The following is a 64,834-nucleotide window of genomic DNA, read 5'->3' as shown; positions in this document are numbered from 1 at the left end:
CATTGCAAATTCTTAACGGACATCGAATCAAACAACAGGCTCTACAGCTTCCATTGTAAATTCTTAATAAGATATTTATTTTCTGGTGGCAAATGAAACTGGAAATGGTAAGCTTTTGGATGTATGAAAGGGAAGCCTCAGTTGAAAAATGCAGAAATTGATTCTCAAAGTTATGGCGGGAAATGCTAGTAAACCCAACGGGGAGATGTTCACCAAGTTAAACTGCATATTTTTAAGTGGTTGAAAATTTCGCAACACAGAAAAAAAATACTGCTTTAATCATTTGGTACGGAAATATATTTAGTTGGTAGTTGATTTTGGTGAGGAGGTGAGAACAGCAGTAATGGCGCGCGGCTTGAATTTTAAGTGCCAGGGGTGGGAGACAAATGATTAGCTTATACCTATAAATTGATGAGGCGTATTATTCATTAAAATAATAAGCTCCTACATTTACAGGGAAGTATTCAGTTTTGGCAGCGAGGAGAGAGGCGGCGCCCGGGACATGGAGGGGAGCGGTTCGTGGGACGAGGAGGCCCGCGGGAAAGCCGGCGGTTCAACCGCCTTTCCCGCGCGCCACCTCAGCCCTCCCGCCGCTCCCTCCCTCTTCCCGCCAAAACTGAACATTTCCCCGCGATGTAGCTTGGATTTCCACTTACCTGATTTATGCTAGCTGAAGTTTTCTAACTTAAAACTTGAGTTACACATTTCAAGGCTTCCATTCCCATGGTGTTATCCACTTTGATTTTGCTACGACTAAACTAATTTCTCCACTTGTAGACCTCCGGTGGTGAATATTCATGTTATATGCTGATTATATGTAACACGCCTATTTCAAAACATCTATCCTTAACAGAACCTACATCTGGAATGGCAACGTAAAATGTCGCCGGACTCAAGGGGTTAGGCTTGTGCAAGAAATTATCATCACTACTTTGTTCTCGAAAGTTCACTTATCACCTATTTAATGCTTTCTTCTCTTAACTGGAATGTTTAATCGCGATAATTATCACTCGAAGGCAACATTCAATTAAATGGGTGGTCAGCCACGTTGCAACGCCGTCAATCATGTCTAGTTCCTCCGGCCTTTTCTTCACCTTTCCGTATCAAAGCTTGACACTGCCAACTTTCCTTTACTGGCATTTATAATCCTTAATTGTAAAAGCAATTTTAGTACAACTTACTCGGTTATTCTGGGGATGATGCAGGAGCAGATCCATAAACCCCCATCTTCCACCACGATCAAACTGAAACTGGTTACTGACTTCAAAATTTCCCGGGCTGGGCCCAGGGGGCGACGGGGCGCGCTCTCCCGCCTACCATAGTCACGGCGCGCTGTGATTGGCCGATTCGAATACTTGGCGCCAAAATTAATACAAACGACCAAGAAACTGACAAAGACCCGCTAAGACTACGTAAACTCGAAATGGCAAATGACAGGCCAAATATGGATCTGAAACGTGTTAAGGATATTAGAGTGGACGCTCTGTAATTCAGTTTCCCTTATAATGACCGTCGTAAATCAGTGACCGACTATTCTACAGGGTGGTCAAACATTAAGCAAACTCATTTCCATGTTACCCGGACATACCAGTTACATGTCTTTTTAATCACTTCTAACGGTAATTTAGCACTTCATGCGTTGTAAAATCTTTTATATCTCCACTGCCTACATGGCTGACTGGTACTTCCATGCAGCTGCCAAAACGCCTGCTCTGCATGATTGAGCCGTCCCAACACAAAGATTTCAGAATATTAGCACCACCCTGTATATTCAATTTTCTTTCATTTGGGGCTGCACTGACTTTCACTATACATCCGTGTATTACTCACTTTATTTGTTAACCGCTGTTATTTTTCCCACTTGATGTAGACCTCTAGTAGTGAAGGTAATGATGAAGGTTACATGTAACGCGTTTCAAAGTATCTCAAAAGTAAAGCAGATCTCCAGATTGCAAAACTGAACGTAAAAACCGTCACCGGATTGAAGGGGTTAGGCTGACGCAAATTACTAGCAACTTCGCATTTTTAGTTCTCATCATCAATTAAATACATTTTCCAATCACTTTGCCGTTTCGTACAACCATAAAACCTTAATATGAAAATGTTGTTAGTATGTGTGATTCGAATAAGGGTAACCCACAGGGAAGATGTTCGCCAAAGTTAAATTCCGTATTTTCAGGTGGCTGCAAATTTCGCAACACGTAGAAATAATTTTATCATTTGGTATGTAAATACATTTATAGTTCATTTTGAAGAAGTGGGGAGAACAGCGGTAGCCTAATGGTGAGCGGCTTTAATTCGAAGTGCCAGGGATGGAAGACAAATGATTAGCTTTCTGTATACCTATAAAATGATGAGGCGTATTATTCATTAAAATAGTAAGCTCCTACATCTACGGGGAAATATTCAGTTTTGGCAGGGAGGAAAGAGGCGGTGCCCGGGACATGAAGGGGAGCGGTTCGTGGGGTAAGGAGGAGGCGCGCGAGAAAGCCGGCGGTTCCACCGACTTTCCCGCGCGCCACCTCTGACCTTCCGCCGCTCCCTCCCTCTTCCCGCCAAAACTGAACATTTCCCCGCGATGTATTTCCATTTACACCTGACATACGCTAGCTGAAATTTTTCTAACTTAAAACCGGAGTTACACATTTCAAACCTTCCATTCCCATGGTGTTATCCATTTTCATTTTGCATCTACTTTCTGCACTTGCAGACCTCCGGTAGTGATGTATTCATGTGTATATATGTATGTATAAACACGTTTAAGAATCCTAAACAGGACCTACATCTGGAGATGGCAACGTAAAAATGTCGCCGGATTCATGGCGTTAGGCTAATGGAAAAAAAAAAAAAAAAAAAAAAAAAATCCAATTTTCGAAAGTTCACTCATCACCTATTAATTGCTTTTTTGGGGTGGAATGCTTGATCGCGATAAGGCGATTTACAATTAAAATGGGTGGTCTGCCACGTTCCTCCGGCCGTTCTCTTCTTGCCTTTTCGTATCAAACTTAACACTGCCACCTTTCCTAACACTTACTGTACAATCCTAATAGTAAAAATCTTAGAACTTACTCGGTTATTCTGGGGATAATGTAGGAACAGGTCCCCGCACCCCCTCCCCACACGTCTAACTGAATACTGAAACCGAGTTCAAATTTTCTGATAAGGGGACGCGCTCTCCCGCCCAGTCACGGTTAGGTGGCTCCGCCCACCTAATCCCCCCCCCCTTGATATTAACCGACTTAATCGCATAACCTAAAACACGTAAATCTTACCATTTTGCTTTAGTCGATGGTTGCGGTTCTTGGATGTTGGAATTTTCAAGACTGAATGGAATTCGGGGCAGACTGGAGGATGTTCTCACTCGGACAGGGGAGTATAAGCGTCCACATTACACGTTTGTATTTACGGTAAATACAGGGCAATCTGCTCTTTGGATACTCAACATCTGTTGGTAGAGCTTCATATTTTAAAAAATCGAGCGCTACACCGTCCTCCATGTACAAACTTTTCACGAGATCCCGGTAATTAAAGCAACAACCATCTCACACAGCAGCTATTTCTGAACTGAATTCAGATCCGACTTTCAAGGCACATGTTGACGTAGGTGTCACGTGACATCTTCAAATCTGATTGGTCGGCGCATCTGCACATAGGTGTCACATGACTAAAGAGGTTGAACCTGATTGGTCGGCGCTCCCGTACTTTACTCAAAAATCCTGTCCCCGGCCTCCGGCATGGCCACAATGTTTTATACAAGTTAATAATCATCTGCGACGACTGTTTAGTAAAAACGACAGTGTGAAATGTGTATACTGTTAAAAGGACATTTCAAAGTTCCCTGGTTGTACAAAACGGCAAATTGTCCCTTTTTCTGTCATTCGAACAACCACATATGCACCGCCGGCAAACATATCACGTTCCTCCGGCTTTTCTCCTACAGATTTTTCGTCTTTTTCTTACTTTATCACACACATAACACTGCCGCCTTTCTTTAACACAGCCTTTTAATGGGACTCACCCGCTTTTTCTGGAGATAATGCAGGAGCAGATCCCGATACCCCCTTTCTCCACTACAACCTCAACTGGGCCGAGGAAAGGGGCGCACTCCCCCGCCCCGAGTCACGGCGCGCTGTGATTGGCTGATGTGAATAATTGGCGCCAAAACTATACTCAGATACAAAGGACCAAGAAACTGACAGACTAGCGAGACTAGGTAATCTGAAATGGCAAATGACAGGCCATCAATGGATCTGAAACATGTTAAGGATATTATTCATTAGAGTGGACGCTCTGTAATTCAAAGTTACCCTTATAATGACCGTCGTAAATCAGTGGCCTATTCTACAGGGTGGTCAAATATTATCAAACTCATTTCTGCATTACCCGGACATACCAGTTACATGTCTTTAATCACTTCTAACGGTACTAACACTTCAGGCGTTGTAAAATCTGCTTTTTTTACCTCCACTGCCTACATGGCTGACTGGTACTACCATGCAGCTGTCAAAACGCCTGCTCTGAATGATTGCGCCGTCCCCCCAACACAAAGATTTCAGGTCAATATTAGCACCACCCTGCATATTCAATTTTCATTCTGGGCGGCACTGATTTTCACTACAGTATACATCCCAGTGTATTGTTCACTTTATTTGTTACCGCTGTTGTTTTTCCCACTTGCAGACCTCAAGCAGTGAAGGTAATGATGAAGGCTACATATAACGTTTCAAAATATCTATCTTAAAAGTAAATCAAATCTGCAGATAGCAAGAATGAACGTAAAAACCGTCACCGTACCGAAGGGGTTAGGCTGACGCAAATTATTAGCCACTTCTCAATTTTCAAAATTCCAATCACCCATTAATACATTTTCCAATCAATTTGCTTTCTCGTACAAACAGAATTTTATTGTGAAAATTATTTTCTTGTTTTTGTGATTCGATCATTTAAAAAGTTCCCCCCGCCCCTCGACGATAATGGGGGGCCGGTGGGGAATCGGAGGTTTTGGGTAGGGGAAGCGCGTCTGAAACGATTTAAATCCGATAAATCTGAAGGCAAAAATCTATAGAATCAACTAAAAACAGAAAAACATTCCTAATTGGGGTGGCTCCGCCCACCTAACTTTCCTCCCCCCCTCGATATTAACCGACTTAATCGCATAACCTAAAACACGTAAATCTCACCATTTTGCTTTAGTCGATGACTGCAGTTCTTGGATGTTGGAATTTTCAAGACTGAATGGAATTCGAGGCAGACTGGAGGATGTTCTCACTTCCTCGGACAGGGGAGTATAAGCGTCCACATTACACATTTGTATTTACGGTAAATACAGGGCAATCTGCGCTTTGGAGACTCAACATCTGTTGGTAGAGCTTCATATTTTAAAAAATCGAGCGCTACACCGTCCTCCATGTACAAACTTTTCACGAGATCCCGGTAATTAAAGCAACAACCATCTCACACAGCAGCTATTTCTGAACTGAATTCAGATCCGACTTTCAAGGCACATGTTGACGTAGGTGTCACGTGACATCTTCAAATCTGATTGGTCGGCGCATCTGCACATAGGTGTCACATGACTAAAGAGGTTGAACCTGATTGGTCGGCGCTCCCGTACTTTACCCGCCAAAAATCCTGCCCCCGGCCTCCGGCACGGCCACAATGTTTTATACAAGTTAATAATCATCTGCGACGACTGTTTAGTAAAAACGACAGTGTGAAATGTGTATACTGTCAAAAGGACATTTCAAAGTTCCCTGGTTGTACAAAACGGCAAATTGTCCCTTTTTCCGTCATTCGAACAACCACATATGCACCGCCGGCAAACATATCACGTTCCTCCGGCTTTTCTCCAACAGATTTTTCGTCTTTTTCTTACTTTATCACACACACAACACTGCCGCCTTTCTTTAACACAGTCTTTTAATGGGACTTACCCGCTTTTTCTGGAGATAATGCAGGAGCAGATCCCCATACCCGCTTCTTCCACTACAGTCAACCTCAACTGGGCCGGGAAAGGGGCGCACTCCCCCCCGCCCCGAGTCACGGCGCGCTGTGATTGGCCGATTCGAATGATTGGCGCCAAAACGAATTCCCGAACTACATAAGACTCGGACAGAGACCCGCTAAAAACTAAAGGCCGTATTCTTAAACCTGAAATTGCACATCAAACATGAATCGATCTGAAACGTGTTAATGCTTTTCAAATTAGTGTGGACGCTCTATAATTCAAAGTTTAAATTAAAACGTCTATTGTAAATCAAGTACCAAACTATTACACTGGGTGTGTCAGATAAGCTACTCAATACTCGTGTTCCGGGTACGTACAAGTTACATATATTATGTTCTATATCATTTGTAACGGTACTTAAAACTTTTCATGCTTTATAATGTTTGTTTTTGTACATCCACTGACTACACGGTTGACTGGTAATTTCATGAACCTCCCAAAATGTCTAGCAAATTGAGCCGTCCCCGCAAGACAAGATTGGAGCTCAATATTCGCGTTACCCTGTACAGTACATTCAGATTTTCTCAACGTTCACTTTGGAATACAAATAATCCCCCTTCGTCCCTGGATGTATTATTCTATATATCTGTTACCTGTTATTTTTTTCCACTTTGTGCAGACCTCGAGTAGTGAATGTATTGATGAAGGCTATAGCCTATGTAACGCGTATTTCGTATCTTTCCTAATGTGTACACGAGAAATAGGGTCATCCTCCATGAAAACAAGGGTAATGACTGGAAAGATGCAATATATTAGAAATATAATGATTGGAGAAAAATAATGAAAGGGATACTGGCCAACATGAAAGAAATAAACTCTAAGTGGTGGAAGAAAGCAGAGGAGTATCTGAGAGAAACAGGCTTGACAGAGACGGAATTAAGTGAAATGACGAGGGAGATGGTCAAAGCCAAGACAGAGAGACACATAAATGGATGGAAGAGGTGACACACAAAAGTAGTTTAGTTATATATATAAAAAATGGAAAAGTGAAATAAAAGAGGAAGACATATGTGACAATAGATTCTCCTCAGTTATTCTCTTCAGGGCCAGGACAGTTTACCGCTAAACACAAGAAGACGACACACGGTAGAAAGTATAGGGTGTGAGCTGTGCGAGGCACCAGAGAACCTGGAACACCTATTACTATTTTGCCTAATGTATGGTGAAGAAAGGAAAGCTATTATTGAATTGCAACAACCATATAAAGGAAATATAGAAGAGATTATTTTGAAATTTGTTTACTAGTGAAATAAGGAAGCAAGAAAGGAAGGATTGAACAAGATATGGAGAAAGAGAGCGAAAAAGATAAAGGAGCTGAGAGGGGAAACATAAGGGCATAAAACCAGATTTATAGTGAAAACCAGATGTTTAGTGTATTATTGAAAAAACTCAGACCACAAAGCACCGCAGAATAAAGTAGAAGTAAAAAATAAGAAGAAAGGGAATGCCGATGTAAAGGCTTTACTCCCGTCTCGCAACTGAACTGGGGCCGGATGCACTAACGCAGTTACGGTCCCGTAACTCGCTGCGGGCGGGGTAAAAGGGAGCGGCGTCGCTGATGGTGAACCATCTCTAGACAGCGAAAAACGTAAAAATGTCACTGGACTGAAGGGGATAGGTTGGCACACGAAGTTATTTGCTACTTCTGTTATTCAAAGTTCTCATCACCCATTAAATATTTCTCTTTTCCTTCATTCGAATAGGTAATCGCGATAGTAATTAACATTCTAAGGCGATATTCGTGAGGGAAAATGGGTGGTCAAGTACGACCAGGTTGCAGCGCCGGAAGCAATGTCACTACTTAATCTGTGTCCTGAGTACTCGATCCTGATTGGTTAATAATTGGGGTGTGGTCTGCCGTAAGCTTGGGAGGGCTTGGAGATCTTCTGCTTGTATACTGAGTTTGGGGTTTAGTTCCTTGATATACTGTGCACCTAGTAGGGGGAGGCGTCGTACATCCCCACATGTCAAATTTTCAGTATTTTCGTCCAATATTTTCCTTGTAAGGGCAATTCCGTGTTCGTGTTTGAGGTGGTTTTTAGGTCCTCTAGCTGTTAGGTGGTAACTCAGACGTCGAGACACTTCCATGGTCGCCATGCCCACATAGGCAGAAGTGAGGGCTTCGCAGTTCCCTCGTTGACAAGTAAACCTATAGATTACATGCGACCTCTGAAGTTTGTCTCTCTCCTAGCGGGGGCTGTTCCTTAGTAGAAGGGGACTGGTCTTTGTACTCTTGTAGTATATTACCAGGTTGTCTCTTTTCGGGGCTTAATGGTTTCACATTTCGTTTCACTGTTTGTATTACAATTCTTCTACCTTGTAGGCTGCTGAGAAAGTGGCTCTGTAGCAAAGGTTGATATAATCCTCCTTCTTATGGTTTCTGTCGTTATTCTTGTTGTACCAGTTATGGGTGATTTTCCTTGTTAGTCGGTTGATGTAATTAGAGACGCCATTGCTGATTAATGCTTGTGTAGATAACTGGTACAACACTCAAGTAATAGCAGAAACCACAAGAAGGAGGATGACATCAACCTCCCTCCCTCTCCCTATCTTCCTACCCACCAACCTATTTAATTTACTTAACTGCCTTGTGACCTGCATGCCTGCCTGCCTACCTACCTACCGACCTACGTCCCTCCTTCCTTCCTAAGTGACAATCCGACCTTTTCATCCTCCTTTCCTTCCTTCCTTCTTTTATTTTCTTCGTGACCTTTCAGACATAACTCATTAAGTTCCTTCCATCCTTCCACCCATCTTTCATTCCTTGCTTCTTTCTTTTCTGACCCCTCCTTTCCTTCCTTCCTTTCTTTTTTTTCATTACTTTCATCCTTAGCTTATTCTTTTCTTCCTGACCCTCTTCCTTCCTATCTTCCTTCCTGACATCATTCCTACCTTCCTTCCTTTCTCCCTTCCTTCCTTTCTCCCTTCCTTCCATCTTTCCTAGTTCCTTCCTCCTTTCCATTCTTCCTTTCCTCCTCACTCCCTTTCTTTCTTCTTGACTTCTTCCGTCATTTTCTTCCTCTTCGTTCATTCTCTTCCTTCTTTTCTTTCTTTCTTCTTTCTCTCTGCTACTTCTTACTTCCTGATGTACCCTTCTTGCTTCTTTCCTTCCCTTCCTTCCTTCCCTTCCTTCCTTCATTCCTTCCTTCCCTCTTGTCCTTCCATCATCCTTCCTTCTGTCTTGTTTCTTCTTTCCTCTTTCCCTCCCTCCCTTAACTCCTTCCTTCCTTTTTCCTGCCATCCTTCATTCTTTCCATCCCGACGTTCCTTTCTTTCCTCCCTCTAGGTTCGATTCGAATAATGTAAAACTATAATGAAATAACGATTGAAAAATATTTGTCTTTCACTCAAACGTGAATGTCCCATTATTTCGTGAGTCATCAAAACTGAACTGTGCAAATATGTAAAAATTATATATTTAAATATATTCTCAGAAAGTTGAAAACTATATGGAGAGAAGAATGTATAGCTCTTCGATAAGTGGGCGTTTCTGAAATAATGATAACCCCGCAGGCACCTCAGCAGATAGTCCTGTGACGTCACAGGTAAACACGGATGAGACGCGCAGTAGGACAAGGTGGTTTAAATTCCTGTCATTGCCTTTACACGTGTCATATATCATTGGTATGAATCAACCTATTTTTCTTTGTATATATAAATCATTCAGTGTTTGGCGATAAAGCATTACATATATAGTGTTTCGGGTGTGGCTGGTTATATAAACATTATTGTGAGCTGTATGCCGTGCAACACAGTTCGCCGAGAAAGATAACGCCTCAGCCGACGCAATTGAGCCGACCATTGCTGTCATTTGTCATACTCAGAATTTTGAAGATGGTGCAGTCAATTGTAGTGGAAGGCTTCGATGCGTTTGTGGAGAAAGTGGAGGCCTGCAAATCATCGGGGAAACCAATCTTCGTGTTGTTCTCCGGCTCCAAGGATGCCAGTGGCAAGAGTTGGTGCCCTGATTGTGTTGCCGCTGAGCCTGTTGTCAAAGGGGCGTTATCCAAGGCTCCAGAAGATGCTGTTTTCCTTTACGTAGGCGTAGGTAGTCGAGACTTGTGGAAGGACCCCAACTGTGTGTTTCGCACCGACCCACGCACCAAGCTGAAGTCTGTGCCAACTCTCATGAAGTATGGTGGACCACAAAGGCTGGAAGAAGAACAGTGTGCCAAGGCTGATGTAGTAGAAATGCTTTTTGAAGATGCTTAATTGCTTCTAAATAACTGTTTTCATATAACTGTATTATGTCAAGGGAGTAGAAGTATGTAATTCATGTTTGGAAAGTACAGAATTTCCAAAATAATGTTTAACAGTGAATTTGCACTTATTGAGCTAGGTACCATACCAGATATGATTTTCTGCTACATAGGTACCATTTCAAGTACTGCATTACTGGTATTTATAGTACAGATAATTTCAAAGTACTTAAAGTATTGAGAGGTTGTTATCAACATACAGTATGGTAAGGTACATTAAGAGACCATGTTTATGTATCATCATGATGTTTACACATCCAAGTTACACCTCAACCAGCATTGGTTCATTGTGCCATAAATATTGTGGTGATTGGGTAAGGATTTTTTATTTAAACAGTTTGGTATCATCATGATGTTAACACATCCAAGTTACACCTCAACAAGCTTTTGTTCATGTGCCATAACTATTGTGGTGATTGTATTTCGGTAAGGATTTTTTATTTAAACAGTCTGGTATCGTCATGACATTTACACATCCAAGTTACACATCAATTAGCTTTTGTTCATGTGCCATAAATATTGTGGTGATTGTATTTGAGTAAGGATTTTTTATTTAAACAGTTTGGTAAACTTTGAGGATTATTATGAAAGAGATTGATATGAATGAGGTTGTCCATTGACATACAGTATGGTAAGGTACATTAAGAGACCTTGGTTATTTATCATCATGACATTTACACATCCAAGTTACACCTCAACCATCTTTTATTCATTGTGCCATAAACATTGTAGTGATTGTATTTTATTCATTGTGCCATAAACATTGTGGTGATTGTATATGGGTAAGGATTTTTTATTTAAACCATTTGGTAAACTTTGGGGATTAATATGAATGAGATTTTATAAAATGAGTGCCCACTTTAAAGTGAGTTGTATAGCATTGTTTGAAATAAAGTTATGAATTAAGAGATCTTATGATTGTATCACTCAAGAACTGTTGGTTTGCTGATATGGTACCTTATATTAATAGTTTGGAGTATGGTACCGTACTTGAGTCAGAAGCAGGAATATAATCGGCAATAAACACCATTGCATGCATTATGTTGAATTTCAGAGTAATGGAAGTGGAGAATTGGGTTTAATAATTGTTGTTTAAAACCTACTGGATATAATGAACATTGCGGTATCAAGTGCATTTCTCTCCTTATGTATGGTACTATTTGTTTACCTTCTAATCATTAACTTATAACCCGATTATGACAGTGATAAAGTTATGAATGGCATGATATTGAAAATATTAATGACTGGTATACTGTATAGTCTCATCAGTTTTACGTGCAATCCACAGCAAATGGTTGCCAACCACTTTGGGCTTTTGGGTTGATTATGCCCCAAGATCAGTGTCACCAATGATTTTGACCCTGCTAACCTAAACTAATCTGACCTACCCCTAACCTGATTAACCAGAAAGATGTGGGAACAAATGGGTTTTGGGTCCAAATCAACCTATTGCCCTGTGCACAGAGAAAATGCCATGCTAAAGCTGAAGCACACTGAAACAACCCAGTTGATTAGCATGGAGCAGAATTACTGTACTAGAATTTGTACTGTATTTCATGTGATGTCACAGTACACTGAAGTAGCATGTTGACTGGCGTCGTTTAATCAGGAACAAGAGGATTTTTGTGATGGCTGCATTAGGTTGCTCGTTGGTCTCTAAATAAGGATGTTTTTTCAAATGCAAAACCATATCAGCTTATTTTCGTCAAAGTTTGGTGTTGGAATATATGTACCTGATGAAACTGTAGAACAAATGTTCATAATAGCTTGTGGCTACTTTATGATATGATGGGTCACAGTACCTACAGCTGGAATGGCATAACAAGAATAGCAACAGCAGCATAATACAGTAGCAGTTAAGAATACAGCTAGGCAGACTATACACTCTCACTCCTAATGGCTAGTTAAAACTTTCCACGTCTCAGTGGTTTTATTATTCTTGTCAATGTTATGATTATTCTTTCGTATTTTAGAATTGCAATATTTCAAAGGGTATTAGGCCTAGAGTCTTCAAACTTAGTCATCTTAGTCAGACAGCTTCCCTCTTCTTTTGGCGAAATACGTTAGCAGTCCATCAACCGGATCACCGGATATTATATGGAACACAGAAAAATGTGTGAGCCACACTACCTCAAGACTGCTTAAGCTGGGAAGCTGAAATTTTAATGCAGTATAGCCTTAAGGTGGATCTATTTATCCATCTATTGCCAGACGCCTTAATCCTGTAAAGGATGGGTGCAGTACAGAAAGTAGTATGGTTCTAATCAGTTGATTATTTTCTGTGATTGCCTGCTGTCAAAAATTGGGACTTTTCCAGATATTCCAGATGTCACCTAATTTTCCATGAAGGATAAAAGGTAGAACCACCAAACTTGGTGGACTTATAAACTGTGATGTCCTGAGATGACTTGCATGAAGTCAGCGACCTTGACCTCATGGTCCCTCTATGGCTTGGCTTCTGGTACAGTAGGCAATGGCTGTGGGAAGTTTTTATCAAAAATGTTCTTGCACAACTTAATCGTGTTCAAGTTATTATTGCTTCCCTTGAGTGATGTTGTGAAGGAAAGAACTTGAAGTGGCTGATGTGTTGCGCACCGTACTCCATGATGTAGCTGAAAAGTAAAGCATTCTTGTAGTTAAAAAATAAATAAATAAATGTTTATTTGGCACTGACAAGAAGCCTACATGTGGTGGTGCTGTGTACCCTCGGTGAAGTGAAACAGTTGCGGCATCCACCCGAGAGTCAGACCTCATATTTCCCTGCACCTTGCAGTGGGGAAGGACCCTGGTCTAACCTTGACAAAGAATTGTCTACCACAAAGAGGTGTGTGTTCCCTGCACAGTGAACGGTATGTACAGTACATTAACCTAATACTGTATCCATAGGATGGCCCCATAGAAGCAGTTGCTTACTTGTGGTCAGTGGTTTTGCTTGGCCAGACAGGCTGAGGTTAAGCAACAACAACAACTGATTTTACATTATTAATTTTGTCCTTTCTTGGATTAGTATGCAAGTGAAGCATTGAACTTGCTAAAGCATCGGTACCATGGTGCTGTATAAGATAGGACAGTTTACTGCTAACTACTCATACAGTCATTGGTACTCTTATGATTTATTTTTCCTTGAACCATAATTAATGAGCTTGCAAGTTCTGTTTAGCCAAAAAAAAGGAAACCACTGTATATTTAGAATTTAGTAAAGTTTATGATGGACACTTAAAAATTTGAATGGCCGGTGGTTTTGAAGTTATGCTTTTCTAACATTTTTATTTATACTGTACAAAAACAGTGATGTTATGGCCTCTTAATAATATGCATTGTTGCTTCCAGATGGTGAGATGATGTTAGACCAGTCATACCCTGTTTAATACAAGCATAAACAAGAAGTGCAAAATTGTCCACTAGATGAATGAAGGCAGAACATCTTTTAGATAAACATAACATATACAGTATACATGAACCAAGAAGAACACAAGAAAGTGAGAAACAATGAGAGTGACTGGACTCATCCCTGCACGATTCTTGACCCTCACCTCACACCTGGTTCTGCTTATCACCATCCTTATGGCCCGGGTAAGCATTGCATTCATATACAGTAATCTGTATTGTTATTTCCCATAGCCTATGCAAAGAAATATGAAGTATGAGCAGTTGTTTGTTTTAATTAGCAATTCAATTTGCTGCAGGATGTGTGAAATGCTCCAGAGTTTACATGTAGGCCAAGTGTTTTAAGTAGGTTTATATAACAACTTATGATGTTTGTTACATGCTAATGTCAGGTGATGTGTGTAAATACTGTTATGTTTGTGAATGATCTCAGGAAAAATTCAGCCTGAGAGATTCCAACAGTAGACCTGTTGCCTCCATGTCTTCATGTGGGGTTCAAGGAAAACTGACAGGTCATGAGCACCCATTTTTGAAAACTATTAGGACAAAGGAATTTTGAACTTAGGGAAATGGAAAGCACTGTTCCTTAATAGTAACATGGATTACATGGCTGTTATATAAAATTGCCCTCAGACAAATTGTAGAAGGCATAGTAACTGTAGTATCTTGTTATGCAAGATAAATACTATATGTGGCATGGTGGTAGTTGGTGGCAACCATCATTCACTCACTTCATGTAGTGCTGCCTACTTTTCTGACCTTTATTATATTGTCTCCGTGTCTGTCCCCCTCTCTTCCTATTTTTTCCTTTCCTTCTTGTCACTTTTTAATGCTCTTCTTTCCACTTCAGATGGCTGTACACTGAGTGACAAGCCTATAACCCAGGAAACCATTTACAACAATGGGTGGTAACCATATAACCAGGTACTGGGGCGATGTGGAGAACCTACTATGGTGCCTCTGTTAACTGGGTGGAGTGATGCAAATGCAGTATCCATCCTGGAACCAAACCTCCACACCTTCCCACACCTTACTCTTGTGAGGCATTGTCAACTGCAAGGGAATGTTGGTTCACTGCACGAGATGGCCCTTCAGGGGCAGTTGTTAGCCTGCAGCTGATGGGTTTGCTCGGTTGGACAGACTGGGGCTGATCAATAATACCTGTATAGGCTATAGCACACAAGCTTCATTGAGGAGCTCAGCATACTTTAAGCGTACCAATAGGATGCTATGTCTGTATCAGAAATTCCAAACAGCCATGACGTAGTCTACAAGGAGGAGGTGATCATCGTCATTGTTGTCATCAAAATCACCTCCCCCCCCCCCACACCGAAGTGTGCATTGAGGTAGGGTCCATAAAGCAAGGAAAGAGAAAACACAAGCGAGGAAGAAGTAATCAACATTATGCTCAGTGAATTGGGCCATTCGCTCATACACATGCTATTCCAGTCCCCGGAATACTGACTCTACCTCGTGGACCTAGATCTCTGTGTACCTTGTCATATATGTTTTCCAGATCTATGTATACCATGAATTAATTTCCTTACCGTCCTTCACACATGCTTTCTGTAGATTTGTTATGAAGGGACCTGCAATATTGTAAAGAAAATACAGTATAGGAGTCATTGAATAGAGCGATCTGGTAAGGAATGTTTTAAACAGAATGTCAGGAGATGTTCAAGAACATTACTGGAGTTGGTGAGAGAGTTCAAATACCTGGATACAGTCTGTCTGGATGTTGCTACTCCTCACCCTGCCCTAGGGTGGAAAAGGAGGTCTGGATGATTATGATGAATGTTGTCTCATCTTGGAGAAGAAAAGAACATCCAACTAATTTGAACTTTTTTTTTTTTTTTTTTTTTTTTTTTTTTTTTTTTTTTAATATATATAGAATACACTAGGTGAATGTTGTAGATGGTTTTATAATCCAAAGATGAGATGTCACATTGTTGCAATACATATACCATTTCTGATATTTTCTTCCAGCAGTGTCCAGCAACAATTGTGAGATAATTCATTGGTTTTGGCTCTTGGTTAAGCTTCCAGGCCATAGGAAACATCATCTGTACAGTGGGGTCTCCCAGTAAGCAGGATCTCAATATGCAAAAAACTTAATATAAGAACTTGACTCAGGAAAAATATACATTTTTTAATATGCGAAATGTGATTCTAAAATGTGAATCTATTGTCCGAAAGCAAGGGAAAAACGGTGTTCCCACTCAAAATCATAGTATCTGGTGCCACCACCAGGTAGCTGATCAGCTTCCCACCCTTTCCTTTCCTCACAGCGTCTCTCAAGTCAAGTGTCAAGACTCTCAGTCTGTGTCTGCCTGCACCGCATTTGCATAATGTGGTGTTTTTTAGCATTGTGCAGGATCTCCTCATGCTCACCTGTTACATCATGACCCCACTGTGTCATTCCAAGAATACAGTATGAGGATCACTTTAGAACTGAAAGTGAAGGTTACTGAGTTGAATAAGCGAGGTAAATGAAACTCAGACATTGGATGTGAACTTGGCTTAGGTGAATCAACAATGAGGAACATTCTCAAAAACAAGGAGTAGATTTTACAAACCGTTAAGACATATGGAGACCAGTAAGTGGACGGGTGCGGTAAGGTTGCACATCCCACAATTATACAAATGGAGTGCTACCTAGCACACTATACTCACAGTTCTATTACCTCTGTTTGAGCAAAAGTCTTTCTTAAATGATAGTCAATAATGGGGAAGTATATGCCGTAAATGACAAAGATAACGTGAGATGCCGTCCATATGCATTTATTTCCATTGATTCATTGTTTTCTAATATGCGAAATTTCCAATATGCTGTTCATTTTGTCAGCTATATTCATGCATATTGGGCAACTCCACTGTACTATGGCCAACTTTAGTATAAGAATCCATTAAGAGGAAGCATAGTTGTCACGGGGTTTTTAAAATATCAGGGTAATTTTGGAATAAATGGTTAAATATTATTTAATTTGATAATAATATTCAATAATATTGAAGAGCAGAGACAATGATTGTCTTGCTACATCAAGCAACGATTACTTTACGCTGATTTGCTAAGATTCTCTAAGAACGAGAATTTATAAACTTTCTCAACAGTACTCAGCAGAGACTAATTACTCACAATTGCTGAATTACTGTACTGTTAGCCTCTGGAGAAAGTTACATCACCCCTGACAATAAATAACTAATACTAATAATAATAACATCAGGTTCTTGCTGATGCATTAACTCCTGGCACAACGGATTTTAAGTTAATACAACAAGACTGGTCTAAGTACCAGTTATGAATAGTAAACGTTTATGCAAGCTAGGAGCTATATGGGAAATAAGCTTAATTATGGAGAAATGAAACAAGATTTACTCTACATTAAGCTCAAGAAATAGAACTGTTAAATTTATTAATTACAAAAATAAATTTAACATTACATTTCAAATCAAATCAATGAGACGCACTCGCTCACTCACACAGAAGCTAAATACTTACGCCTAGGAAAAACACCTTAACTAAGCTCTTAAAACTACAAAATACACAAAAGAAATACCAGTCGATGAATACTATGTATCACCACTAAGGTGGGAGGACTGGATTAACTGTCTAGTGGAGCTTGGGGTGCTAGCTGACCTCTCCACTTCTGAGCACAGAACCTTTCTCCGCCACAGCAAACACAAGACTGAATTCAAATAATGCATAAGCAGTACGCACAGGCCACCGGAAGAAGGCGTGGCTAACGGTTGAATGAAGCAGAGGCAAACGATAAAGAAATAATTGTATCGCTCAGTAGCGCACTTAGTGACGTGCATTAAATCGGTCACTTTTTGAAAACGGTGACGAATTATTTGAAAAGTATACCCCGGAATAGAGAGAGAAACGGTTAACTGAGCGATACACAGTGAGTCTTCCACTAATAGTTCGTGGCTTCTCACAAAAAGAAAATGTCGCGAATTGATTCGTGACATTACGCCCCATGAAAATTAAATCTTTCTTCCTTCAGAAGAAAGATTTCAATATACATATATATAAATCCTAACTCAGTCACACAAGATTCACACTGTGGTGTGTGTGCTATCCTGCTACAGGAGAAAATCGCAGTCGCCAGTGAGCTATCAAACCTCGTATTTACGTTAATAGAAGCAAGCTTGAGGGAAAAACTCCGTGACGACGGTGAAAATCCTGTACTCAGGTCAAACTGAGCGAAAATTCGCTACATTTACACTGACAACTAATTGTTGTGTAGCGTGGTGTATGTAATACACAGTGTAGGTGTGACAGTTGTAGTGTAACTGTACCTACGTGTAAAATGACATAGTAAATATTATGGCGACGACGGAGGCAGAGGAGAAGAGGCGGCAGCGTGCGGCAGACGATCAGCTGGCCCGCACAGCAAAACTGCTACACCCATTGCTGAACCTGCAAAACCAATTAAGGTGGAGCATCAAAAGTGTCAATGAGACAAAATTCTTATTATGTTACAATTACTCTCTCTGGCTAGCAGTCAGTACATGCTATGAAAAGTACACTCGAGGTCGCCATTAATTATAGCACACGATTATGGTCGGCAAGTTGAGAATCCTTGTGCAAACTTGGGTCTTCCATAGCCTCAAACCGCACACGGGTCCTCAACCTGTGCCTTAACCTACAATACTTATATTAATATCGGAGAGCTGAGAATCCTTGCAAACTTGGGTCTTCCATAGCCTCGAACCGCACACGGGTCCTCAACCTGTGCCTTAACCTACAGTACTTATATTAATATTGGGAAGCTGAGAATCCTTGTGCAAACTTGGGTCTTCCATAGCCTCAAGTCGCCACTGCGGAGTTCTCTCTCAAACTTCCCCCTTAACCTACAGTACTTCTATTAGTACCGGGAAGCTGAGAATCCTTATGCAAACTTGGGTCTTCCATAGCCTCAAGTCGCCTCTGCGGAGTTCTCTCTCCCCCTTAACCTACAATACAATACTTATATTAGTACCGGAAAGCTGAGAATCCTTGTGCAAACTTGGGTCTTCCATAGCCTCAAGTCGCCTCTCAACTTCCCCCTTAACCTATGGTACATAATATGTATGTACAGGCCCTGGACATAATGTGTCCTGTGGGGCCAATGGGCGAGACGTCAGGTCTGCACCCACTTCACCACTACCCTGTCTCTCAACTGACTCAGAGATTACAGGTGTGGTTATGAATGGCACAGGAAGGGCATGTCCCTGATTAGTGGTGATACTTTGGCACACACTACAGGAACGGACAAAACTATCTATGTCCCGTCCCATCCCTGGCCAGAAAAAGTCAGCTCGGATACGGCCCTGGGTCTTCCTTTTGCCCAAGTGACCTCCTGAGGCTGAACAATGACCCCATTGTAACACTGCTAGGCGGTACTTGGCGGGAACGACAAACTGCAGTCGAACCTCGCCTCGGGTGTTCGTGGACTCACGGTAGAGCCGTCCTTGTTTACGAAGGAACTTGGCTCGACCTCCCGTGAATACTTTATCACTCGACCCTTTTGTTTATCCCGCACGGCAGCAAGTGTCGGGTCAGAATGTTGTTCTTGTACAACAAGTTGACTGCACATCAGATCTTGCGGCGATTCAATGATCACTGGGGTGACACAGTCTGGAGCCTCAGTCATGGCTCGTGTCACCGCAGCAGCCGAAGTCTGAGTAGCGCCATCGGAGCAACTATCCTTGACTCCATTAATATTGCCTACTATTAAGTCAAATAGAGGCTCTGGCATGACAACTGCAAGTGTCATACCAGTATAAAATGGAGATGCCACCTGGATACATGCCTCAGGGAACAATCTCACTGATCCATCAATAAGCTTTTGCATGGATCTGTCGACCTGTATACTGCTCAGGCCGAACTAGACTCTGCTTGACAGAGCAACCTGAGGAACCATTGTCTCTCAGGACCTTCACAGGAATGTCTCCCACAAACCCTGGCTGAACAAGGAAGGTACTGTCACCTGTGGGAGGGCCTGTGGAGGAAGCAGCTAGCCACTCATGAGGCTGCTGAATTGATGTGGCAAACATTGTGCCTTGAGGGTTATATAGGGAAGATGGAACATTGGCCATCTGTGGAGGGGGGTTCACTGTCACTGTGGGACTAGTGAACTGTGGGGAAGTACCCACACTGGTAGGGACGTGACCACCAGGCTGCTGCTGAGGAATGAAGGCTGCATTCGCTTCCTGCCTCTTTTGAGCTGGTGGTGAAAAAGTTTGTCTCGACGGTTGGTTGCGTGGCTGATACTGCTGCTGGTTAGGGTACTTGTTGTATCTTTTCCAGTCTGGTTTCTGAGTGTTTTGCCCTGGTCCTTCCACTGCGGTTTTGGACCTTGGCCATTATTCTGAGAACGGCCTTGGTGCTGGGATTCAGTCTGAGACGGCTTCCCAGACTTAGCAGTATCTTTTCTGCTCCAGGTGTTTTGCTTACGAGCTTGATACCCGTATGCAGTAAAGAATGCGTCAGCCTCTCTGCCATTTGGCTGGCATCTTTCACCTGGCAGATCTTAAGCTGTGCTATGAGCTCAGCAGGCCACGACCTCTCTAGCTGTGTACGCAGCATAAGGTCAATTATCCCCTCACGCGTGGAAGGAGTTTCATCTTTCTCCATCCACTCATTTAAGTAAGCTGTGAGACGATCAAGGAACTGAACAGCTGTCTCCTTGTCTTGGAGACGAGCTCGCATGAACTGAACTTTGGCGTCGTCTACTGTGAGACCATACGCCTTAATGAGTGCAGCTTTCATCATCTCATATGTGAGATTGTCTCCACGAATTCTGTGGAGAATATCGAGGGCAGGGCCCTCAAATAAACTAAGAAATTGAAGCCGCTTAGCTGCCTCATCCAGTTGATATAAGTCTGCCATGTCCTCAAAACGAGCTATGTACGGCTCGATTCGCTCGCTTTCCCTTGTATGAAGGAAGCTTGATGCGTGGGGTCGCCAGGACATGTGCAGGGAGAACGCTCGTGGAGCTTTGACCAACTGCACCAGACGTGTCTGAAGCCAAGGAATCTCGCTTGAGCTTCAGCACTTCAAGTTCATGTTCTCGTTCTTTGTCTCGTTGTTCACGCTCGTATTCGCGCTGTTCTCGCTCGTGTTCGCGCTGTTCTCGCTCTTTTTCTAACTCGAGCTCGCGTTGTTTCTGCTCGTGTTCGCGCTCCTCTTTGCATTCCTCACACTGTTCTCGCTCGTATTCGCGCTGTTCTCGCTCGCATTCGCGCTGAATCCTACGCTCTTCACGAGCATCTTTCTCACGTTCTTGCTCGTAATTGAACCGTGAGAGAACGTAACTCTGTATTTTCTCTGGGTCTGTGAGACCAATATCTTTGGCTTCCTGTACATATACAGCTGTAGCCATGATGCTAGCTCAATTTACTAAGTAACCGAAATCGAGTACTGACTGCTTAGCGACGAATACTAATAAACACAAGTAAAGAATACAGACACAAGCTAGTGGTGACCAGTCTTATCCAGTTAACTGGCAAAGAATAAATTAAAAATGTAAATGACTGGGAAGACTCAATAATAAACACAATGGGTACGCTGACTTCCCAGAAGCGAATAAAATCGTGTGGTGTTACCAAGAATAAACTAGAGTTAAGTACTCTATTGATTAATAAAGCAAAAATTCACTTGCTAAATTAACGGTAAACACCAGTAAACTTGTGCCTATAAACTTTAATGATAAATACCTAAATATGAATGAGTGAGCACTATCTCGTGAATAGCTTTAGAGCTAGGAGTTAATATCCTGGCGAGGTCGCCAATTGTCACGGGGTTTTTAAAATATCAGGGTAATTTTGGAATAAATGGTTAAATATTATTTAATTTGATAATAATATTCAATAATATTGAAGAGCAGAGACAATGATTGTCTTGCTACATCAAGCAACGATTACTTTACGCTGATTTGCTAAGATTCTCTAAGAACGAGAATTTATAAACTTTCTCAACAGTACTCAGCAGAGACTAATTACTCACAATTGCTGAATTACTGTACTGTTAGCCTCTGGAGAAAGTTACATCACCCCTGACAATAAATAACTAATACTAATAATAATAACATCAGGTTCTTGCTGATGCATTAACTCCTGGCACAACGGATTTTAAGTTAATACAACAAGACTGGTCTAAGTACCAGTTATGAATAGTAAACGTTTATGCAAGCTAGGAGCTATATGGGAAATAAGCTTAATTATGGAGAAATGAAACAAGATTTACTCTACATTAAGCTCAAGAAATAGAACTGTTAAATTTATTAATTACAAAAATAAATTTAACATTACATTTCAAATCAAATCAATGAGACGCACTCGCTCACTCACACAGAAGCTAAATACTTACGCCTAGGAAAAACACCTTAACTAAGCTCTTAAAACTACAAAATACACAAAAGAAATACCAGTCGATGAATACTATGTATCACCACTAAGGTGGGAGGACTGGATTAACTGTCTAGTGGAGCTTGGGGTGCTAGCTGACCTCTCCACTTCTGAGCACAGAACCTTTCTCCGCCACAGCAAACACAAGACTGAATTCAAATAATGCATAAGCAGTACGCACAGGCCACCGGAAGAAGGCGTGGCTAACGGTTGAATGAAGCAGAGGCAAACGATAAAGAAATAATTGTATCGCTCAGTAGCGCACTTAGTGACGTGCATTAAATCGGTCACTTTTTGAAAACGGTGACGAATTATTTGAAAAGTATACCCCGGAATAGAGAGAGAAACGGTTAACTGAGCGATACACAGTGAGTCTTCCACTAATAGTTCGTGGCTTCTCACAAAAAGAAAATGTCGCGAATTGATTCGTGACAATAGTGTCATTTGGTTTTATTTGATATTCTTTTTTTTTTTTTAAATGTTGTGCTGTGCAGCAGGTGGAGAAATACAGATAGACCCTGCTATACAATCCCTGTTTATGCAACACCCTGCCTCAGCGATGTAAAAAAATTAACACCCTTTTCGGCCTAATGATGGCCAGTCCCTGGTTATGTGATGGGTTTTGTTTTTTGGAACCAATTTTGGTGATATTTTAGACTTAAAATCTGTGTTTAGGTTGATTTATAAATTGTTTTTAGACTTAGATTAGTGTGTTTTAGTCGTAGGTGGGGTGAACACTGTCATTTTGGGGTACAGTTTACTAAGTCTGATTTTTTTTGAGTACTTATTTTTGATGATTTTCAGACTTTATTTTTGGGTTTAGGTGAGTTATATACTGCTTTGAGGCTTAGTTTAGCTTGTTTTAAAGCTATTTGGGGGTATAAGTGAGCTAGAAACTTGTTCTGGGACTCATTGGGCTTTGGACTAGGTTTGGGCAGAATCCCAAAGCTCCCAGACACATCCCTATACTTTCTCTGTTATGATGTCCCTGTTTAATGATACTTCAGTTCAACTATTCATTTTCCCAAATGCATCTTATCGTTGTAGTGGGGACTACCTACAATGTATTGAGAGAATTGCTGAGATTAGGTTGTTAATGAATGCAGCTTACCTGTATCATCCTTAATTAACAATTGATGTTAACCTTTTAAAACACAGTTATGTCTGCTGTAGGTCATGTAATACATTCATACCCTTACTAGTGTTTCCTAATGACTGACATTTACCCTCCCTTGTTCCATACCAGGAGCAGAATGTGTTAGCATGTTTACCAGCAGATTACACAGCTGCGCAGTATGAGGCAAGGGACAGAGAGTGAGTACCGTGTCAACAAACCCTCACCAATGCTGTTATGATGCCAAATACACATAGGTTTACAGGTGGTGAACCAGGACACGTATCTTGAGAGCATCATAAATATATATATATATATATATATATATATATATATATATATATATATATATATATATATATATATATATATATATATATATATATATATATATATATATATATATATATATATAAAATATTGTACAGTACTATACTTCTGTCATGTTGGTTCTTCTGTCTGATTTGGTTGAAGCCTTGAGCCAGATACCAGCTTATAAAAGAAATCTATCTATCTATCTATTGCCAGACGCCTCAATCCCGTTTGGGGTGGCCACAAACAAATCGCCTCCAAGTCGCCCTGTCCCCCACCATTTCACTGCCCTGCTCCCAGCTCACACCCCCCTCTCTCATATACCTCTCCACCCCATCCCTCCATCTCATCCTCGGCCTCCCCCTCCCTCTTCCCCCCTCCACCTCACTCACATACACTCTCTTCGTCAGTCTTTCACCCTCCATCCTCTCCACATGGCCAAACCACCTCAGTGTGTTTCTCATAACGCTTCCTATCACATCCACATCCACACCACAACGCTCCTTTATATCTTCATTCGTCAGCCTGCCTCTCCACGTGACTCCACAGGCTCCTCTTAAATAACTCATTTCCACTGCTCTCACTCTTGACTTGTGTCCTTCCAACAATGTCCAAGCTTCACTTCCGTACGTTAGAGTTGGTATCACAATACTGTCATGTAGTAACTTTTTCACTTCCATGCTCACTTCCCTGTTTCTTATCACTGCTTTCAAAGAACCAGCAACCTTTCTTCCCTGCTGTACCCTTTCAAGCACTTCACCCTCCAAACCTCCATCCTTACTCATCACACTACCCAAGTACTTAAACGTACTCACATTTTCCAATTCCTCACCATCCAACCTCGCTGTACATTCACTAACCTCACCTCTCTCAAAGACCATCACTTTACTCTTCCCTACATTCACTTCACTTCACTACATCGCTTAGTTGAAACTTGGATATTAGCAGATAATGAGAGTCCATTTGTAGTAGTGGGACAGACAGAAACTCATTGTTGGAGAATGGACATTGGCCATGTGCCATATAAAGGGATGGGAATGGTGGTAATGTATCTTGTGTGATGTTTATGGAGGGTGGGTGCATAACCGATGCACTAGTGTGAAAAGTAAATTACAAGGTATAAGTAACTATGAGTGTGCCATATGCAAGGGAAATCATGTGGTCTAACCATGGCTGGAGGAGTTTGATGTGTCTCAGTTTGTCTAGTTTTGGTACTCGGGGGATATGATTTGTGCAAGGGGGGGGGAGCTGCAGAATTTAGCTCGTTTGCAAGAATCAGAAGTGATTGGAAGAAGTGTAGAGCTGTTGCCCTGTAGAAAGTGAAGGGATATTTTATGTAGGAATAGGAATCTTCATGCTTTATTTGTGCTGATGCTGTATGATGAATGTTCACAGAAATGAGTGTAATGATTTGAGACATGAGGTGGATGTGTAGTGTCTAACTCAGAGATAGAACAGTTTGTGCAGATTTAAAAGGACACGATATGGAAGGTGTTAGTAAAGTGATGCACAGGGGTAGGCTAAGATGGTTTATGGAAAGAATGTATGAGAGTAACTTGGTGAAGTGTGGTACAGTTCTAAATGTAGAAAGAATAGCCCTTGTTGATGGACTAAGGAAAAATAAGATGGAGTCCAGAAGTAGGACCTCAGGGTTCAGGTCTTGACCAGAATGAGACAGCCTTCGTTGGATGGTATAGCACCATGTGTGATACATTGGTGGACTGCTAGGCCTCTGGGAAAGCCTTTGTTGGATGGTATAGCACCATGTGTGATACATTGGTGGACTGCTAGGCCTCTGGGAAGACCATGTAATCTGTGCTCGGAGCAGGAGAGGGGGGGGGAAGAGATGGAAGGCTATGCAAGCACTTTGCTGCAATAAAGATGAATTTCCTGAAAAATAACCAAATATGAGTTACTCCAGTCATAATCCATGATATTTATGTCATCATCTTCATCTAATCCTGTGTTGCCCCATGAGGAGCATAGGAGCCTGGGGCTAGGCAAGTCGGTCCTGACATTTAAGATGAAAGCGACCAGCCTCACACATTCCTGAGTGGTATTACGTGAGCAATAAACCCCAACCATCCCTTGGACATAAACCTACACTGGGTCAGTCCAGTTGGAGCGGCTTAATTACCCACTAAACCACCAGGCGCCATAATTTGGTTATATGGGTACCACCCAGTGTAGGAAAATGTTTCCTAGTGTACAGGAAACCATTTGTCTTGTCACTTATTATAGTCCCATAGACAGAAGGAAGAGTAAGGAATGACGGAAAGAAAGACAAAAAAAGAAGGAAGGAAGGAAGACAGGAAAGGGCTGTCATCCGAGAGCAGCACTAGATCGTGTGAGTGAATGGTGAGCGCCTCTACTTACCATTTTAATGATAAGACTTCATACATGTAGGACTGAATTGAGACTAATTGAAATAACATTCCTTTATACTGACACATACGTAAGACTATTCCATGCTTGCATGGGTCACCTTTTCTCATGATGACTGCTTTCCAAGCTGCACAGTTTCCTGTGGCATTCTGGTCTTTCATGGTGCTATTAAGGGAATATTTTTATTCAATCAGTGGGTGTTTAGGAAGTTCAAAAAGTTAATTATAAGAAATTTGTAATCCCTGCCCTAGCCAAGGAACAATCACATCTTTTAGACCACAACTTACTGCTGTGTCCATTCCACTAGACAATATTACATTTCATTATTTACTGTAATTAGTTACAGTTTTGTACAATTTAGATATGAGTATGAATATGTTATAATTGCAGATGATTATTCATGTTGCAACACATCTTGCTATTTAAATATATTTACTGAAAGCTTTATATACTGTGAACATATCTACAATGTTTTGTGAGGAATAATTGTTGATTCCTTAGAACCAGGATATAACAGCATCACTTTTTTCAGATTCATAGGTGGTCTGGTGGCAGGCATAGCTCTGATGATACTGGAGATGGCTGGCTTCCTTACTGGTGTATCCATGTTCACAGGCCTCCCATCTCTGCTGTGTATCCTTACAGTCCATTTTCACAGTACAGGTTACAAAATCTGTACAGTAAGTCCTCATTATAGATTACCTTTTCTTGATGTTCTTTTGCTGTTAAGTGCACAGTAAATACAGTATGGAAAAAATACCTTTACAGTACAGTAATAAGACTTCATAAGTCAGACTGGAGCTTAACCTGTCAGACATAGCTGAACATCCGACTTACATGTGGCCACTCCATCTCTAGGAAAAATTAGAACCATTTGGTATAAAATATCTGACGAAAAAGCACTTAAACCCCTCATAGGTGGTAATTTCTGGATTTATTTTTTCCTTTTAGAATGGCTATATACTATACAAATAAAAAAAAAATTACAAGAAAATACAGTCACAAGCCTGCCAGAACTGTGTCCATCTTAAGGGAGATTCCAGCTCACAGAAGCCTGACTTAAGAGGTCTTACTGTATTTAAGTTTCGTTGCCACCTGTTAAACTAAATTGCCAGCATCTCCAAATTTACTCTGAAAAGCATTTTAAAAATTTGACATTTGGAGTACATGCCCGACTTACCATACAACAAGAACTGTCTCTACCAGAAAATGTTTATTACTTCAGCACTCTAAACTGTTTGTAATTTTGAAACATGAAACAGATTTTTTTCCAAGATGTTGAATTTTGTGGATTATGTCAGAGAGGTGTGTGAGAAACCACATGGGGAATGTTTTTTCACCTATCAGACAGAGCCAGGATTCAAGGGATTTGAATCCAACTGCTTCAGGAAGAATATATAGGAAGGAAATGGGAGCTGCACTTTGTTTTTGTTTGGAGGTGGTGAAATGGCCAATGAGAAAGCTTGGGATGGAGGAGTTGCTGGTTAGAGTGGTTGTGGCCATGTATATGGTTGTTTGCAACCAGGTGAGAGTGCATGGAGATTTGAGTGATGAGTTTTCAGTGAATGTTGATGTGCATCAGGGATCAGTCTTGAATTCCTTATTGTTTGTCATGGTGCATTAAGCCCTCTCACATGACTTCAGAAATGGATTCCCATGGGAGATGTATTATGCTGATGACCTGGAGTTGACTGCAGAGAATGAAAGGGAGATGGAGGAAGGATTTAGGAAATGGAGAGATGGAATGGGGCACAAGGACTTCAGAGTAAATGTGGACAAAACAAAGTGATGATGTACAGGGCTGGTGGTGGTACTGTCAGAGCAGAGGGAGTGTGGCCATATGCAGTTTGCAACAAGGGTGTGGGAAGTAACTCCATCTTGTGCAGTGTTTGTGATAAGTGGGTGTATAAGAGATGTAGTTGTACTAGAGGTAGGCTGCAAAATATTGCAGATTTCCTGCATGTGGTGTATCAGGGAGAGCATGTAGAGATTGACAGGTGTGAAAAGACTGATCTTGTTGGAGAGTCTCTTGAGTGTGTGGAGGAGTTTTGTAATTTGGGAAACATGTTATGTGCTGGAGGTGGGGCTAGCTTCTTGTCTCTTCATGTGGTTCCTAGAATGATCCTTTCTATTCCTCTCTAAGCATTCCCAACTTTACATTCCAACAGCTTGGTTAGAGTCCAAGTTTCAGATCCTTGAGTTATGACATGAAATCCACATAGATTATAATCTTTTTTGACACTAACAATTGCTGGTCCCTTGTGTAGTTACATAATTTATCAAAAATACTCCATCCCATTTCTGTGCTTCCCTTGATTTCAGTGTTATTAACTATGCCTGTATGAACTGGTTGTTCTAGGTAAATGTATTATTCAGCACTTCTTAGTTTTTCATCTTTATTCACTGGAAGGGATTAGAAATGTCAGTCGAACATGATGTTTGTCTTCACATTAAATTTCAAGCATACCTTCAAATCCCTTGTTCAGATCAGCTTTTATTTTGTATCGTTCTTCTCATTATTCATTGATAAGAACTATATTGTCTGCACATCTTAAGATTGTTAAGTTGCTCACCATCAATGTTGGTTTCTCTGTCATCCCCGTCTGATTTTCCATTCTTTGATTGTGAGTGAATAGCTAAGGTGAAACTGTAACTGCTTGTCTAGTCCCCCTCTTTTATTAGTATTTTCTGGCTCTCCTTATGGGCCGTTATGATAGCAGTGTCATCTCTGTAAATATTTTGCATGTACTTTGACATAAGTTTCTTATACAATTTGTGTAGTTGCTGAAGAAAGTCACTTTCGTGTGGTGGTATGAATGTGCGTGGATGTGGTACCCACACGGATGAGGAATCTGCAGACCAAGACAGAGGAACTGCTAGGGCTAGCAAATGGCTCTTTTACCCACCCTTCATATAGATGATAAGGATAATAGGCTGCAGCCTTGGCACAAAGTCATGCTTCCAGAGATATATAGTTGACCCATGGCTGCAGCAGCACATAATACATAGACCACACACACCTAAATATCTATATTATTAACACAAAGACCACAGAACATGATCACACACACTTAACTTACTTTACTTAACTTAAAGCTGTCCTTCTACTACAGAAGATGATGGCTGCTATACTCACTAAGATGGTGTGTTTCTCGGTCTTTGGTGCCAATGTGTGTTATTGTGCTGACCAATTCTGGATCTGCAAACTTTGCCACACAGGTGGCATGTCAAGTCTGGGTTTGCTGGGAGAACTCTGTTTCGGTTGTGCCTCCATTGTCTATGCACTTCTCTGGCCAAGTTTCGAGCTTCTTCAAGATGAATGGTTCCTTCGCAGCAGAGGGCTCACCATTGTTTTTTGTCAGAAGCATTTGTTTCAAGATCCTTTGGTATGATGTTGCATTTCTTTAGGGTTGTCTTTATATGATCTTTATATCTCTTCTTCTGTCCCCTTCAGTTGCAGTGTGCTGCAGGGAGTTGGCCATACAGAACCTGGTGGGGGAGGTGGTGCTTAGGAATGCGGAACTTGTATCCAACCCATGTAAGCTGTTTTTTAGTCAGCATAGTTTTTATGCTGGTTGATGTTGCCCAGTGGGGAATTTGTGAGTGAGGGACTTATCCTCCCATGTGAGTCTTAGGATGCGTTGTAAGGATCATATGTGAAAAGACTTAAGCTGTTTGATGTGATCCTGGTAAGTAGTCCAGGATTCAACATTTCACAAGAGGATGGAGAGGCATACAGCTGTGCAGTATATACTGATACCTTCGTCTCAATGCTCAAGTTGGTGTTTTCAAAAACTCTGGATCTGAGATGCCCAAAAGAGGCTGAGGCATGGTTGATTAGTGTAAGGACTTCTTCATCAGTGTGAGCACACTTCCAAAGTAGATAAAATTCTCCACCTGTTTTACATTTTTGCCCCCCCCCCACACCCCCACACACACACATGCACACACTCACACACACACTTGCGCACACATGCACACACATGCTGACATAGCATTCATCTATCTATCTATCTATCTATAGCCCGACGCCCTAATCCCGCAAAGGGTGGCCGCAGACAAAACGCCTCCAAGTCACTCTGTCACCCACCATTTGACTCCCCTCCCCCCAACTCACCCCCCCCTCCCTCATATACCTCTCAACTCCATCCCTCCACCTCATCCTCGGTCTACCCCTCCCTCTCCCTCCCTCCACCTCACCTACATACACCCTCTTAGTCAGTCTTTCATTCTCCATCCTCTCCACATGTCCAAACCACCTCAGTGTATTTCTCCTAATCTTTTCAACCACATCCACATCTACCCCACAACGTTCCTTCACTTCTTCATTCGTCAACCTGTCCCTCCATGTCACTCCACATGCTCCTCTCAAGTAACTCATTTCCACTGCTCTCACTCTTGACTTGTTCCCCTCTTGCAAGGTCCACGCTCGCTTCCATACGTCAGGGTAGGGATCACAATACCATCATGCAGTGACTTCTTAACTTCCATACTCACCTCCCTATTTCTCATCACTGCTTTCAGTGTGCCAACAACCTTCCTTCCCCTCTGTACCCTTTCACGTACTTCATCCCCCAAAGTTCCATCCTTACTCATCACACTACCCAAGTACTTGAATGCACTCACATTCTCCATATCCTCACCATCCAACCTCACTGCACACTCTGTGACTTCATTCCTCTCAAACACCATAACTTTACTTTTGTTTACATTAACTTTCAGCTTCCTCCTCCTACACACTGTCCCAAATTCATTCACCAAACCTTGCAACTCCCATTCATCTTCACTCAACAATACTGTATCATCAGCAAACAGCAACACCGGAAGCTTCCAAATCTCACCCTCATTCATTAGGGCCACCCCCACATCCACTGCCCTACCTTGTACCTCCTTTACGACCCCATCCATATATATATTAAACAGCCATGGAGACATTACACACCCCTGTTTCAGTCCCACATTGAGATCAAAGAACTCACTCAGCTCACCATCCACTCGCACCGTAGCCCTAGCTCCCTTGTACATACTCTTCACAGCACTCAACAATTTCCCCTCCACTCCATATATTCTTAATACCTTCCACATACCTTTCCTATCTATTCTGTCATAAGCTTTCTCCAAGTCCATGAAGGCAGCGTACACTTTCCTTCCCTTCTCTAGATACTTCTCCACTAAACATCTTAGAACAAATATCTGATCTACACACCCTTTTCCCTTCCTAAATCCCCCTTGTTCTTCTCCAACTAGCTCCTCTGTCATATGCCTAACCCTATCAATGAGTATTCTACCATATATTTTACCAGTCACACTAAGAAGGCAAATACCCCTCTGGTTACCACATACTTCTCTCTCCCCTTTTCCTTTGTACAGAGGAACAATTATACCTGATTTCCAGTCCTCTGGAACCCTTCTCTCTTCCCAAGCCAATCTACACAACTTCCATATCCACTCCACAACAGTCTCACCCCCATACCTAAGCATTTCACCACACACTCCATCAATTCCTGGGGCCTTTCCCAGCTTAATCTTCTTCATCGCTTCCACTACTTCCGACCTACTGATCTCTTCCTCCCTCCTCTCATCTCTTCTTCTCCCAGCCATTCCCCAACCACTTATACTCACACTGCTCTCACTCTCTACATTCAACAAATCCTCAAAGTGCTCCTTCCATCTCCTCAATTTCTCTCTCTTCTCCACCAACAATCTGTTATTCCTATCTTTCACTCCCCTACTATTTCCCCTTTCACACTGCCTTACTTTCTTTACCTCCTTCCAAAACAATTTCTTACTCTCCTCCATTTCACACTCAGATTCCTCCCAAACTCTTCATCCACTTTCTTCTTACTCTCCTTCACCAGTCTCTTAACCTCCCTTCTCCTGCTCACATATACCTCTCTCTTCTCTCTCTCATCTTCTCCCCTACCTCTGCTCGCCAACCATTCACCATATGCCTTCTTCTTTTGTTCCACAGCTCGTTTCACCTCATCATTCCACCATGCTGTCCCTTGCACACCCTTGCATCTCCTCCTCACTCCACAAACCGTCTCACACGCTGCGCTTATCTCTTCCGTGAATATCTTACATACGTTTTCCACCCCTTCCATCTGCTCTAGCTCATACCTTCCCAATCTTTCTTCCACTATGCTCTTATACTCTGTCCTCTTCTCACTATCTTGCAATTTCTCCACTCTTCTCACAGGAGCTGCTTCCTCCTGTCTTCCCCTTCGCTTCCTCAACCACTTTCTTTGCAGTTTCTACCTTGGCCATCACTAAGTGATGGTCCGAGACTCCATTCCCCCACCCTCTCCACACCCTTGCATCCAACACTTGTCTTCTCATTCGCTCATCCACACACACGTAGTCTATCATTGCCTTTCGTTCAACAAGTTCACCATCCATCCTCCTCATTACTCTCCATGTATACCGGTGGATCATCTTATGATCTAAAGTAGGTGTTGGCTATTGCCAACCCCTTACCAGCACAGATGTCCACCAAAGCACTACCATTCCCATCTACTTCCGCTGGCACACCCCACTGACCAACCACTCCATCCACTCGTACATTCCCGACTTTGCCATTCATGTCTCCAATCAACAGCACTCTTTCGCTCCTCTCAAACTTGTCCATACATGCTTCTACTCTCGCCCAAAACTCATCTTTCACTCTTGCCACTCGATCCTCTGTTGGAGCATACACACATACAATCGCCCATGCTTGTATACCTACTTTCATCCTCACCCATACAATCCTTGCACCCACTGTTCCATACTCTCTTATATTCTCCTTCCACTTCTTGCTTATCATCAGACATACTCCCTCTCTTGCCCTCTCATTCTCACTGACTCCCGCACATATACCTACACCGTATTCCCATTCTCTCATCCTTCCACCTTTCCATTTAGTTTCAGTCAATCCACATATATCCACTTTTGCATCCTCAAGCACCTGGACAATCTCTCTCTCTTTCACTTCATCATTCACTCTTCTCACATTCCACGTTCCTACTCTCAGAATGTCCTTTGTCCGTTCCTTAGTCGTCAACGTATGGTCCGTCCGGGTCCGAGACGCTTTATTTGCTTTTTTAGTTAGTTCTTTTTACGGGGTGGGGCACTAACCCACCACCAACCCTTTTAGTCGCCTCGTACGACAAGCAGGGATACTGGGGGAGTATTCTTGAAACCCCCCTACCCCCAGGGGGGGTTTCAAGAATTCATACAAGAGACTAAATTCAAAAACATGTCTAACACTCCTCACTTCACAAACAACACTATACAACACTTGAAATTTTCCACCAGTTCAAATTTTCTTTATTTACCAGTACTGTAAATCACACTCTGAATAACACTTTCTCAGCATCTGTCAGTTTGTCCATGTCAGCTCAACATCTTTCACTTTATTCTTGTCTACATTTACTTTTAGACTTTGCTGTTCACAGACATCCACACAACTGTGTACCAGTCTGCAGTGATCTTATTCATTGTTAGCAAGCAACAGAACATCATCTGCAGATTTGAGATTTAGTATTTCATTCTTGACTGTTGATCGCCAGCATCATTCTCACTTCCATAACTCTTGAATTTTCTTTACTCCACCCATATTAGCAGACATTAAATAACTGCATATATAAGTGCTGTTCTGTTCATTTGCATACACATTAACATCCTTAAGTATACTGCACCTGCTGGAGGGGGACGCATTCATGTTGTGACACCAGTATAACTGGGGGACTCCACTGCCTAGTAATACAGATTTTTCATCTCCCTTCCTATTCCCTCAAAGCAGGATGGTAGCCTGCAGAACATAGGCAACTTTTCCCTGCAGTCCACAGGATCAATGTTCAGATGAGCTTAAGGCCATGACAGCAACTAGAAGTAGCATATACCATGGCAAACTGTGTACCTTGGTCCATCATTTATTTTGACATAGCTTATGTTAATTTATGAACACATTTTTGCACATCTGTTATTTAATAAATAATAAAACTCCTTGACTCCATGCCATGCAGCTCTAACTTGCCACAGTGGGGGTAGTATTGCCCTTGGTTACATGGTAGTGGACACGTGGGACTGCCGGCTCTACTGGTGGATCCTTGGCCTGACATCCGTTCTACCTGCAGCTGTGGAAGTTCTTGTGTTTATCAATGTCCTCATGCTTAAGAAAAACATATGAGGTTGTGCAAGATTATTTTTTATTATGACAGGTTAATGTGACAGATTACCTTTAAGAAGAATTTTTCAGCATGAGTGATGGCTTAAGTTAGGCAAGGTGATGGTAGGTTAAATTATGAATATTAAACTATTGTCTAAGAATCTGTTTAAGTGAGGTTGGGTTAGGTTAATATAGCATTTATTCCTGTGTGGTACCATAGATGAGAACCACAAATTTCTTTTGTTGACTTTACTGTGTTGTGAAATGACATATAATGCCATGTTAAACATTATTTTGTGCTGTATTATGCCATATGATTTAACTGTAGCTGACATGAGGCAACCTGAATCAAAATAAGGAATTATTTTATGTTTTTCCTGTTGGATGTGAAGAAGCCATAATCAAAATAGGGAATGATATATGTTTGTACTGTTTTTAAACTGTTGTACTATAGTAGGTAGGTTTCATAGTACTGACCAGGGTTGGCAGTGGAAGATGCACAGCTGCTATAAAAGACTGTCAGGTAAAAGTAATTTTGTAGTTGTACATATACCATAGTCATCTGTTGGAGTAAGAGAGGAAGTAAATAGTCTCTGGGAAGAGTGAAATATATTGAGAAAATCTGTGCTTTACTAGTATATTCTAAATGAAAGCAGTTACATGTACACAGATTTGTCACTGACTATGGGAAAGTAAGTTTTTGGCATATTGTAAACATGAATGCAGAAGATGGTAAAAGATGATTATTGAAACGTTTAGATGTCATACTGTTGATACCTAAGATGTAAACTGTATCAGTTAGGACAGCAGAAAAGAAGCTGAGAAAGTGCATCCAGTTATAGAAGTAGCAGGGATATTTAAAATAAGAAATATGAACACAGAAGCTATTATGTGAGATTTCATAATATCATTACATGGCCGTATGTGTTACTAGTACCGTACTTCTCCATCCATCTACCATCCAATCCTGTGTTGCCCCATGAGGAGCGTAGGGGCTCGGGGCTAGGCAAGTTGATCCTGACATTTAAGATAAGAGTAACTAGCCTCACTCATCCCTGATTTGCATTACGAAAGCAATAAATCCCAACCATCCCTTGGATATAAACCTACACAGGCTCAGTCCAATTGGAGTGCCTTAATTACCCACTAAACCACCAGGCACCATACTTTGGTTATATGGTTACCACCTAGCGTAGTAAATGGTTTCCTGGTTTACGGGAAACCATTTGGCCCAGCACTCAGTGTAAAGTCACCCACAGGCAGAAGGAAGAGGAAGGAATGAAGGAAAGACAGACAGAAGAGGAAGTGTAAAGCCACTTGCAGGCAGAAGGAAGAGGAAAGAATGAAGGAAAGAAAGACAGAAGAGGGAATGTAAAGTCACTTGTAGGGAGAAGGAAGAGGAAAGAATAAAGGAAAGAAGACAGAAGAGGAAGGAAGGAAGAGAGGAAAGGCCAGACACCCAAAGCAGCACTACATTGAGTGAGTGGATGGTGAGTGTCCCCATCTACCACCATGCTGATAAATTTAATGTGGTCAGTGTTGAAGGAGCACAAAGCACAAATGTTTGTGGTTGACTCCACAGCTTCATATACATATGGCGTTATTTGGAGGGACAGTTGACTTTATCAAAAGCATCCATTATTTTTTGCATTCTTGTTATCTGGGATAAAGAGGTATATCTTTTCTTAACAATGAATTAGAGAGCTGTGGACTGGCAGAACTGTCATGTTAGTCAAGTTCTGAGAGTTAAAGAACCCTATAAGAGTATGATAGTAGTTGTAAGTATATACAGAAAGCTGTCAGAGGTGAGCTCAGTACCTTAGCTGGTGGGCTGATGTGTGCTGAACCTGTGAGGACCAGTTCAGCAGAGGATTGGGCATCCAGCCATGGTGGAAGATGTGTCCTCTATCAAGAAAATTTCCATTATCATACAGTAATTGCAGATTGGAAGGTATTACAATTTACCAAAGGGGGATTAGATAATGGATGGATGGATAGAAGGTATGGTGCTAGATAATGTTCAGACAATAGCACAGAATTACAGAAGTGGCCTCCCAGTTGTAAGTGTTTTGATAGGTAAACTCCTGACATGGAGGCAGAGATGGATATGTTGTGCCTTAGTCTAAGCAGCTTTATTGCTCAGGAAGCACTGCACAGGTACTGTCAAGTATCAGTTGCTTGATGAAAGTAGTCTACACACTGCTTGTTACTGGTTGTACTGTTGAGTGTACCTTCTCAGTAGTACAAAGAATGGAATAAATTCAGGGCTGCTCTGGACAAGGACTGTCTAGTTGCATCTCCTCTTAAGCATCCACCAAAGCTGTCAAATCAATCTCAGGACTCTTGTTTCAAAATACAAAGAAAATAGATGATACAGATGTGTTGACTGGTGACACACTACCCCATATATGTGCAATTTATCACAACAGTATCTGTGCACTCTTGTCATCAAATGTTCTGATACCATGGACAGTTGCTTTTAAAAAATATCCAGTGAATTTTTCTCCATGTAATGCACCTGCTTTTATGAAGGTTCCCCATGTTGCTTGTGACATTTTCTAGTCATAATTGGTATATGCACATTCAGATGATAGCATATTAGTTTTCTTGGAACTCACAAGCCATACTGGTAATCTTAGATGTCATGAGTGCAGTACGTTTTTTTATTGTAGATATCATGGGTGCTGTACATTTTATTAAGTAATGTGACCGTGAATTAAGGTCAATTGTCTTTCAGAGTCAGTGAAAGCAATAATTTATTCCAGGGTTGAAATAAGTGTCACATTGGGCAAGGAATTGTGTTAATTTGGAATAATAAACATGTAAATAAAGTTGTTCCATTTATCATATACTGTATAATACTGTATTTTAAGGAAGTACGTTATCATTTACAGACAAAACTTGTTATATGATCAACTGTTAAATAATCATTTGCTTACATGGTCTTAAGATTTTAGCACCATTTTTTTCAAGGTACGAGGTCTGTCCAAAAAGAAACTGAACTTTTTAAATAGTGCACCAGCTAGCATCTGTCCAAAAAGAAACCAAGCTCTTTTCGTTGCACACCAATTAGCAACAGTATTGTGTTTGCGATAGGTGTACAATTTACCGGCGACTTCGAGCTTTATTTTAGCATTAGCCATATCACGTCATGTCACTGAATCATTGAGGTACATGCACTTGAGTGAATGTGTGTTTTGTGCACTTGTCAATTTGTTCCAAACAGAGCCATGAAGGATCTTTAATAGCAATGCGTTTGTGTGAAATTCTGTTTCAAATTGGGAAAAACATATAAAGTATCTTCTGAAAAATGTCAGAACTGGTGATGAAGTGTGAATGTACAGCTACAATGTCAAATCAAGAAGGCAGTCGTCATAGTGGATTGGAACATCATCACTGCAACCAAAAGAGGCACATTAGCTTTGCTCAAATGTGAAGGTGATGTTGATCGTCTTTTTTTATTGGAAGGGCGTTGTTCATCACGAGTTTGTTCCATGTGGTCAGGCAGTCAATAAAGTTTTTCTTAGACATCTGAAGCATTTGAGGGAGGCAGTGCAAAGGAAGAGGCCTGAGGTGTGGACAAACAAAACCTGGATGGATCGCCATGATGATGCACCTGCTCAAGCAGGTGAATTTTTGGTGATGCATGTTGTCCCCCCAGCCACCTACTCCCTGAATTTGCCCCTGCAGACTATTTTTGTCCCTTGAAACCCGCCCTGAAAATGACACCAATTTTGGACAATAGAAGAGATAGAAGAAAGTTGGCCAAGTGCTCTAAACACACATTCACTCAGGTGTGTGTATCTTGATGACTAAGAGTTGTGGCATGATGTGGTTAATGTTAGACTATAGCGCAAAGTCGCAGGTACACAGTAGTCCCATTGCGATCATGATACGCCTGCTAGTTGGTGTGCTGTTTAAAAAGTTTGGTTTCTTTTTGGACAGACCTCATACAGTCACCATTTTTGCTTATATGATCGCATGGTGACCATCATCCACAATCTTGATGTTCTGCCTACTGCATCCTTGGCTTCTATCATTCTTTTTCTGTGTCTGCCCTCCTCTTCTTATTTCGCCCATCTTTCTTGTCACTGTCTATTACTCTTCTTTCCTTTCCAGGTGGCATTACATTAAGTGACAAGCCTAATGGTTTCCTGAAAGCCAGGAAACCATTGACAGTGCTGGGTGGTAACTATATAACCAACCCATACATGTTCCTTACATGTCAGCGAGTGGGTTAGTGGAGAGTTAGTGCCCCTTCTTGTAAAACAACTAACTTAAAAGACAGTGGGCCACCATTTATGGGATCATGACATCTGATTATAGATGGATAGATAGATTTTATACAAGGTCTCAGCGGTCACTGATACACAAGCTGACGAACATTTGTCTCTTCCAAGTTGGTCTTTGAACTTAGTCATTTTCTGATGTGTCAGTGAATGAGCAGTAATGTGATGTTGGAGTTATAACGGCAAGAAAAGAGAAATAACAATCAGTTTAGGTGAGTTTGAAACTTATAGCAGCAAGTGCAGTGAAATACCTATCAGTTTAGGTGAGTCTGAAACTTATAGCACCAAGTGAAGTGAATTAACTATCAGTATAGGAGAGTCTGAAATTTCTTTTATACTGATGTTGTGTGGTTGACCATTTCCAGACACTTACCTTCACTGAACCATTATTATGTGTTCAGTTTATGACTTTTTTTTTTCTTTTTTTCTGATTACACTGTAATTGTTTTCCACTAGTGCATCCTAGTCATAAAACAAGGTTTCCCCATATTAGTTACCTGTAATGAAATGGCAGTGTGTGGAATAAAGCACAGAGGTTAATGTGCATCATATATTGGAGGTGCCTTGTTTTTCCTCATAAAGTTCACTCACCTATGATGCATCACATTATTAGTACAATCAGCCTAGAAGTTGACTCATGACTGGCAGAAACACCCCGAAAATTATTATGCATATTCTACTCCTTTAAATGAGTCTGACACACACTCCTACCAATTCCAGCCTCCATGCATAACCAGCAGATCACCCCTGCCCCCAGCAGTTATACATGTGTGGAGTTAGAAAGCAGTTGGGACTCTCCATTCTGTAGTGTAAGCTGCATGTGGTGACAATGGGTGAGTGTGTATGCCAGGTAGGGGTGGAAGAAGGGAGACAAGTGCTGTGTGGAGAGAAAACTCTTCATCCAGGCTGTAGTCTTAGCATAAGCACTGTAACATTTAACTGAAGTTTTTAGTAACATTTTGAAAACTGATTTAGTAATAGGTGATATCGTAGGCTGAAGAGTTGAAAAAGAGACTCTGGGCTTTAACTAGGGATGGAAATGACTGCTCTATATTGTTTGTTAATTATATTATGTGGTGATGAGTAAAAACACGAGTAATAGAGAGGGGGATGGCATTGGTAACGAATGGTGATGGATGGAATATCTCAAATTTGTCGTATGCTGATGATTCAGTACTACTGTACTTGCAAATACCGGACAAGAACTTGGTAGACTAGAGCAGAGTTTTGCTGATGTCTATGAGTGTCATGCCTTGAGAGTAAATGTAGTAAAGAATAAAGTGATGGTTATTGTGAGAATGACTCCCAGTGCAATGTTACAGTGACTAGGGAGAGACTGGAATTGGTGAGAGAGTTCAAATACCTGGATACAGTGATAGAAAAAAAGTAGAGTAACACAAGGAAAGAAAGTAGCTGGTGCAATGAACACCTTGATAAGAAACAGAGGCTTGAGTTTTGCGGCTGCACAAGGCTTACATGAAGGAGTGTTAGTGCCAACTTTAACAAATGGATGTGAGACTATGGTGTAGCATGAAAATGAAAAGTCAGGAGTGAGAGCAGTGAAGATGGGACTGCTGAGGAATGTACATGGAGTACAGAGAGTAGATAGGGTACAAAATAACGTGATTCGTGAAAGATGTGGAGTGGGGAAGTTTGTGGACACCAGAATCAAAGAGAGTGTGCTGAGTTGGTATGGTCATATGAAGAGAACAGATAACAACAGAGTGGTGAAAAAGGTATATCTGAGCAAATTTGAAGGAGGACGGAGGAGAGGTAGCCCAAGAACAAGGTGGAGTGATATGGTGGGCAAGTGTGTGAGGAAGAGAGGTTTGGAAGTGATGCTAGGGAACTGACAAGAGATCGAGCTGGTTGGATGAATATTGTGAGAAGTGCATGCTCAGGGATTTGACACCCCTTTTTAACGTGATGGCGTGTGGATTAACTCTATCGGATACATTTATGTGGAGCTACAGAATGTGGTGAATATTTTTAATGTATCAGATAGGGCCAGGATTCTGGGGGCTTGAATGGTGAGCAAATGGAAGCGTGGCCCATTATCTATCTATCTATTGCCAGACGCCTCAATCCCGTTTGGGGTGGCTACAAACAAATCGCCTCCAAGTCGCCCTGTCCCCCGCCATTTCACTGCCCTGCTCCCAACTCACACCCCCCTCTCTCATATACCTCTCCACCCCATCCCTCCATCTCATCCTCGGCCCATTAGACTGAGCAAATTTGGGCTGTCTGGATGTTGCTACTCCTCACCCTGCCCTAGGGTGGGAAAGGAGGTCCAGATGATGATGATGATGATGAATTATATTATGCAAATCACTTAATCCATTCAGTCCATCCATCCATCCATCCATCATCCAATCCTACATTGCCCCATGAGGAGCGTAAGAGCCTGGGGCTAGGCAGTTGGTCCCGACATTTAAGATGAGAGTGACCAGCCTCACTCATCCCTAAGTGGCATTACATGAGCAATCAACCCCAACCATCCCTTGGATATAAACCTTCACTGGCTCAATCTGTTTGGAGTGCAATAATTACCCACTAAACCACCAGGCGCCAAAATTTGGTTATATGGTTACCACCCAGCGTAGTAAATGGTTTCCTGGTGTTCAGGAAACCATTTGGCTTATCACTCAGTGTAGAGTCACCCACAGGCAGAAGGAAGAGGAAATAATGAAGGAAAATGATATGGTTTTCTATTTTATCGTTTCTGTTTACAGATTACAGTATGTTGGTGGTAGGTGCTGGCAACCATTATCCACTCACGTGATTTGCTGCATACTTCCTTCCCCTTTCTTATTCTATTTCTGTGTTTTCCATTCTCTTTTTCTATTTCTCCCTTTCCCTCCTGTCACTTTTTTAGTACTGACTTCTCTCTACTTCAGGTGGTCCAACACTGAGTGAGAAGCCTAATAATTTTCTGCAACCCACGAAATTGTTTACAGCACTGGGTAGTAACCATATACTGTAATTAAATTTCAGGGGGAAGTGGAGCCTACTGTGGTGCCCACGTTAACTGGGTATGGAAATGAAAATGAGTCGTTCATCCAGAAACCAAACCTACACACTATTTCCCACGCCTCGTTGTGGCAAGGCACCATCAGCTGCAAGTGGGCATCGGTTCACTGCATAGGGTGGCCCTGCAGGAATGATTGCTTGTTCATGGTTGATGGGTCCGTTTGGCCAGACAGAATTGGGTTGATCAGCACCAATAGCAGATGATGATGTAAACTTACAGGAGACTTCCTGTAATGAAGAGGGTTAAATTTAACCCCTACATTTCATAATATATATATATCCTATGCTGAAGAGAACAAAGAAGAAAAATAACGCAACAGTTAAAACAAGATTATTTGAACTTAATAAACAGCCAGTGAGATAAAGTCCTTAATAGTGACCTTTGGATATATCCCAGATTCAGAGATTGGCTGGGATTGGATGGAAGTAGCTAATAGCTGATAGATCAGAGCTGAAAAGATTGGAAAAGATCTTTGTTCTGCAGTGGACTGAGTGGTGATGATGATGATGACGAATGCTGTACATGTATAAATACCATAAAACAACACAAGCCAGACATTAGTGCTGCCACTGCATCAATACTGTATGACAAGAAGCAAGTCACAGTGCTCTACACTGTATTAATACAATATAATATAAGAAATTGCAGCTCATTATCACTATGCAGTATATCAGTACTGTATAACGTGAGAAAACAAAGTAGTTTCTGTTGAACAACTTTACAAAAAGCAACACTTCCCATGGAATTAGTTCTGATGTCATGTGAGGGAGCTTCAAACACCTTAACAAACAGGCTTAACGCTAACCCCTGATGCACACCAATGTTCATGGAAAATTCATCACTCAAACCTCCATTCCCTGTCACCAGCAACTTCATTGTTTTCCTGCTGAGTACATAGGACCTTTTCTTCACTCTCCATGTGCTTGAAACTCTCGTGACTTTCGAACTGGACTCTAGTTGGAGGTGTATGCTGGCGACTTGGTGCTGACCACAGAGAAAGAGGGTTGCGGTGGAAAGATTTAGGAAGTGGAGATGGAATGGGGGACAAAAGTTTGAGAATAAATGCAGATACAGTAAAACAAGAGTAATAATGTAGGGGGCAGGTGGTGGTACTGTTAAAACAGAAGGAGTGTGACCATAAAGATTTTGCCACAAGGGTGTGGGAAGTAACTCCATTTTGTGCAGTATTTTGGCAAGTGGGCATATAAGAGATGCACTGTAATGGTGTTAGGGGTAGGTTGCAAAATAATATCTTTGTGCAGTATGTAACGGGGAGCATATAGAAGCAGAGTGACGGGAAAGGATTGCTGGAGTCTCGTGAATGTGGGGCTTAGTTATTTGGGGGACATGAACATGTGCTGGATATGGGGCTGGAGCTAGCTCAGTAGCAAGGGTAACTAGCACTTGGAAGAAGTTTAGGAGGTTGCTTCGCCTGACACTGAGAGGGCTCTCCTTCTGTGCTAAGGGGTCCCTGTATGCAGCATGTATTTGGAGTGTAATGCTGTACAGCAATGAGACTTCGGCAGCGAAGGAGGAAGATGTTCGTTATCTCAAAAGTACAGAGATGAGAATTATTAGATGGATGTTTAATGCATCCTTCAATGCCAAGTGGGGCGAGGGGTTGGGATTGGGAATGAAGAGTTGAGAGGAAGGATGGGACTGGAATGTATTAGTGATGTGATTAGAGTAAGATGGTCTGGGCATGTGGAGAGGATGGAGGATGATAGCTGGGCGTGGAGGGTGAGAGGTAAGACGCAGCCATGACCATGATCAATATCCTCCTCCATACCTAATCACCCATACTTACTACACCCCTCCACCAGTCACCAGTGTATCATGTGTATGCAGATTAGTCATCCTTTTATTGTGATCTTCGCTTCATCTGCTATGAATATGCTCAAAGGGTATAAATTCCCACATCCATCCCTACACTTTGTCAGAATGATCCCTGACATCATATTCACGTGTAATAGGCCAGTTAACCTCCATAATTACAATGATATTTCTTCACTATACTCTTTCTGTCATCCTGCGATTATTTATTTATTTATATGGGGGCCTCTTGTGACGGGGATTAATGGAGGCTTATCTAACATCTCCAGTTCCAAAACTCTCTCAGTCCCTTGAATCCTATTACTTTACTCAATTTCTTTTTTTTAATGCTTAGGAGAGACTTTCTGAACCAGAGGAGTTAGTTATTGCCTTCATTAACCCCTGCAGTACATGAAATTTTACATGAGGCGATTGTAATTGTCAGCAGGTTGCAAGAATTAAAAAAAAAAAAAATCACCGGATTGAAACATTTAAATCATTTGAAGGTAGCGAGAATAAACTGAACTTGACACATCGAGGCCTATCCGGGTCGAAGACTTCCTTTTTGTATACAATTTTTGCACTACTCGCCAAGGTTGATTTTCAGAGGATAATCACTCGTTCATTTCTTCATACTCTAACCAATCCTAACCCATTAACCTAACAAACTAACCTAACCTGATACTAGGAAAAGAAACCTAAGCTAACCTAGACTTTCCTGGATAAGAAGATGAAAAGGAAATCAGCATCAGGGACTTTCACACCCACTCCACCTCAGTTATCTAGGTCAATTCAGGAGCTGTGGTGGCTCGGTCGGTAAAGTAATCGTCTCCTGGTGCCTGTAGTTTGAATGTAGGGCCGTATTACTATTTGGTTTGGAGATTTCGCAACGTCTGTTCCTAAGTGGCTAATTCTGAATGATTCACTTCAATATATTCTCTCGTGTTACTGATACAAACTATGTCTGTTTAAAAATCGATGTAAATATAACGCAAGGGGATATAATGGCGGGTATGCAAAATAAGTCGCTAAGGAAAGTGTACTACCTACGTCCATTCAGGTCCTGTTAGGTCTATGTAGGTCCAGTTAGGTCCATTTAGGTTCAGTTAGGTCAGTTCAGATCCAGTTAGGTCGATGCACGTCCAGGTAGGTCTATTTTGGTCCAGTTAGGTCTATTTAGGTCCAGTTAGGTCAGTTCAGATCCAGTTAGGTCGATTCAGGTCCAGTCAGGTGTATTTTGGTCCGTCTGGGTATATTTAGGTTCATTTAGATTTGTTAGGTCCAGTTATGGCTATTTAGGTCCATTTAGGTCTATTCAGGTTCAGTTAGGTCCGCTTAAGTCTAGTTAAGTCCACTTAGATTTATTTCGGTCTAGTTAGGTCCAGTTTTATTTCGGTCCATTCAGGTCCAGTTAGGTCTAATTAGGTCCAGTCAGGTCTATTTAGATTCATTTAGTTCTATTTCGGTCCCTTTAGGTCCATTCAGGTCCACCTAGGTCCAGTCAGGCCATTTCAGGTCCAGTTAGGTCCATTCAGGTCCAGGTAGCCTATTTAGGTCCAGTCAGATTATTTCAGATCCAGTTAAGTCTGGACCTTTTTAGGTTCAGCTAGGTCTATTTAGGCCCAGTTATGTCTGTTCAGGTCCAGTTAGGTCTATTTAGGTCCAGTTAGGTTTATTTAGGTCCAGTTAGGTCTATTTAGGTCCAGCTAAGTCTAATTAGGTAAAATTAGGTCTATTTAGGTCCAGCTAGGTCTAATAAGGTAAAATTAGGTCTATTTAGTTCTAATTAGGTCTACTTAGGTCCAGTTAGGTCAATTTAGGTCCAGTTAGGTTTATTTAGGTCCATTTAGGTCTACTTAAGGTCCTCACATCTCGTAGGGTTCAGGAAATCAATTCTGGTTTAATAAAATTTGTGTAGAGTGAATTATGGGTGATTGCGGTGATGGAGAGGGACGCCTTCATGTGGTGGCACTAATATAACAGGGCGGCTCGACTGCCTGGTTATACGAGCGGCCTTCATCTCCTTCCCTATCCCCCAAAAGGAGTATGGCGGAGTGCAGAAACAGAACTTCATCCCCTAGTCCATTGGGTTCATGTTTTAAATGAGCCTGGGACTATAGCTACTACTATTACCACCTCTTCCACTACTGCTGCTACTGTAATTCTCTCTCTCTCTCTCTCTCTCTCTCTCTCTCTCTCTCTCTCTCTCTCTCTCTCTCTCTCTCTCTCCTTTGAGGAAACCACTTTGTAGGCTTCACGTGTTTGGTTCCATCTCTGCATAATAATAATAATAATAATAATAATAATAATAATATAATAATAATAATAATAATAATAATGTAATAATAATAATAATAATAATAATATAGTAGTAGTAATAGCAGTAGTAGTTGTAGTAGTAGTAGTATTGGTAGTAGTAGTAGTAATAATAATAATAATAATAATAATAATAATAATAATAACAATAAAATAAACAAAGGTAATGTCTTTCAGGTTGCTTTCATGTTCCTGTAGTTCCATCCAGTCGATCCAGGATAACACAGAGGCTTCAGGACACACCTCTGAAGGCTTATGCTAAAATTCAACAATATCAGTGTAGCGGTTTTTGAGATGCGTCAGTATAGTTATTTCAAGACTGTGTTGGGTTGGTGGAGTGGGCTATGGTGATGGTGGGTGATGGGGGCAACGTAGAGCAAGTAGCAGCAGTGGTAGTAGTGGTAGTAGTAGTAGTAGTAGTAGTAGTAGTAGGTCATCTAAACGTGAACCCGGGGGACTATTGGCCTAATGTGTCCTTCCACAGTCCACCATCTTCCTTTCTGGGAATAGGGAGGAAGCTGAGGAACATTTCTCCAACCGGGCAGTGAATTCGTCCTATTATATCTGTGCCACCACGTGTAGGCGTCCGTCTCTACTATACTCGGAGAATATGGATGTTGTAGGTTACCAGAGAGCTGAACGAAAAAACTTTACGATATTCACTGCATCGGAGCTGAAATGGGTGGGATGGGTCAAGAGGCTCGGGCAGGGTGGTTTGGGATGGTGGTGGGTGTTGGAACATGTTGGGTGGGATGAGTGGAAGGGCTTCGGTGGGATGGGTTGGGATAGAGATGGATGTTGGGGTATGTCGGGTGGGATGGATGGAGAGGCTTGGGTGGGATGGGTTGGGATAGTGTTAGGTGTTGGGGCTGATTTTGTAGGCGTGATGTAAATTGTGGTAATAATAATAATAATAATAATAATAATAACAACAACAACAACAATAATAATAATAATAATAATAACAACAACAACAACAACAACAACAATAATAATAATAATAATAATAATAATAATAATAATAATAGTAACAATAATAATTTCCCCAGAATGAATATCTCCCATGAACAAAACATCAAAAGTGGCCACGTACAGTAAATCGTCTGACAGATGCACTGGAATTAACCTACTCGGGGGTGGTGTTATCCGCTGATGTTTAAACTCTTGAATCCGAGTGACGTCCTCTTTATCTTCCTTGTGCTGTTACCAGAAGATATTAGCAGAACTATGAATGGCACCTCATAATGAAAGGGCTTATTGAGGCTATATCTAACACCCTTTAGTTCGAAAAGTATTTGAGAAGCTGAAGGCATCGTCATGAGATGGTAATCAAAAATGAAAAAGACACCCACGGGCTCACTGGGTCATAGTGATATCCTTACGACTCATTATCATTATAGTACCCGGTGTGAATGTTAAGATGATCTTCTATTCATTATACTGTCACAGTTTTTCCTAGCAATTTAATAAGAAGGAAGTAGGGTTTTGATGATATTTGATGGGTTTCCCGCTTTCCTACTTCAAAGTGATTTCCTTCTCACTTACCTACGCCCACCTGGTCAAGTAAGTGATGGGTCCTGAATGCGAAAGGGTTGAGCTGAGACATGCAGCTCACCTGACCACATCACCTGCAGGTTCACTTGGGAGATGACAAGGCGGGGGCGGGATGGTGATGTGTAGATGGAGGCTGAAGGGGGTGCACTCAGCAGATACCGTGAGGATGTCAGTGTGATAAAGTCACAGGAGGAAATACGTGAGTTGTTGGAGGGGAAAAAATAGAAGAGCATTCGATTCCCCCTCCCTCCCCCTCCCCAAATGTGCGCGCGCAGGCCGGGGGTTGGGGTCAGGGGAGGTGGGGGTGAGAGAGAGAGAAAGAGAGAGAGAGAGAGGGTGTATGGCCGGCCGCTAAGTCAGTGCGTTCTGGTACTAGTGCGAGGGAGTGTGTGTGTGTCGCCACCAGCGCAACCCATCGCTGGTGTTTGATCCGCGAGTGATTCGTATCCAAACCTAGTGTGTCGGGTTAGATATAAGGTGTGGAGTGTGTATATAGTGCAGTGGTGCCAGTGTGTCAGTGCCAGTGCTGTGGGTGTGTTTGTTATGAGCGCGGCATCTCAGTGGTAGTGGTGCTGCCTCTCTCCTCTCTCAAGGTTATCCTCTCCTCTCCTCGTCTTGGCACGCCGGAACTCTCAGGAACAGGTAATGCCTAATGTCTCTCAGCCATTCTCATGATTCTACTTTCCAGCACTGTCTCTATATAGGCTGGACTGTAACCCCAACTGTATTTTTTTTTTTTTTCTATAATGGCAAGTGTAGGTGAGTTGGAAGCCACATGTAGCGTTACAGGTACGTTGGCCCACACTCACACTCACCTGCTCGTTCACATCATTCACCAGCTTAGCAGAAATTTCCCCAAGTCATATCTCTTTCAAAAGCCTAATCCCATTACTTCAAACAGCATTAAAGCCACCAATGTGCAATTTTTAGATGTACGGAATTGAGAATTGTGCTAGATCCGTCACGCTAGGATGTACCGCCTGCACCAAACGTAGAGGAACGAGACGAAAGGCTGTGGGAAGGTGTAAGGCGTTGCGACAGCCGGAATGCTAGCCCGACGGACGTTCAAACAAGACGAGGGAGCGCTGAGTGAAGGACCCGGGTTGAGGGATCACATTGCTCTTGTGTGAAGGCAGTGCAACACGCTCAACCATAACGCCACAGGTGCAACTGCTGCCGCCTTACGCGCTGCCCTGTTCGATAGGCATCCTTAGTTTTCATGGACTCTTTTTGTAATGTAATATTTTTTTTTACATATATCGCAAGTGCGTGAAGATGGAAAACGATCATAAATTGTAAACTGGATGACAGTAATTGAATATTCACTTCTCGGGCATTTTTCTTTACAGTTCCACATGAAATGACGACACTGTCTATTATTATTTTGTAAGCAATTAGTTCGTTGTACAAGCATAACCTGCTAACCTGCATCCCACTTGCATGCTAATCAGATGTTTAGAAATCCGTAAGACACTTTCACTTTCAAGGATCGAAAAGAATGTGTAAAATTCAAAAACAAAGATATCAAAGGGAGGCTGGAAAAAGATTCAGACGGTGGTGGTGGAGGTGGGTTGTAGCGGCGACAGTCTCTTGTTTTGTACACCCAGCACGTGGCCATGTACTGGGGTGGGGCTGGGCGAGGGGTGGGGTGGGCGGTAGGTGATGGGGTACATAGGGAGGAAGGGCTATTGAGAACTGGGGGGAGAGACTGTGTTGGATAAGTAAGGGAGGAAGAAATTAGGTTAGGTGGACGGGTGTATCGAATAGGTGTAGGGAGGGAGAAAAGGATAAAGGAAGGTCAGAGAGGGAGCAAGGAAGGATTATGTGGCATAGGTAGGAGAGGGAGGAAGAGTATCTGGGAGAGGAGGAAGAGAGAGAATGGGAAAAACATGTGGAGGGAAGAAGGTGTATGTGGGATATGTGGAGGAAGGGTGGGAAGGTGAGAGGAAAGAAAAGGTATATGGATAGTGTCTGGAGAGGGAGGAAGGGTATGGAGAGAGGTGGAGGGAGGGAGGTAGGAAGTGGTATGGACGAAAGATGCTGAGGCAAGGACAAAGGAGTTGAGCAAGGCGTAAGGAAAGAGGGTCGTGATGTGGTTGTGTTATTGGTGGTGATAAAGATGTGGCGCTGGGATTGTGGTACCGGTACTGGCTGAAGTGTGGTGGTAGTGGTTGGTGGTAGGGATGATGGTGGTGGTGGTAATCGTGGTGGTTGTGGTGGTAGGGGTGGTTAAGGAATGGGATAAAGCTGTGGTGTCAGAAACGTTGGGGTTATTTGTTTTGATCTTCCTTCTATCAGACGATTTTGTTATTACGGTTCTCTCTTAGCTCTCAAACGTAGAACAATTTTTAGATGTAGGCCTATATACTTATTATATTTTATTTATTCATTTAATTATTTACTTTTTACTCTGGCCAACACATTTTACTTGAAACCAGGGATGTGAAAGTCAACTAACTACCTATATCTCGGCGAGATGGTGAGTCTGGGGACATTTTCCATTCATCCCAACAATAGCGATGTTTTACGTAACCTATTTCGCAAGTGCTCTTGTCTTACAGTTTAATTCAACTCAGGCACGGTTACACTTCATGCACTTTAACTATATTCCTTTCACTCCAACTTAGCCCATATTTTCGCCCTTTTGTAGCTTATTACATGTAGCTCAGAGGTAAACGACGACACTACTACGGCTATACGCCCTTTCCATAGCACCTCTTCGTGACTAACACCATATTCTCATGCTGATATTTAACAACTTTACATTCAAGGTGGAGATAGGGCAGTTTTAGGTCAGGTAAGTGATGAACTGCAGAACATTTTCAGCCTGCAGTCCACTTGGTTCACTTTCGGATGATCCCGGGGCCACAACAGCCATCCCCACATATTTGATACTCAAGCATTGTCGAGTTGTTTTATTTGTGTATGTGTTTATTTATTTATTACTGCCTGTTATGTATCGTTTTGTTTGTGAGTGATATATATTTATTTTCTTTGAGACTTATTCCTCCAAGTTCTCTTACGTAGACTTCCTAAGATGCGAGGAAGTGTTGATGATGGTGAGTATTGTAGTGTGGTAAAGTAGTCTACAGTTGGCCGTGAGTGTTGCAATATTACCCTTTTTACTCCAACCCGGCCTAAAATTGCCATATCCTCACCTTGAATGCTGAATTGTAATAATGGTAGCCTATCACTAGAATATGATGCTAGTCACAAAGAAGTATGGAAAGGATGGAGAGCCGCAGCATCGTCTTTTTCTGCCATAGAGCTGCGTGAACTAAGCTGCAAAGGACTATGAATCTGGGCCAAGTTAAAGTGAAAGGATTACATAGCCTAACAGTAATCGCCATAGTCGTGACTTAGTGGTCAATGATGATGATGATGATGATGATGCGTTGGTGTTGTGGTACTGATGTAATAAGGTTGAATTTGTGGTTGTGGTGGTTGGTTTAGCTAGTGGTGGTGTTGGTAATGAGTGTAGTGGTAGTGACGTAGTGATGCAAGTAGTAGCTGTGGCGGTAGAGTGAAATAGTGATAAAGGTACTGATGGTGGTAGACTGGCGTAGTGAGTGGTGTTGATAGGCTGGTGTAGTGGTGGTGTTGTAGTAGGTTGATGTAGTGGTGTAGTGTCAGGGGTAGCAATCCTGTGGTAGTGGTGATAGGTTGCTGTAGTGGTGATGTCAGTGGTAGTAATGCTGTGGTGGTGGTGGTGGTGGTGGTGGTAGAATGATAGTGCTTTGTTGATGGTGGTAGGCTGATGTAGTGCAGATATGAGTGGAAGGGTGATGCCGTGGTGATGTTAATGGTAAATGCGGTGGCGGTGGTAGGCTGAGGTAGTGGGGATATTACTGGAAGGGTGATGTAGTGGTGATGTCAGTGGTGGTAATGCTGGTTGAGTGAAGTGTTTACCTTGTACCTGGCAGCCTCCACCACCTCGTCGCCTCGCTTGTCTCCTCCTGTGAATATTTTAGCAGCGGGCGACACACGGCAATGTCTACCTCTGCATCTCGCCTACTCTCACTCTCCACCTCACACTCCTCTTTATAGACCTTCGTAATGACACTGATAAATTTTGGAGGGAAATCCTTACATATCTTTGCAACAAATAAGCGTCACGTGGTTGTAAAGACAGCGTGAATATTTTTTTTTAGGGTAGATATGACGCCAAATTCCTATAGACTTTGTAATGGACGCTCGTAAGGACACTGACGCGTTTTGGTGGGAAATCCTCATGTGTCGCTGCCACAAGTAAGCGTCCCATGGCCCTAAAGACAGCATTAAGATTTTTTTAAGGCAAGGATGACGCCAAATTTCCTGTAAAATCTTTAAATGACTTACAGATTCATTTTGGCGGGAAATCCTCATGTGTCGCTGCAACAAGTAAGCGTTGCGTGGTTGTAAAGGCAGCGTTAAGATTTTTTTTTTTTTTTTTTTAAGAGCAAGGACAACGTCAATTTCCTGTAAAATTTGTAATGGACGTACCGCATGTAACTGCATATATACATTTTCACATTAAGACTTTTAGCGTTGACAGAGATAAGATTTTTAGAGACAGGATGAGACTATATCCTATTCACTCCAACTTGGCCTAAAATTGCCATCTCTCCATCTTGAACACCGAACTGCAGCAAAGTATTATCACTAGAAAATGGTGCTAGTCATGAATAAGTGCTGTGGAAAGGATTAAGAGCCACAGTAGTCTTAATCTGTCGTTGGGCTACGTGAAATAAGCTTCAAAAGGGCTAATCTCTAGGCCAGGTTAAGGTAAAAGGACTAGAGGTTCGTGTAGAATTTGTAATAACCTTTCATGATTGCACAGATACATTTGGCGGGAATTTGTGTGTCTTTGCAACAAGTAAGTGTCACGTGATTGAGCAGACAGACTTCCCTTCACTCCGATGACGCATGTTCCTTTCCTTTTTTTTTTTTTTTAATTCTTGTTAATTTTGGACGAATATGATTGGTTTAGGAAAAATTTAATGAAGTGGAAAAGTGACAGAGATGAGAGGAGGAAGGGAAAGATGACAGGGGTGGGAGGAGGATGGGAGGGGAAGAGACGGAGGGGGGAGGGAAGGAAAGTGACATGGGTGGGAGGAGACTGGGAGGGGAAGATAACAGTCTTCCTCCCCAACCACAGTCTTCCTCTCCAACCACAGTCTTCTTCCCCAGCCCCAGTCTTCCTCCCTAACCCCGGTCTTCCTCCCCAATGCCAGTCTTCCTCCCCAGCCCCAGTCTTCCTCCCCAGTGCCAGTCTTCCTCCCCAGCCCCAGTCTTCCTCCCCAACCCCAGTCTTCCTCCCCAACCCCAGTCTTCCTCCCCAGCCACAGGCTTCCTCCCCAGCCACAGTCTTCCTCCCCACTTCCCAGGCAAGAAATTCCCAGCAAAATCTTCCCAGTATTGTCACTCGGTTCGTTTTTGCTCAAGTGTCTTCCAGTAAGAAAAAACAAATGAAGGCAGAGAGAGAGAGAGAGAGAGAGAGAGAGAGAGAGAGAGAGAGAGAGAGAGAGAGAGAGAGGGAGAGAGAGAGAGAAAGAGAGTCGTATGTCGATAAATATTACAGACACTAGACAGAGAAAATCCGGCGTTGGGTTGAGAGCCGTGATATTTTCTGTGGTTATTTATTTTTGGATATGTGTACGTTATTTATGGAGAGTATGACGATATTGGAAGGATTTACGTAACACAGAAGAGGATGGTAAAGGTGTAATAAGCAAAATAAATCACTCAGGAAAAGACGTTAGGGAATACCGGCCCACGTAGTTGGTGCTCTGTTAACTCTGCCATTTCGATTATTTTTTTTCTAATTCCTGACGATTTTACTCTGCTTACGGGACACTTTCTAAACTGGAGGGCTTAAATCTGGCTTTCATTAGCCCTTTCATTACAAGAGGTGGCTTTGACGAGGGACCTACAAGGGATGGAGATGTTTCCTTTGAGTGGAGCAGCTGCGGCGTCCACCTGCGAGCCACACCTCCTCATATTTCCCTGAGTCTCGCCGTGGGGAAGGACCCTGATCCGACTCTGGTGAGGCGTCGGTTCCCTATACGATGTACTGTATACCTGTGCTGTACCGTTATTTGTAGGCCGGCCCCACAGAAGCGGTGACTTACCTGTGGTCGACGGGTCTTCTCGGTGTTAAGAAGCATCAACAACAGCAACAGTAACAATAACAACAACTACTACTACTATCACTACTACTGCTATTACTACTACTACTACTACTAGCTGCACTTATTACTACTAGGCTACTACTACTACTACTACTACAACAACAACTACTACTACTACTATTACTACTACTACTACTACCACCACTACCACCACTACTACTACTACTACTACCACCACCACCACTACTACCACAAGAACCCTCTCCTAAGATGAGTGAAATCAAAGTGACCTAATCTACTCTGGCTGAACACATTAAGAAGCTGACTAACGATGCCTTCATTCCTCCGTTTCCACTTTCACATTTAACCTTTGCACTGGTGACGGCGAGCACTGGAACCATGAATAAAAGTATCAGCCTGTTGGAAAGATAACCATGGAGTTCTTGGAGAGTTTCATGATAGTAGCAGTAGTAGTAGCAGCAGCAGTAGTAGTAGTAGTAGCTCCATACAACCCCAGTCAAACTTACCATGTTGGCTAAAGAAGGAACCATGAACAGGAGCATCAGTTAGAACGCTTACCAAGAATCATTTGTGAGCTTCATCCGCCGTAGCTTACCTTCTTGGCGGGCGTTTGAACCATGAATTTGAGCATTACTTGTGACCTCCATATCTCCCCTTCCCAATTTAAGCTCCCAGGATTTTTTTTGTTTTGTTTCACTGAGATAAAAAAAAAAATCGACTATGGATTCAGCCGTGTTATGCAATGCCCCGGTCCCGTAGTGGATTATATAAGGCTTGTGATACCGAGAATTATAAAACCAGGTCATGAATGAGAGATTTGCCTGATTAAATTGTAATGGAGGGAATTAATGGCCATCATCCCATACGGAGTTGCTGATAAATTACACTGAATTATGGATGAAGGAAAATGGCATTGAATTAGTGATGATTATTGTGATATGAATTTTTAATCACGGAACCTTTGAATAATGGATTGGCCTTTCTGTCCAGCAGCGCCGAAATGTCAGGAGCTGGCATATTGCTGCGACTGAAGGGATCTATTGCCGTGAAGGAAATATGTTGTCGATGAGTAGGGAGGAAATATTGACCGTGAGTGTAGCAGTTTCCATTCTCCCATGCTGTTATACCTCCCTCACACATTGCATAACCAGCATACGAGTGAATATGTTTTTTGCAATCCCAGGCTTCAGTCCCTCCTTTCCTGAAGTCCACCATCGTCCTTTTGGGGGATGGGAAGTAACTGAGAGGCGTTTGTATAATCAAGTATACTCTTTTTACTCTAACTTGGCCTAAAATTGCCATCTCTCAACCTTCAGTACTTAGTTGTAGCAATATATTAACACTAGAATATGATGCTAGTCACGAAGATGTGCTGCAGAAAGGATGTAAGGCCGTAGTACTGTATTATTCTTTCACTGAGGTACAGATACGTGAATTACACTACAAAAGGTGAAAATCTGGGCCAAGTTAAGGTAAAAGGACTATATTGAACCTCCTGGATATATCAGTGCCACCACATGAAGGCGTCCCCTCTCCCCTCACCAAGCAGTGTGTGTGTGTGTATGTTTTGGATGCTTGCATGTGCGTGTGTGCCTCGTGTTGTGAGAGATTCCTTGCATTTTTACGTGCACGCTATTCATGTGTAGGTTGATTTGATTTTGTGTGTGTGTGTGTGTGTGTGTGTGTGTGTGTGTGTGTGTGTGTGTGTGTGTCTGTGTGTGTGTAATTCACCGGGTCAGTCAGGATCACTTGATGGTCGTGATCGTCAGCTTTTACCCTCCCGGAAGGGAGCTGAGAGCTCATATAGTCCGATCCAAGGGCAAGGCTGTGACCTTCACACACGCACACACCCATCTCCTTGCTCAAGGGGGACAGCAACCACCCACTTCGTCAGTGAAACTTTTCGCAACCTGAGCGAGGCGCGAACTCCCGTCTACCACATGACAAGCGAGAACGCTGAGTGTAAGTGTGTGTGTGTGTGTGTGTAATTCACCGGGTCGGTCAGGATCACCTGATGGTCGTGATTGTCAGCTTTTACCCTCCCGGAAGGAAGCTGAGAGCTCATATAGTCCGATCTAAGGGCAAGGCTGTGACCTTCACACACGCACACACCCGTCCCCTTGCTCAAGGGGGACAGTAACTACCCACTTCGTCAGTGAAACTTTTCGCAACCTGAGCGGGGGGCGAACTCCCGTCTACCAGATGGCAAGTGAGAACGTTACCACTGCACCAGCGAGCGGTGTGTGTGTGTGTGTGTGTGTGTGTGTGTGTGTGTGTGTGTGTGTGTGTGTGTGTGTGTGTGTGTGTGTGTTTTGGATGCCCTGCATATGCGTGTGTGCCTCATGCTGTGTGAGATTCCTTGCATTTTTACGTGCACGCTATTCATGTGTAGGCTGATTTGATTGTGTGTGTGTGTGTGTGTGTGTGTGTGTGTGTGTGTGTTAGAGAGAGAGAGGGAGAGAGAGCGTCAGGTGTTTTGCTTCAGAATTTACAAAGGTGTAGGTGTATTCATGCATGCTTATTAGTTTCATTTTCCCACTCACTGCACTTGGCGGTTCAAATAAATGCGAGAGAGATGTGGATGTGGGTGTAGAAGTGCGTGGGTGTGGGTGTGGGTGTGTAAGTGCGTGGGTGTGGGTGTGGGTGTGTAAGTGCGTGGGTGTGGGTGTGGGTGTGTAAGTGCGTGGGTGTGGGTGTGGGTGTGTAAGTGCGTTGTTGTAGGCGTGATGTTGATGTGTGGATGTGGGAGTGCTTGGGTGTGGATGTGAGTATGGCAGTGTGTGGGGATGGTCGTGGGTGTGGGAATGCATAGGTGCTGGAGTGGGTGTGGGTGCGGGTGTAAGTGTGAGTTGACATTCTCCACAAGAAACACAAATTTGGAGATGCTGAACCGTTGCAGAATATTTGGCGCTTCATTTGTAAACTTTGTACACACACACACACACACACACACACACACACACACACACACACACACACACATATATATATATATATATATATATATATATATATATATATATATATATATATATATATATAGTATATATATATCCTTGTCATGGGAGGGTTTGATTTAGTTTAGGGAATTTTCCTAGTGGATGGGATACGCAGGTTACCACACAGCCGTCAATTACCACTTCAGGGTTGCTGTGCACTCCTGTCCTGAATAAATCGTCTGGTAGGAACAATAACAAAACAAGTACAAAATTCCTAGACAGACATAGGACAATTATAACCGTAATATGGGGTTTCAAGGGAGTGAAACATCTTGTGTGCAAAAATCCTTTGGAAGTGACTGACTGTCCCCGCCGCTATGAGAGATGTTCCCACATCTCCACGTCATCCACGCAGTTTAGAGTTTTATAATGATTGTAGTCTCGCATGCTAACCCGTTCAATGGTCGTGACAGCTCTGTTATTGTATTCCAGCTTGAACCAGAAGATTTTACGCAGATGAGAGTGAGTCATAGGAGCCTGAGTGTTAATACTGATACTGTTAACCTCTTCATTTGGCTGGCCGATAACTGAGCCGAACAGGATGACGGATCGTTCTCAGGTTGGAAAATATAAACAGTGGAGTTATAATAATAATAATAATAATAATAATAATAATAATAATGATGCTGATGCTGATGATGATAATGAAAGGCAGTGTCGTGGTGGTGTCATCAAGTCAGCAGTGCCGTGTGAGATCATTACCCCTGAGACAGACAAACAGACTCTCCCTGATGAGCAACAAACACGCCAAGAATGTAGGGAACGGGGCCTCTCTCTCTCTCTCTCTCTCTCTCTCTCTCTCTCTCTCTCTCTCTCCCTCTAAGGACACAAGGAAGAATGGAAATTAGAATAAAATCATTCTGACACTTGTAGAAGTTCCGGGGCTTGCTTTTCCTCCCTTCCCTCCTCTCTTCTTTCTTCCTTGTCCCTTTCTTCCTTGCATCTTTCTTCCTTGCTCCTTTCTTCCTTGCTCCTTTCTTCCTTGTCTCTTTCCTCCTTGCCTATTTCTTTCCTCTCCTTCTCCTCCTTTTCCCTCCTTCCTAGCTTGTATCTTCATTTTCCTCCATCTCCCATTTATCCTCATCATCTTTACTTCTTCCTTCTTCCTTTTCCTCCCACTCTTACTCTTCCTAATTCCTCATTACTTCCAACCAGCCTCTGTCCTCATTTTCCTCCTCCCTACTCTTTCTCCTTCTCCTACTCCTCCTCCCCCCTCCCCTACTCGTCTATTTCCCTCCTTACCTCCTACCAGTTTATATTTTCCTTCTCCTCTCTCTTTCCCCATTACCTCTTACTTCATCTACTTCTCTCCTTTCCTCTCTTTTATCTCAGCTTCCATCTTTCTTTCCTCCCCTCTCCTACTCCTCCACTTCCCTTCTTACCTCTTTCCACCGTGCACCGATATCTTTCTTCTCTTTTCTCTATCCTTCCTCCTCTTCCTTCCTCTCTTCTTCCTCCTCTTCCTCTCTTCTTCTTCCTCTTCCTTCCTCTCTTCTCCCTCGTCTTCCTTAATCTATGTCTCTCATTTCATCTTCATCTTTTTTCAGCATTTTGTCATCCTTTTCCTCCCTCTCATTACTTCTTACATCCTCCCTCCGAGGTGGATGAGAGAGAGAGAGAGAGAGAGAGAGAGAGAGAGAGAGAGAGAGAGAGAGAAAAGCAAATAGAAAGGGCAGAGATATAAGAAATAAAAGTGAGACGAATGGATAGATGGGGAAATGTGAAAATCAAGAAAAACATGGAAGAATGAAACGAGGAAAGAAAGGAGGGAGGGAAGAAGGAAAAAAAAGCGAAGGAGGAAGGAAGAGAGGGAGATAGGAAGGAAAAGAAGGAATAAAAAGAGGGCGAGAGGATGGAAGAAAAGAAGAATAGAGAAAGGAAAAGAGGAAGAGAAGAGAGAGGGAGGGGGGGAGGAAAGAAAAGGAGGATGGAAAGAAAAGATAGCGAGAGGGTGGAAGACTGACAGGAAGGTGGAGAGTGCTAGTGTCACCGTGGATGCTGTTGAGAATCACTTTTGCCTGTCGCTGTCGTAAATCATGCTCGTCATTTTCTCACAGGTTTTTCCACACACTTTCTCACACTAGGAGCGCAGAAGAATTTTATATATATTTTTTTTATTTATTTTTCATTGTGATCGTGAATAGAGACTTTTCAAGCAGTGGTCTCATGGCAGTAGTAGTAGTAGTAGTAGTAGTATCTATGTATCTGTGTACCCACTGAACTATTTATTTATATCTTTATGTATGTATGTATGTACGTATTTATAGGTAAGCCAATGCATTCCTCTTCCTCACACACACACACACACACACACACACACACACACACACACACACACACACACACACACACACACACACACTAACCATCCAACCATCACACATTCTCCACTCCATTACCAATACCTTCAATTTTCTCCCCCATCCTCATACTTCCCCCTCTCCCCAATACCTCCAGTACTCCCCTCTCCCTAGTTATTCTCCCCCCTTCTCCTTCCCATACCTCCAGTTCCTCTCCCCTCCTCCCCCACCCCCAATACCTTCCCTCCTCTTCTCCATGCCAGCACACAAACTCTTGCCAAAACACACACACACACACACACACACACACACACACACACACACACACACACACACACACACACACACACACACACACACGTACCAAAACACGCTCCTCCCCGTTTCTCCCTCCCCCCATACTTCCTTTCTTCCCCTTGTCCTTCTTTCCCTCCCTCCTTTTCCCATTTTCCCCTCCCATTTTCACGTCTCCTTGCTTCTTTCCCCTACCTATTCCCCTCTGTTTCCCTTCTCCCCCCTTTCCCTTTTCTCATTTTTTCCCTTTTCTCTGTTTCCTATTTCCATTCTTCTCCCTCTTTTCCTTGCTCTTTTTTTCCTCTTTTCGTCTCTCTTTTTCAGCATGTTTCCTTTTCCTCTTGCAAATCCCTGCCCGCCTTGCAAACCTCTTCCCCCTCTTCAAACCCCTTCCCCCTTTGCAAACCCCTTCCCCCCTTTGCAAACCCCTTCCCCCCTTTGCAAACCCTTTCCCCCCTTTGCAAACCCCTTCCCCCCTTTGCAAACCCCTTTGCAAACCTCCCCCTCTGCAAACTCCTTCCCCCCTCTGCAAACTCCTTCCCCCATTGCAAACCCCTTCCCCCATTGCAAACCCCTTCCCCCTTTGCAAACCCCTTCCCCCTTTGCAAACCTCTTCCCCCTCTGCAAACCCTTTCCCCCTTTGCAAACCCCTTCCCCCTTTGCAAACCCCTTACCCCTTTTCAAACCCTTTCCCCCCTTTGCAAACCCCTTCCCCCCTTTGCAAACCCCTTTCCCCCTTTGCAAACCCCTTCCCCCTTTGCAAACCCCTTCCCCCTTGCAAACCCCTTCCCCCTTTGCAAACCCCTTTCCGCTTTGCAAACCCCTTCCCCTTGCAAACCCCTTTCCCTTTGCCAACCCCTTCCCCCCCTTGCCAACACTGGGTCATGTATTCTCATCGGGTGAGGTAGCTCCGTAACACCTTTTCCTAAGTGATTTATTTTACTTATTACACCTTACTGCCCTCTTCTGTGTTGCATATAAACCCTTCCAATATCGTTATAGTTTGCTTAAATAACGTGCAAAAGGATATTACCCACCCATGGCCGAAAATGAATCACTTAGGAAGAGGCGTTAGGAAGCTTAGTAACGCCTCTTCCTTAACGATTTATTTCTGTATCTGCTCCGTTACTGCATTCCTGTGTGTTATTCGTGCAATCTATGATATTGATGGGTAGTTTGGAAAATAAATCGGTAAGGATGTGGTGTCAGGGAGCCTCCTTACCCGATGAGGGAGACGAGAGGGTGATGGTAATGAAAAGATGAGAATTGTCTTTACACACTGAAGACGGCTGAGACTTTCTTCTCTCTCTCTCTCAATCAATCAATCAATCAATCAGTCTATATATCAGTGAATCAATCAGTCAATCCACATATCAATCAATCAGTCAATCTATGTCTATATCTATCTACAGTATCTATCTATCCATCCATCTATCTATATCTATCTATCTATCTATCTATCTGAGGAATAAATAGATGTTAGTACTGCACATATAAATAACGTGCCGGGATAAAAATATATATATATATATATATATATATATATATATATATATATATATATATATATATATATATATATATATATATATATATAAACAGTAACGTGAAGTTTGGGGAAGAATTGGAAGCCTACGGGATTATAATACACTGAAGCCTCTGAAGCACTAACTGGGGGCTTCCTTGCTAGACCCCCCCCCTTACCCGAAGCTCCCTAACACCTTTTCCATACCGATTTATTCTCCAAACTCCCCATGAATTTCTTTGTTTCCTTTTCTTTCTTTGCGTCGTATGTCTTTCAATGTAAATATAGATTGCACTTTACGGGATTATGGCGTCTGGCAATAGATAGATAGATAGATGAAAAACAGTTGGCTTTATTTTTACAAGCAAAATAAAGTTCCACGCCTTGAGCTTTACCTGCCGCCTCGGGTGTCGGAAAATTCGTATTGGAAAAAAAAAAAGCCTCATTACAAAATTTTTTTAAAGTTGTCTGAGCGTCTTGCAAGGTGTGAACAGGCGAGTGGGCCATGTTCTCTACCCCCTTCTCCCTCCCCTACCGCCCCCTCCTCCCCTACCCCCACCCCCTGCCCCCCCTCACCATCCCCCAACCTCCGTCCCTCCCCACCTGACCCCTCCATCCCCATCCTTTGACCCTTCTCATAACCCCCACTCCCCACGTCTCCTCACAACCCCTCACCCCTGCCCCCTCCTCACAATCCCCACCCCCTGCCCTTCCTCACAACCCCCCACCCCTGCCCCCTCCTCACAACCCCACACCCCCTCTCCGTAACCCCTTCCATTCGATGACTTAGCCTGTTTTTATTCTGTTCTTGCCCCCACCAGACGATTTTACTCAGGGACAGGCCTCTCTCTCTCTCTCTCTCTCTCTCTTTCTCTCTCTCTCTCTCTCTCAGTACCGCAGCAATAGCGTTAAGTTTCTGATAGCACAATTTCGGTAATATTCCGCCGTTCCACTCTCTCTGTTGGTTTGAGCGGGCGTGTGATATGAGAGCGGGGTGTGATAGGCTCCCTGATACGGTAAGGGAGATAAGATAGCATGACAGGGGCGTTAATCTGATAGTATGTGATAGTGGAGTGCACCCATGTTACCTGCCTTCACCTCCAACATGCTGTCTGTCTAGTCTTTTTTACCTTCTCCCTCTTTCCTTTTTCTTTTTTCCCCTCTCCTCCTTTTCTTGTTCTCTTCTCTTCCTCTTTTTCTTTTTTTTCCTTCTCCCTCTTTCTTTTTCTCTTTTCTTCTCCCTTTTTTCTTTTTCTCTTTTCTTTTTCCCTCTTCTTTTTTCTTTCTCCCTCTCTTCTTGTTCTCTTTTCTTTCTCCCCTCGCTATTTTCTTTCTGTCGTCACCTCTTACTTCCTATTCTGTCTTACACTCTATTCCCATCCTTCTTACCAGGCCTATTCCCATCCTATCCTATTCTCCCATTCCCAGCTATCCCTTCCTCCCTGTTCCCATTAGATCCTTTCCTCTCCATTTGCATTCTCTTCCATCCGCTTTCCTACTCTGCTCTTCCTGTTTCCATTTTTTTTCCTTATTTCTCCCTTTAGATCTTATTCTATCACCCCTATTTAACCTCCTTTCCTCTTATGCTACCCTATTTTTGCCTTCCTATTCTCTGTTCTTCTCTCCCCAACTCTCTCTGCTTCCTCTCCCTCTCTGCCCCACACTCTCTGCTTCCTCTTCTGTTCCCTATTTTCTGTTTCCTTTCCCTCTCTTCCCTGATCTCTCTCCTTCCTCTCTCCCTCTTCCCTGTTCTCTCTGCCTCCTCTCCCTCTCTTCCCTACTCTCTCTGCTTCCTCTCCCTCTCTTCCCCACTCTCTATCCATCTTGCTTCCCTTTTTCACTGGCTCTCATCCATTTCTTCCTCTTCAGCATATATTTCTCGTCTCTATTTTTTCGTGTCCTCCTTATAGACTTCTAAATTGTCCTGTTATCTCTCTTCCTCCTCTCTCTCTCTCTCTCTCTCTCTCTCTCTCTCTCTCTCTCTCTCCCCGTTATTTTTACCGATCACTCCCTACTTCACGTCTACCCAACTTATACTGAGTAGGTGAAATATTGATGATGTTCTTATGTCTTCTGTGTCACAATTAAGCTGAATAAAATAGTCTGATGGTAGATAAATAGATAGATAGATAGATAGATAGAGAGAGAGAGAGAGGGGGGGGGAGAAAGGGAGGGGAGTTGCAGTAAGCCCCCCCCCCTCGTTCTATCACGGGTGCCTGATATTAAGGTAGTTGACCAGGTATGTCAGATAAGCGATATTGTTATCTGCTGTTGGCCGGGGTGGGGGGATCATGGGGGGTGGGGCAGGGTGAGGGGGAGCAGGGGAGGTGGGGAAAGGAGAGGGAGAGCAGGGGGGTGGGGAGGGGTGAGGTGAAGCAGAGGAGTGGGGGGCGGGGTGAGGGGGTGCAAGGGGGTGGGGTGGGGTGAGAGGAAGCAGGGGGGTGGAGGGTGGGGAGGGCATCACTGTGGCCTACCCTTCCACCCTAGGATACGCGGTGGCTCGGTCGGGTTGGTACTGGCCTCATGTTCGGACACCCCTGACGTGTGTTCGAGCTCCACTGACGGCCACTTAGCTCGTAGGATGGACACTTGCAAATTAATACCAGTCCTAAGCAACCACAAATCCACACCATACCACCGTTACTGTTGCTGCCATTATCTACTGTTTGATATCAGTACTGTTTCACCGTCTTTGTCTTTTATCCACCCCTCTCCTAACCCTCCTTCCTTGATAATTCCTTGAGACAAATTTATAAAAGATCTTGACTAATTCTTACTATATAACAAGGCTTTCAAACACTTAAATATTTTCTTAACGCGATTTCTAGAGTTGTTTATAAAGATTTCTAACTTATTCTTAACGATATACCAAATGTCTGTAATACTTAAATATTATCATAAATATGTTTGCTTTGTTGCATATTTGATTTGGGAAGTCATTGGTGGCAGTGTGAGTGAAGATATAATTATTTAGAAAGAATTTTACACAATCTAAGCTTAAGAAAGTTCATGAATAGGGTCGCAGCTGGTGAGGGAGGAAGTGGTGGAGATGGAGATGGTGGTGGTGGTGGTGGTAGAGAGAAGGGTGGAGAGATAGTGGTGATATTGGTGGTGGTGAGAGAGGAGAGGGGTGGAGAGATAGTGTTGATGGGAATGGTGGTGAGAGAGAGATGGAGAAATAGTGGTGATGGCAGTGGTGGTGAGATAGAAGGGGTGGAGAAATAGTGGTGATGACAGTTGTGGTGAAGGAAAGATAGGGGAAAGAGATACAGGTGGTGATGGATGACTGTAATGAAGAAATGGTGGTGATGGTGAGGGAGGAGTAGGGTGCTGAAATTGTGGTGGTGATGAAGAAGGGAGGCGGAAGAATCGTGGTGACTGTGGTGAGGGAGAAGAATGGTGGAGATATTGTGATGGTGGTGATGAGTGAGGAGTAGGTGAAAGAGTGGTGTTGGTGGTGGTGAAGCAGATAAGGAGTGGAGATGAGGTAGTGATGGAAATGAGAGAGGAAAGGGATGGTGAAATTATGGTGACAGTGGTGGTGATGAGGGGGGGTAGGGAGAAGAGTGGGGGGGGGAAACAGTAACAACAACTACAAAGCGGTCAGAGAGTGCATACCTTCGCCAGCCCTAACAGTATGTATGATTTACCACTGTATTTCCCCTTCCTACATGCCCTTATACACATACTGAGAGAGAGAGAGAGAGAGAGAGAGAGAGAAAATCACTTAACTGAGAGAGGTCAAAGAATCCGGAGTAAAAAAGAAAAAGGGAAAGAAAAGGATGCCATAATAGGAGGAGAAAACAAATCGAAGAAGGACGGGAAAGTAGAGACTAATAAAATGAGAGAGAGAGAGAGAGAACTCATACCTTAGCCAGCGCCAATAAAATTAATTATATATTCCAGCTTCCTGATCCAGATCCACTCCAAAATCTAATCAACTCTTCCTTGACTCACTGCCCATCTATCCATCAAGTTTAATTGAAATCCGTCAATAATTTTTTGAGATATACACAAACAAACAGACACGGATGAATAAATAACCTCCACCCAACTACTTTACTACTACTACTGCTACTACTACTACTACTGATGCTACTACTACTACTAATAATAATAATAATAATAATGGAGGCAGGAGTGACGAACGTAGAACGGAAAACACTGCAGAAATGATGGGGTGATAATTGGAGAGGAAGTGAAGTGGAAAATTAATGAAGGTGAAGGAAGGAGGAAACGAGGAAAGGTAAGGCATTTTACTGGGGGAAGGGAGGAAAGAGTGGCTTAGAGAGGAAGGGATTGGAAGGAAAGAGTGAAAAAGGGAGAGATAGAGAGAGGGAGAGAGAGAGAGGATTAAGGACGAAAGAAGAGGGTGTTAGGCAAAGGGAAAAGACTAGTAAATAAACATGGACCGAACAAAAGGAGGTCAGAGAAGGAGAGAGAGAGAGAGAGAGAGAGAGAGAGAGAGAGAGAAAGAGAGAGAGAGAGGAGGGGGGTGGGATGGGTGACGACGAGAGATGGTCGCTCCGTCAGTGGTCGTCATTAGCGTGAGCCATATGGTGCCTGGCAGGCCTGA

At 42.6% G+C, this 64,834-nt stretch overlaps 2 protein-coding genes across 2 annotated transcripts; both read left to right on the top strand.

Annotated features, from left to right (window-relative positions):
- Positions 1-9,794: 9,794 nt before the first annotated feature.
- On the top strand, positions 9,795-11,103 carry LOC145405100 (thioredoxin domain-containing protein 17-like). The gene has a single exon (XM_080276619.1). It carries the CDS (start codon positions 9,842-9,844, stop codon positions 10,217-10,219), a length of 378 nt encoding a protein of 125 aa, XP_080132745.1. The 5' UTR covers positions 9,795-9,841; the 3' UTR covers positions 10,220-11,103.
- A 2,557-nt stretch (positions 11,104-13,660) lies between these two features.
- On the top strand, positions 13,661-34,121 carry LOC145405091 (transmembrane protein 107-like). Its single transcript, XM_080276608.1, has 4 exons — positions 13,661-13,839; positions 23,294-23,361; positions 26,391-26,491; positions 33,865-34,121. Exons 1-4 carry the CDS (start codon positions 13,756-13,758, stop codon positions 34,026-34,028), a joined length of 417 nt encoding a protein of 138 aa, XP_080132734.1. The 5' UTR covers positions 13,661-13,755; the 3' UTR covers positions 34,029-34,121.
- Positions 34,122-64,834: the final 30,713 nt, after the last annotated feature.

Source organism: Coenobita brevimanus, chromosome 7, assembly GCF_032717465.1.
Source record: "Coenobita brevimanus isolate Jiangsu-jjx chromosome 7, ASM3271746v2, whole genome shotgun sequence".
Classification (NCBI taxonomy): Eukaryota; Metazoa; Arthropoda; class Malacostraca; order Decapoda; family Coenobitidae; genus Coenobita; species Coenobita brevimanus.
The sequence above is the reverse complement of the archived record's forward strand: the minus strand, read 5'-3'. Positions and strand labels throughout refer to the sequence as shown.

Coding starts and splice junctions, on each gene's coding strand:
- LOC145405091 (XM_080276608.1), top strand. CDS start 13,756: ATGAGAGTGACTGGACTCATCCCTGCACGATTCTTGACCCTCACCTCA. Junction 13,840..23,293: donor TCACCATCCTTATGGCCCGG/GTAAGCATTGCA, acceptor GTTCCATACCAG/GAGCAGAATGTGTTAGCATG. Junction 23,362..26,390: donor TATGAGGCAAGGGACAGAGA/GTGAGTACCGTG, acceptor CACTTTTTTCAG/ATTCATAGGTGGTCTGGTGG.
- LOC145405100 (XM_080276619.1), top strand. CDS start 9,842: ATGGTGCAGTCAATTGTAGTGGAAGGCTTCGATGCGTTTGTGGAGAAA.